At 38.7% G+C, this 72,089-nt stretch overlaps 1 long non-coding RNA gene across 5 annotated transcripts; it reads right to left on the reverse strand.

Moving 5' to 3' along the window:
• Positions 1–6,414: 6,414 nt before the first annotated feature.
• Positions 6,415–35,145, reverse strand: LOC309622109. Of its 5 annotated transcripts, none has more exons than XR_014240514.1 (4): positions 28,072–30,307; positions 15,540–15,631; positions 13,543–14,056; positions 6,415–7,273 (listed from the first exon to the last, which is right to left on the reverse strand). It is a non-coding gene; the product is annotated as an uncharacterized lncRNA (long non-coding RNA). The 5 variants fall into 5 exon arrangements; XR_014240515.1 differs by lacking the exon at positions 6,415–7,273 and adding an exon at positions 12,160–13,138; XR_014240516.1 differs by lacking the exon at positions 6,415–7,273 and adding an exon at positions 34,767–35,145 and having other exon boundaries at positions 13,494–14,056; positions 28,072–28,141.
• Between the last annotated feature and the right edge of the window lie 36,944 nt (positions 35,146–72,089).

A 72,089-nucleotide genomic window follows, 5' to 3' on the forward strand; every position in this document is an offset into this window, starting at 1 on the left:
CTGATTTTGTTTGTTTATTTGTTATTTATCTTTTATCTGCTTTTAACATCTCTTGATTCTGGTGTTCTACAGTTCCAATATAAAGTGTTGTTTTGGGTGGGAATTTATTTTCCTTTGTATCACTAGGGATTTGAGAGGTTTCCTGAATCTAAACATTGGTGACTCTCTTCAATTCTGGGCAATTCCCATAGATTATCTCTTAAGTATTTCTTTTTCCCACATGCTGTTCCTTCTAGAACTCAGATCAGATACAAAAATCAATCGCTTTACCCTGTCCCCTAACCTGGCTTTCATATTTTCCATCTCTTCATCTCTCTGTGGTGCATGCTGCTTATTTATTTCAAATGTGTCTTCTAATTTGTTGAGTCTCTCTTCACCTGTGTCTAATCTGCTGTTTCAGCATTCACTAAATTCTTTATTTCAGTGATTACATTTTTCATTTCTCAATACTACTCTTTTTCAATTCTACTTGATCATTTTGATAGTCTCTTATTCTTTCCATTCTTCTACTCTTTTATTTCTTTATACATATAAAACAAATTTTATATCCTAAATCTATTTCAATATATACATTTATTTTGGTCTAATTCTGTAGTTTATTATTTCTGATGATTCTTCCTCTTGCATTTTATGTTTTTATTTTTATTGTGAGCATATGTTTCCTGGAAATGGATCTGTAAGAGCCTAGATGACTATATTCAACAGGAAGACAAGACATGGAGAGAAAGTGCCAGAAGTAGAGGGAGGGGTAACTGAAAGTCCTGATGGAAGAATGCCAGTGTAGCTAGGTGGTGGTTGTAGTTTAGGGTCAGTTAAAGGAGGGACTAGGAACAGTAAGTGAAGGGAAGGGACCTTTCAAGGAATAAATGTGTGTGTGTGTGATGTGAGGGAAGATTCGAAAATCTTTACCCAGAAAAGCAATATCATCAGGTAAGTGGTCTTTAGAAAGATTATTCTGGCAGCAGAATAGCAAATGGATCAGAAGGAGGTGAGGTAGAGACAGGAAAATCATGAAGACAACAATAGTAAATGCCAGATTTAGAGGGTTTGAATAAGTCAGTGATGGGATGACTGAAGAAAAGGGGACATGAGAAAATTCAAGAGATGGGGCTAAACCTAACCTTTCACAAACAGTAATGCTCTCTTTCCAAGGATCCACACCAAAGTTTTCATACCCATTCTAAGTGAGATGACATTGCAAAGCATACAAAATATGTTTGACTTGGACACTAACACTCATTTCACTATCATAAATGTCAAACAACCCATATTGATGGTCAGATATTATATGTCTCAGAAGACTTCATAAAAAACAGCCAGATAACAAGCAGTATATGTTTCAGGAGCATATTGTCTTGATCTGGGGAGTCCTTTTCAGCTAATGGAAAAATATATAAAACTGAAAGAAGTCAAAGTTGCTAGTGACAATTTAATCCAAATAGCTTAATCTGAAAAGCTTTATTGCTTAGAGAGATATAATATTACAGAAAGCTGAAACATATCAATGTACTGTTAGAGTTTCTAATTCCATGACATAAACTTATTTTTAAATATTCTTCTTTTGTAATATTGTCTTAATCTTGCAGTATTAGTGATAATACTTTGAATAATGGAAATACCCAGTATAAATGCCTTTCCCTAAAATTGCTTATCTGATTATTCTACCCAAAGTCATGGACCAAAGTCACATTTCTGATTTTACACTTGAGATCAACAGGAGCAATAGTAATGGCTAAAATTCACTGAGGACTTACTATGTTCCAGGCATTATTTATATATATTAATTACTTTAATCTTCATAACAAGTCTATGAGATGGGTTATAATTATTACTTATATTTTTGGGGACAAGGAAACTGAGACACAGAAAGGATAAGCAAATTACCCAGGGTCACACAGCTGGCATTCATCAGTGGAAGCAGAAACCTAATCCAAACATTCCTTTCATAACCACTCCACTCCACTGCCTATCTGAAAGTGTGACTCATTATGTTAGTACATCTTGTTGAATTTTATAGTTTTATGCTGTTTGAAGGAGTGCTGCTGGAAGCATCTTCATTTATATACCTCCACTGGGCCCTTCTATGTAATTCTGAAAATACGAACGATCTTTGTTTGAAAATAGAGGTAGTCTTTAAGTGATAGCATGTGCATTTTGTCATGCCTTTGAGCTAGCTAGTCATAAAACTTCTCAAAGATAATAACAGGTTTTGTTGACAATAATGGCCAGCCATAAACAGACTCAGAAATGCCTCACCCTAGACCAGGGGGTCAAGTCTGCAAGCACAATGGGAGCTTCCACTTGTTGTTGCAGGTTACTGGACACAGAGTCCATGGTTCTCACTCCCAGAGGCAGCTGTGACCCAAATGAATTTAGCCTCATGGGTGTCAAGGAGACAACTGGACACCTACACTGAAGTGCAATGGCCACCTGTGCACCTGCAGGCCCTCTGCCCTGATGTGCAGTGAGCCTTTCCCACCTGGATTAGATGCTGCTTCCAGTATCAGGTAGACACTGTGAACCAGGCTTGTGGAGAATGCCAATTACACACTGCCCCCAGGCACCTCTGTTTCAGGCTCCTCCTGAATACGGAGCCTTGCTGAGATCAGACTTGATCAAGATCTCCCTAGATAACAGTCATCTTGCCTAATAATACCTGCCAGAAGGCCTCCTCTTTGCTGCTTGTTGGTCTTTGGTAGTTCCCCTGACACCTGGCCTTTTCAAGCTCTCCCTCAGGGCTTCCCAGCAACTTTTACAACAGGCACCATGCTTTTTATCAAAGCCTTGGGTCAGAAGTTATGTCAGGCATTTTCCTACTGGAAGAAAACAAAACACTCAAAATCAGCCAATGGATCTTTCCATGAACAAATCAGTTGGCTAGTAGAGAGCTCAGGGATAGTCACATAAAAATTCATTTTTATTAGGCCACCTAAAAAATGATTATAAAATACACAGGGGGATTCTGCAGATATTCTATATACTTTCAAGGTAGCATATTTAAAATATATTAATTTCTCCATTTATTTGGTACTTACTGAGTACCATCAGCAAAGCACTGCAGGAACAAAGAAGCGCGATTGTGTTTTCAGGAAGTTTAAAATCTGATTAAGGAGGGAGACATGTAACCAAGCATCTGTTCTATGAAGCCAGTAAGAGCCTGAAAGCTAGTGCTTTTCATAATAGATGTTAAACTAATTACCTAAATGGATTGTGCATTTTGCTTTCTTGTCAAAGTGATGCAGTCAAAGCACCTGGTCAAGGATCAAGTTGCAATCGCTTCCTGGCTCCACCACTGGTCATGAGGGCCAACCTTTCCTGTCACAGTAGCTGGATAAGAGCAGTCACAACACAGACAAAACAGTGGAAGTCAGATCTGGGGATCTTGCTGGATGTTTGGGGAAAGAGAATCATTCACCTTTTTACTTATCCAACAAATATGTATTGAGAACCCACTGTCTTCCAGGACCATCCTGTGCTCTGGGGATTAGGAAGTAGGAATAACAACAAAAAAGAAAGAGGAAGTCTCTGCTTTCTTGGAGCTTGAGTTGAGGGAATAAACAAATAAATACATGCTTAGTGCTTCAGGGTAATAAGGACCAAAGTCCAAATAGAGGAAAGCATTCTCTCTACCACTGTGATTAGGAAGGTCGACCTTGGACATGGAGCTACCAAGCAGATTCCTGCCTGAGCATCAAGATCACACTGGGAAGACAGAGCGGAAACATGAAGAGAGGCTGATCCTGATGGCACAGCCTCATCTGGATCTAACCTTGCCTGAAATGCAATGATGTGAACCAACAACTCCCCGTTTTGTTGAAGTCACTTGCCAATACCCCAGTCCTTCACACTCCCATTTCTTATTATTCCACATGGAATCAAACAACCATTAAGTCCTGAAAGTGTTCTTTGTGTGCAGTGTCACGTTTTCATTCTCACTGCCATCCTCCCACTTCAGTCCCTCTTACACCTGGGAAATGGAATAACAGTGGAAGACCTCAGGGGGATGGATCCCACAGGAAGTAGTGAAGGAGGAAGGACACCTCTTTGGCTGGCCAAATCCACGCAAGTCAACCCAGGAAGTCATTCGGCATCACCTCCATCTAAGAAAATGGAAGAAGATGCTCATGAAGGCTCTGGGCATGTTGATGCTGGGGGTTGGCAAGGAGGCCTTGGGAGGGTGGGTAAGCCAGTCTCATCCCTAGGGAATTGGGATGGTGATTAAGGTACAACATATGTCCTTTTCATGCTCAAATGCGCAATAGCCTGCAGGATGTATCTTCCCACTCCTGCTTCACCTTGCAGCAATATTCATGAGGAAAAGGAACTTTTCCTAGGCAAACATGCAGCCTATCTTCCAACAAATGAATCCTATCACTTAGAAGAAGAACAAGTGAAATCAGTCCATAGCGATGCAAATCTCCCAAAGATCAGGTTTTCAGGTTTCTTAAAATAGATCAGTAGTTCATCATGACAAAAGAATAGTAAATAATTATGATCCAAAATTTGTTCTTCTAAACTGGAAAATCAATATTATGTTTGTTAACCTTGTACCATAGTTCAAAATAGATCATTTGACTTACCTCTAATAGGTAATTGACTCTGAAATCTGTCAATTCTACTGTGTTCTATGCCAGAAAAAATATTTTTCAAAAATGTTCCTTGTCACTTTAAGAAAGCAAAGAATAATTTGGCATTTGCTCCCTTAAACTCTCTTATACGTACCTTAATTAAACTCTAGTCAACATATCCTCTTTCAGTCCCCCCAATTTTTTAACCCCTCGCGATGACGGCATGGTTCACACCATAGAAAAGGATGTGCTCTGAAATGTCAAGGCTCACAGGTTTTCCTATCAGAACTTCTGTGAATCGAGACTTCCCTGGTGGAGTAGTGGTTAAGAGTCCGCCTGCCAATACAGGGAACACGGGTTCGATCCCTAGTCCAGGAAGATCCCACATGCCGCGGAGCAACTAAGCCCACGCACCACAACTACTGAAGCCCTTGCGCCTAGAGCCCATGCTCCGAAACAAGAGAAGGCACCTCAATGAGAAGTCCGCGCACCACAACAAAGAGTAACCCACGCTGGTCGCAACTAGAGAAAGCCCGTAGCCTCAGTGCCGCCATGAAGACCCAACACAGCCAAAAATTAATGAATGAATGAATTAATTAATTAAAAAAAGAAAACTTCCATGAATTAACACAACGTTGCAGAGAAGCCTAAGAATCACAGACACACAGCAGCTAGCCAGCTTGATGACTTTACACAGCTATATTTTTCTTTTTATGTTGTATTATTATACTTTTAGTGTATAGCAATGTCCTTATTCTCAAGTTTCTAATCATCAAAGACACAGCAAACGTAAAGCTATATGACAAATCCTTAATTTTGATAATCTCCAAACATTTGAACAGATGTCTATAGAAACATATTATTTTTCTTACATCGGCCAAATCTGAGACATTAAAATAGTTAACAGTTCTTAAAATATTTTCTTCCATAATAGAAGTTTATATGAAAATTACTTTCTTTGACCTGAATCAAATTACTGAATTATTTTCGCATGCTAATCAGATTCCCTTTATTATATCTACCCGCCTTTAAATCAAAAGCCTACCAGCCATTCCTTAGAACTGTAGTAACAGGAACCAGGACCTGGCAAGGCCTCAGAGGCAGCTTAAGTGCTGCTGGTTCTAACGGTGGCGGCACAGCAATACCCTAGAACACAAAACCCCTCCGACACGTGAAGCCAATAGTTTCAACTGGGCTTCAACTGGGTCAGGGCAGATGGCTTTGTATTTCCTGATTGCTCACATGCTCAGAAATCCAAAGTGGAGAATATCCGTTCTGCATGGTAACAAGTAAGAAATAGCTCAATCCCACGTAACTGGATCGTCACCTAATCCAATCTGTGCCTCTCTTACAACTATTGACAGTGGTTTTTAATTCCTTCAGCAGGTCTCTCTACCCAACCAGCCTCCCTTAAGACACACAAACCTACGTACACACACATGGTTCATTCTGCCACTTCTCCCACCAATTCACCACTCCGAGGAAGAGTGTATTTAGCTAAACTTTAGCAAGCTCTTTGGCTGCCTGAGGATTTAGAAATGTTAAAATAAAAACTAATTACCACCTTGAGAACTGCAGGTGGCACCTGGTCTTATGTCTCAAGGCAGCAGGTCGCTCCTGCATCATCCAAGCAGCAATGTCACTGCTTGCTCCTAAGCTCCAGAGAAACCCTCTGTTGGGTCTCGAACACCCCAAGTAATGAGACGCTACTGAAACGAGCATGTGGGGACCCTAGGTCTACGCCACAGCGTTAAGTGGCTTCTGAGGTTATCGAAACTGCCACTGATGCCAAACAAGGTTCACCAGCCCCTTCCTCCCACAGTAGTCCAGTGAACACGGGGCATAAAAATTCCTTCTCCACAGGTGACAGCCACTAAGGCCAGAGATGGAACCACAGGTGATACAACTTAGGAACACATAAATTTAAATATCTGATACACCATTTACCATATCCCTAAAATGACTCATCCGAAAGGATCATATTTGCCAGTTTAAAAAACAAACTTTTTTCAAGTTTCTCTCCATGAGTTAGCTATAACTAGCACATCCTCCATGAGTATCTTTTCCTGATGTACTACCGAGTAAAAACTTAATAAAAGCCATAGCCTAGATAAAATATATCATTTTTTCATTTGTGATTAACAGCCTTGGAGGGAGGTTTTTTTTTTAAACTGGTCCATTAAACGGGCATATATTTAAATAAAAATTATATAGTTTCTAACTTTAAACTACTCAAAATTTCAAGTACTTTATGTTTCAATTCTATTTCAAATCAGTACACTGAAAATACCCATTACCTGGAAACTAAGGAGAATATTTTTATTTTTTATGGCGAGCCAGACTCCCTATATTATTATTGAAAAGTAAAGTTTCTAATGAACCAGAAAGGAAATTTATTGTAAAGCAACACTCAAACTAAGCACATGTATTATCACACAAGGTTATGTGTACACCTACCAGACATGTGCAATCTCTATGTCAAAGCATTATTTTCAAAAAGTTAAAAACACAACACGTACAAATATAGAACAAATGCATGCCAAAGAATCATAAACTCATTAATGACTAATCCAGTAAAAGAGCATTTTGAGAAACTAGGAATTTACGGGCATTTATAGAAGAACATTAGAATGAGATTGCTAGGTTACAAAAAAACTGATCAATGTCCTACAGGGCAATAAAACCTTTGTAGTTACCATATGTACCTGAAAAAAAAAAAAAAAAGAAATCATCAATTTCAGCGCCTAAACTCCAATCAAATGGTAAATGACCAAGTCAGACATGGGTGCATTCTTCTAGGTAATTAAACAATCATGTGGGCCTATTAAACAATGTTCCTGCATAATGTCAAAAGGTCACTCTATCATACCCTCTCTTTTTTTAACTTTTTATTTTACATTGGAGTCTAGTTGATTTACAATGTTGTGTTAGTTTTTACAGTATTTACAAGTTGTGTATAACTTTAATTAGCACACAGATTTTAACCTTGTGCCATAGAACTCAAACTGGAAAAAACAAGTATGATATTTTGAAGGAACGTATTACGTATGGTTTCCTGCCTCTCAGAAATAGGTAGACATAAATAATTCAGTTTTTAAAAGTTATTCAGTATGATGCAACAGAGCCTATAGCAATCAGCACCGCAACGGGCCCCAGGTAGGCAGATTGAGTGGGGACACTTTGGAAGTTACTCTGAAGAACTTTGTATGTTGAAGCCAAGCCTTTAAAGGCTCTGAAAAGTTAAGTGGGGAGAAGATCCAGAGGTTAATTTCATATTTGTTTTTCAGGATTAGAATTAGAATTGCAGGTAAACCCTGGATCTATTCATTCCAAATTGTTTGAACTCTTTTATACTTTTATAAGTATACTTTTATATTCAAATTCTGATTTTGATTTAAAGGGAAAAATTCAAATTCAAATTTGCTCAGTTAATTGAGATTTTTGTCAGTGAATATGTCCTTTATTTAGTACTCTTGAATGATTTGGGGTTTATTTTCCAAATCAACTCAAAGGAGCAGACATTCTTGAGCTCCAGTCTTCTCCCCAGAACAGGCTTTCAGGCGTGGGAGGGTCACTGATAATGTGGCTTTAGGGTCATTTTGTTTGTTTGTTTGCTTAAAGAGTCTCCCCCAGTTGCATAAGCTTCAGGACCCTCACAGCTCTAGCCTTGCCTGTCACTTGTGTGTGTGATAGTCACATGGACTTTGTAAGTTTTTTTGGAGAAAAAAATGTTGTTGTTTTCCCGAAGTTTTCAAAAATATTCTGACCTCAGTATTTCTGGGAAGTTTATTCAAATATGATTTTTTAAAAAAAACTGTCCGTTTACCAGTTTGTTGAAGACTCTTTCCAACAAGTCCAAGCTCCAGTGCTTACTAAATACCTCTCTCCATATTCTATGCTCATTTTCCCCAACAGGTTTCACTGAATCACGAATGGATTCCCCATTCACCTGCTCCAGGGGCACATCTTCTGATAGGCTCCCTCCCTAAACCAAGGAACCTATTACATATGGTCTAATGCCTTTCAGAAATAGGTAGACATAAGTAATTCAATCTAAATATCAACCAAAATACTGACATTTTCTTATTCAGATTATATCTCTTCTTCCTCCCCAAAGATCTGAAAATTCGTAAAGAAACAGTAGATTCACAAGGATAATCCTGATTAACTTGGAGGATTCGACTCACTCTAGAAAACCACTAAGCACACTATTGAGACAAAAAGAAGCCTGCACCAATTAAAACAGTAGCAGGATTTTAGTCCATATTACCCAAGGTGAAAACTTCTTTATGGACTGTATTGTCTTAGCACACATGGCATTACTTGAGATTGACTGTGCTCACATAGCAATAGAATATGTTGATGACACTTAGCAAATAATTACAAAGAATCTGTGCCCATTGAAATGACAGGAGTTCTGACAAACAATACCCTTGAGAAGAGACATTGGATAAACACACTATTAGACATTCACTTAAATCAATTCTCACGATTTTATACTTCTTAGCAGTTGTAGCATTATGTTCAGTTCCTCCATTCTGCAATTCATGTATTTTTATACCAAATTCTTAAGGTTAATCATGTTATTGGGTTAGGATAATTTATACAACAAGTGTCTCACTATTATACTGTGTATGTTATTTTTCTTTTCAAAGAATAATATTGTGTGATAATATCTATTAGAGGATCATATTAATAAACTTTCATTAAAGATGATACAGTAACACTTTAGCACATAAGGAGCCACTGCTCCAGTGAAGAAAGGATTCAAATCTGATACAAATCTTCAAATTGAGGTGCTAATATATTTGCCTAGATCAAGCACTAGGTATTACATGAACAGCACATGTTTGTCTCCCATGCTGGCCAACAAAATGGGCTTGATCTGCTCCCCCAACCAAGGGCAGAGACCTCTCATACATATGCAGGACGTAACAGGGAGGAGACATTGTTGGATAAAAACAAATCCTGATTACCACTCCTAGAACAGTGATTCAAGTTGTGTGCCCCACCTGGAGTGGGCCAGAAATACATCTTTTATTCTCACAACAAGAAGGGCACTTTTGACAGGGGAAGGAAACAAAAGAAGACTTCTAGAGAAAATTACAAGTACTGAGATTTAACAAGGTGCGGATGAGTGTGTAACACTCACTAAATTGAACCCCTGGGTCTACAAATATCATCATTTACGTCAAATAATCACCATCAACAGCGGCTGAAATGTCTAACACTGGCTTCAGTCCTTTTCAGAGACTTCAGTCCTTTTTCTTTTCACTGGGGAGTAGAGTTAGGGAGGACAGCAGCTACTAGCTATAGCTGGCACTTTACTTATATGGGGGAAATAATTCAGCTGTAAATTAACTTCCAATTGTGTTGTTCCTTAATCGGGAAAGAGTGAACATTACTCCTCAAAGTGACATGCGATCCAGGAGACAGATTTACAATACTAAATATGCAATCAAAATACTGACATTTTCTTATTCAGATTATATCTCTTCTTCCTCCCCCCCCCCCCAAAAAGATCTGAAAGTTCATAAACAAATAGTAGATTCACAGGGATAATCCTAAAACAGAGAGCTACTGCCCTCTTCCACTTGTGGCTCATGGTAGGAAGTGAGCAAACCAACCACTGGCTGCACAACAACTTCTGGAAAACAGGGCTCTAACTTGGAATCTATATTCTAACTTTCCTCTTGCATTCCATTTAAGAGGATAACTCCATTAGAATAACACTTTCATCTTGACTAAATACCAAGAGTTCTAGAAGGCAGACCAAGTAGAGATGCACAATTTTTAAATATCAGGTCCTAGAGGATGCTGTCCATTCAACTTGTTTTATCTTCAAAAAGACAGAGAATAAGAGAGAAAAAAAAAAAAGCCCATGTTTTTGGCTATTTAGAAACATTACTCTCGCCCTGTGTAGACTCCTCTGGACTTAAAATTTCCCATTAATTATAAAGATTCATGTCAAAACATGGATAATTTCTGAGATGTCAAATGTTTCAACCAAGTCCTGTATGAGAGTATGTCTTATGCCAGAACCTCACCCAGGTTGACATCCCCCCCCCCCCACCCCGCGTCTGTCTGACTAATTTACTACTGAGAACCAGTTGTAAATAGAGGAAAAATGTCACTGTATCCTTTTGGGGAGAAGATCTTTACCTTTTTAAAAATTTACATACAGTTCTCATTATTTTATCAGGGCTTAAGAATATTTCATTTTTGTTAGTTTTAAAGTCTTGTCTGAAAAGATTACTTGAGTTCTTAAAACACTTCTTAGGAATAAAAGGTTAGCGATCAAAAGACTTGAGAAAATGCTCGTGTTCGTGATTTCTTGTTGATAACCTAAATCCCATCCTGCTGGCAAACTCCTCTTTAGAATTTCTCAAATGATGGGACAGGACTAAAAGAACCCTCTACCTTGATTTATGTAGTAACAAATTTCAAATATGGGTTTGAAATACCTTGCTTGTATATACATCTACACATACAAACACCTCCCAAATATTTGAGAGTTAAGGAAAAATCCAATTGGTCAAATTAGCTAATCTAGACTATAATATGATAGTATTATATGTAATATTATAATAATAATAATATATGTAATATATATAATATATGTATTATATATATAATAGTAATTATATATGTAATCTAGACTATCTAGACTATCATCTAGACTACTATATATATGTAATATATATAATATATATATTATATATAATAGTAATTATATATGTAATCTAGACTATATAGACTATCTAGACTATTACATATTACTATAATATGTAATCTAGACTATAATATGATAGTAATATATGTAATATTATACTATAATATAGATTATTATAATATAATAATCTATATTATAATACTATAATATATAGAATATAATAGTCTATAATCTAGACTATAATTACCTCTACTGCCACAAAGGATACTGTCAAATGAGATCAGCAAGCAATTATCAAACACAGTTTGTGTACCCTCTATGAATCTTTAAGTCTGCAAAGACATTTAAATATATACTTGACACTTGAACAACTATAGTAGCCATCTTTGCGGTGATCAAGGACTCTATAGTATCTAAAATGTTCTTAGCCATGCAAATTTACATAGGTACTTTTAACTTACTGAACTTTTCATCAGAGTACTAAACACATCTAAATAAAACAGAGGCTGAAAAGTGAAAACTAGCATTGACATTTGAAGAGTCAGCCAGAGACCCAGACGAACTGAGCTTAGAGATATATTCAATTCAGAAAAGGATATCTGCCTGGAGATTCAGACATGGAGCACCTCAGAGCATGTGACTCTTAAAAAAGATGCTCAGTATGAAGAACATGATACCTCTGTGGATTTCAGGGAATAAAATACAAACAGAAAATAAAGAAATATCAAAATAACTGATCTTGCAATATCCTATAATCACAACTAAGGAGACAAGAAAGGCAGCACAGCACTCTGCTTCTCTTATAAGGGAAGGATTTTTGAAGCCATGTTTCCTTTAAGTAAGAGTGACCTCTGGTGACTTTTTAATTGCACCTCAGTGTACTCTGTTAAGTTATTCTACAATTCTTTTATACTAGCAAATCATTTAGTACTACATTTTTAGTTTCTTAGCAAAGTGATAAATGCTTTACTGCAGGACCTAAGGCTTTCATGTAAATGCCTCCATTTTAATTAATTCATGGAAATTGTGCCCAAAGCTAAATTAAAATTCTGTCTGAAACACGGGGCAGTATTTTCTTAAAGGAGACTAAGGCTCATTTTCAGGAGTGACTCATATAATATGGCATTAAATGAGCTGATACTAAATGATGACAACACAAACTTATCACAGCCTCGGGGCATATATGGATGAATGCTGGAAGGGTAACTATTTGTATAATATGCTTTTCACTTTAGCACAAACTTCCTGGTAAGGGCAGAGTTCCCCAGCCCACCCCACCCCCAGCAGCAAGGTCGGTTTCTAACATGCCTACTAGCACTTTCTTGAAATGCATAATAGCTTGCCTTACTCCCTACAACCTGATTTAAAAAAAATTCTTGAGGGGGATGGGGTGTGGATGTAGGACTAAGGGGGCTTTCTTCCAATCCCTCAAGGAAAGAAAAGCCCTATGATGGAGATTTCAATCTGAATAACACTTCGAAAACTTTTTCCGATTTCCAGATTAAAATGCCTTGAGGTCGGCTGAATCAATTTGGCTAGCATCTTTAGATCAGACTCACATTGCCAGTCCAGAACTGAGAGGTTAATACATCTTCACTGAACCAACAAAATGAGAAACACAGCACATCACGATATACAAGCACGTGCACTTGCAAATGAACCTGAATGGCAGGGTATGTTTTTCCTGTAAGCAAAAGCCTTCTAATTCTGAGGGGTCGATCCTTCTCGTAATTCTGCGGACTCACCAGGTTTGCCGCCTGGGCTCTGCTGCGGAGCCTGCCCGCCGCTGCAGCGCCCGACTTCTTGGTACCCGATTCCGCAGGGCGCCGACTGCAAACATCTACGCTAATGCAGGACCCGGCCAGGTCGGCCAACGATTTCCTTTCTGACATAAATCCTCCAAAATGTATTCATAGTAAAAAGAAATAAATGACATATTGGCATGCTCTTCTCTCCTCATCTCCTGCTATTCTCTCTCTGGTCTCTCTCCGCCTCAATATTCTCATGCTAATTTTAGGTTTTACTAGAACTTGAGCTTTCTCAATGAATCTTCAAAACAACAGCACACAGACAAAATTCAGCTCACAGACAAGTCAAAACAGGCTTTGTGTATTACAGACTTGACAAGTGGAAAAACCATTGTAAACCATCCTATCCAAGCGTTGGGACTTTGCGATGTTTTTTAAATGCCTCATTTTCAGAAGCAGACCCGTGATTCCATTTGTAAAATTCAATTATTTTTTTAAAAAAACACGAATTCTCAGTTGACAGTATAAGTTTTAAAAGATTTGCTGTACTCACAAGTATTCCCTGCTGCTAATGTACTCCAGGGCTGGGCAGACAAAAGAAAGAGCATCCTGAGACAGGCTCCCGCGGCGGAGTCCATGTTCACAGTCGCCGGGGCTCCCCACCCCAAAACCCAAGGTGTCCAGACAGCTGCTCTGAGCCGGAGTCTGCAAGCTCCCTCCCGCTCGGGGTAGCTAGCGCTCCCTCCTCCGGGCTCGGCGAACCCGCGCAGCCGGCGGGGCGGGAGACCCAGCCTGCAGCCACACCCCCACCCCCACCCCCACCCCCACCCGCTCCCGCCGCGCTGCGAGCTCCACGCGTCCCGGGCGCTCCTGGCGGTGGCGGGAGGAAGTGCGAGTCAAGTCGGTGAAGGTCTTCAACCTGCGCTCGCTCCGAATCCGAATCCGAATCCGCGGTCCTAGCTCCTTCACGGGCAGGTTTCCCACTCTGAACAGCTGTGCAGTTCAATGGACTTCAGTCTGAGACCGAGCTTCACCACGCTGATGATGCTTGAGCATTAACACCGATGCTAGGAAAAATGTGAGTTTCTTTTTTTTTTGGTTGAAAAGAAGTTAGGACAAGTAACTAATCCGGTTTGAAGAAAATATTTACATGTACTGAGAACTGTTGTAAAAAAGACTGCTTTTGTTTTCTCAACTCATTTAATGATTCATATTTAAAAATAAAAACCTAAAGAACCTTATTATGGTAATCATTTCGAAATATATACGGTTATATATACAGTGTTATGTGTCAAAATACATCTCAATAAAGCTGGAAAAAATTAAAAAATAATTAATTAAAACACCGACCCGACTTCTACTATAATGTCAGCATTTTATTATGTATATTCCTACTTGGAGATTTGAGAATTGTGGTCAGCAGATATATAAAACTAAAAACTGGCATCCTGGGAGAAGGAATCTTACTCCAAATATCATCACGGAAGTGACGTTATGTTAAGTGGGTAAACTGAATACACTTAATTGAAGAATGAAGAGTTTTGAATCAACTTCTATATACTGTATGTGTATTCCTTTCCATTCAAATTCTTTAATACAACTACCCAAAAGTTCATATTGAAAAATGATGGAATCTAAAAGGCATCTTAAATAAATAAATAAATGGATAGATAAATAAATGGATAGACAGATAGGCAGATAAATAGATAAATTGTTTCAGAGTATACAGATAGAGGCCTCATGGCCCATGAAGGAAGAAGGATTTCAAGATCCATGACCTTGAGGTAAGTCACATGGCCTCCTCTACTTCCTAAAGAGGCTGCCAGCAGATGTAAATGAAGGAGGTATGAGCATGGCATCACTAGGATCAATACTCTCCTAACACTGTGACCAGACTCATGACAAATGTGCTGAGACTTAGGAACAGTGTCCAGGCATTCTTGCACCATCCAAAGTGATCAGAATATGAAAGTAACTTTAACCTTGAGTAGGGCATTATATGCCTGAGAACAAAGCAGAAAAGCTGTTTTTATTATTTCTATTCTGCAACCTGGGTAAAAAACAAAAACAGGAATAGAAAACGTAAATAGCTTGGCAAGGCCACAGAATTTACAAGTAGAATTTGACCCAAATATGTAGATCCTGATCCCAACTTTCCAGCTTTCTCCACTCCTACTCAGGGCCCCTGGGAATCAGGAACTCTTCCCACCCACCCCATCAATCAGCAGTCCCGGGAAACACTGAGCAAAGCTTGCTCGGAGGGTGCATTTAGAACCTTGAAAAAAGCCACAAGCGGTAGAGTGACCTTCATTTATTAGTCAGACATTTTCCTAGTGCCTAATACATGTCCCAGAACCTGAATATGGTATTTCTAATTTTTAAAGCAAATATAAATTAATGATTTACATTAAGTGTCTAATATTTTTTAAAGCCTATACAATAGACAGTCTGTGTGTGTGTGTGTGTGTGTGTGTGTAATCTAAATAAATGGGCACAGCATTCCTTTGAAGTAAATGTTACTCTGCCCATTTAATGGATAGACAGACTAACCTCAGAGAGTTTAATGGATGTGTCACAAAGCAAGCCAGACTTGGACCAGGTCAGCTGAGCTCTGAAACCCCTTCTCACTGGCCCTCAGGTCTCTGAAACAGAAAAGTTGTCACCTGGGAAAACTCTATTCAGTTGTTCATGGGAAATCCATTTAAAATGGGTTAGAAGGCGCCTCAATAATTGATGTCAATTAAAACCAAAAAGGACAATGCTGGTAAATTACTTGAGCAGACATTCAGGATGGATTTTCACAAGTCAGAGATGAAACAGCCCACGAGGGATTGAGATTTGCAGGCAGATGTCCTTGTGCAGTGCACAGCATTGACCACTGGACAGCACTGGGGCTATTACATGATCTTCCAAGACAAGGGCAGCCCCAGGTGAGGAGGCTTGAAGAGACCAGGCAAAGCAGGGCCCAAAGCAGGGACTTGCTAGCAGACAGCTGATGCGACTCCTGGTTTTACCCCTTTCCAGCTGCCTTCTTTCGCTGGAGACTTCGTGGCTTTGTGCTTCACTTTTCTTGTTTGTAGAATGGTGATGATAGCCAGTCATAGAGCCATTATGAAATTATAGGCCTGAAACCCCCACAAAGGGATGGAAACTGCTGAGCATTCCACGTACCAGCCCCAGAGCTGCCCTGGGAGTTGGTACCCACCCGTGAGACCCCCGGCAGCTGCTCAGCATCTGTGATCCTCAGCTTCGTTGTCTGTTTCATAAGATAATAGAAGTCTGACCAGCAGAGAACTGATCCAAGGGTTACAGGAGAAAATGAATGTCAAGTACTTAACACCATGCTCATCCACAGGGCGCTGGATCAGGTAGGCTGATGCTAGAGCTCCAGGCTCAGAGGAGAAAGGATGCCTAACGGGACCGCCAAGGCCTCCAAGCTAAATCCCTGCAGGTCAGGGGCAGTCCGCTGCATTCTGTGACCTGTTTCCACAGCCCTTTGCTCTTTTATGTAAGAAAGATGACAGATAATCAACAAGGACCTACTGTATAGCACAGGGAACTCTACTCAACATTCTGTCATAATCTATATGGGAAAAGAATCTGTAAAAGAATGGATACATGTATATGTATAACTGAATCACTTTGCTGTACAACTGAAACTAACACAATATTGTAAATCAGCTATACTCCAATATAAAATTAAATTAAATTTTAAAAAATCAAAACAAAGGAAAGGTGAAGAAAATGTGTAGATCTAATCTTGCACATTTCTATAAGTGATGATTCAAACCCCACAAATCACGCACGCGCTTATATGTATGTGTCTGCAGAGTTCACACCAAACACAAAAGAGAACTTGAAATCAGCACACGTCACAAGTAAAAGACAAGAAATCAACTTCCGATGTTCAGAAGTGTGTGGACCCTCATATGTGTAAGTGCAGACAGGCTGCCTAGGAAAGTATATTCTAAGTGAAACTACACCCTTGGCATTTCCTGACCAAAGTCTTCTGTTTTCCTGCTCACCTGGGAGCAGTCTGTGCACTCAGGGTTCCCTCCCGAGAAGAGGAAGGATCAACTCACCCCACCCGAATGAAATCCTTTCTCAATGCTCTCCATAGATCAAAACATGACTCCATTCATTTTTCTTCTTTATTCAGCAGTTTTCTCCCTGTAAGTTATTTCTGCGTGTTTTATCTAAATCTGGGGATACATTTAACTTTACTCTTGTAATGGGAACAGATTTATCATTAAATCCTCTGAAAGAATACTGTGAATAAAATATAATAGTATTTCTATTAGGAGTCATGTTTCCCATAAGCCCCCAGGCAACAAATCCTGAAGAACAATTATGGAGAGACAGACTGCAGGGAGAAGGATTGTCACATGTGTGATAAAAAACACACTGCACGGTGTCTTTGCAGGTTATCTCTGATGAGCTATGTTCGCTATAACTAGCCCTTGGAAGCCCCGGTTTTAACAACCAAAGGATTATGCATCTAATTACATAAATCTCAGCTAGAGAATAGTCAGCCTCATATTGTTACCCGAAAAACTAGGTTCGCCTCTTGGTGGGTGTCGAGCCAAAAGACACAACCAAGACAAAGAGTGAGAGAAGGAAGGATTTGTTACTTGCAGCAAGTAAGTAGAGCACCAGGGATCTTTCCCAAAGCAGTGTCTCCCCAAACAGCAAAACTGGGGAAGTTTTAAGCTAAGGGTACATGTATATTCATGAAAGGGCTTGGGAGGTAGGCAGAGCCCAGGCTTTAGTTGATTGAAATCCGGAGGATCAGAAAAGGTCAACGCCATCATCCCTTAGGTTCCCTCTGACCTGGTGGTTGAGTGCTTCAGGCTAATCTTTACCATGGAAACAGAACTGGAAGTCTTTACAACTGATACATTATTACTAGTGCTACTTCTCTTGCCTGATAACAGTCAGCATTCTTGTTTTCCCTTAAGATCCTTAATTACTGAGACCTGTTCAAGGGCAAGCACTCTGGCCAGGCTTAGATCACAAAATGGCTTGTACTAAATGAATAGGTGTTCTCTAATGTCCAGAAAGCCATGCCTGGTTTTCTTTCTCCATAGACCCCCCCTACCTTATCTGCTTATAATATTTCTTTCCAATTCAGCCCACTTCAACCCAGGAGGACTTTTGGGGACTAACAAACACTGGTATCTAAGATAGAACAAACCACAACTAAGAACTTGAAGTATAAAAGCAATACTGCATGGTATTTCCAAAAGTGCTTAATAAACATTTCACAGGATTGCGCATAAACAACACACTTTTCCTGACATTCTGGCACAAGTAGAATCAGAGAGGCTTAACGTTAAAATGAAGTGCAGAGTCAGCTGTCCAGCATTCTACCCAATTCAAGCACCACAGTCTCCAATATCATCTTGCACACATGTCCACTGATGGCAGCAGCTGAGGTGCATACATATAGAGAAAAGGGAGATTCTAGAACTTCCTTCTATCATATCACAAAGAAGGATAAATTCACAGAATCAACTACATGAGTGTCCAGGAAAAAAAATTCTTTTTTTTTTTTTAAACTTTTTAAATTGAGATATATTATACCCTTTAAACAAAATTTCTAATTTTATGAAAGGCATAAAAGGTCACAATTTTTCTTTACTTCTTTGGGGTAGGAAAAGGGAGGCAGAGTTGAGTGTATCCTTAAAAGTCCTTTTCTAATTTAAAATTAAAATCAACATCTGATCTTGACCTAAGAATTTTTCTATTGAGGTATAATTGACATAGAACACTATATTAGTTTCAGGTGTACAATTCAATGATTTGACATTTGTGTGTATTGCAAAATGAACATCACAGTAAGTCTGGTTACCATCAATCACCATACACAGTCACAGATTTTTTTCTTTCTTCTTGTGATGAGAACTTTTAAGATTTACTTGCAGCAACTTGTAAATATGCAATACAGTATTAATAACTATATTCACCATGCTATACATTACATCCCTGTGGCTTATTTATTTTATAACTGGAAATTTGTACCTTTTGAACCCCCTTCACTCATGTCACCTACTTCCCACCCCCATCCCCACCCCCCCAGTCTGGCAACCAACTATCTCTTCTCTGTATTTATGAGCTCCTTTTTTTTCTTTTTAAGATTACTCATATAAGTGAGACCATAGGTTATCTTTCTCTAACTTATTTCACTTAGCATAATGCTCTCGAAGTCCCTCCATGTTGTCACAAATGGCAAAATTTCCTTTTTCTTAATGGCTCAATAGTATTCCAGTGTGTGTATCACATTTTTTTAGCCATTCACCCATCAATGAACACTGAAGTTGTTCCCATGTCTCAACTATTGTAAATAATTCTGTAATAAACATGGGTGTGCATATATCTTTTGGAGTTAGTGTTCTCATTTTCTTTGTACAAATACACAGAAGTGAAATTGCTGGATCATATGGTAGTCCCAGTTTTGATCTTTTGAGGAAACTCCATGCTATTTTCCATACTGTCTGTACCAATTTACATTCCCACCAAGAGTGCACAAGTGTCTCCTTCTCTCCACATCCTTGCCAACACTTGTTATTTCTTATCTTTTGATGATAATCATACAAACAGGTGTGAAGTGCTATCTCATTGTGGTTTCGATTTGCATTTCCCTGATGATTAGTGACGTTGAGCATCTTTTCCTATACCTGTTGGTCAACTGTATGTGTTCTTTGGAAAAATGTCTATTCAGATCCTTTGCCCATTTTTAATTAGATTGTTTGTTTGTTTGCTATTGAGTTATGCGAGATCTTTATATATATTAGATATTAGCCCATTATCAGATACATGATTTGCAAATATTTCTCCCATTCAATTGGTTGCCTTTTCGTTTTGTTGATGGTTTCCTTTACTGTACAAAAGCTTTTTAGTTTGATGTAGTCTCACTTGTTTATTTTTACTTTTATTGCCTTTGCTTTTGGTGTCATATCCAAAAAATCATGGCCATGACCAATGTCCAGGAGCTTACCGTATATGTTTTCTTCTAGGAGTTTTATGATTTCAGGTCTTAAATTCAAGTCTTTATTCCATTTTGAGTTAATTTTTGTATGGTGTAAGGTAGTAGTCTAGTTTTATTCTTTTGCATGTGGCTGTCCAGTTTTGCCAACACCATTTGTTGAACAGACTGTCCTTTCCCCATTGTATATTCTTGGCTCCTTTGTGATAAATTAAGTGACCATATATGTGTGCGTTTATTTCTGAGCTCTCTATTCTGCTCCATTCATCCATGTGCCTGTTTTTATACCAATACCATACCATAGTTTTGTAATATAACTTAAAATCAGGAAGCATGATGCTTCCAGCTTTGTTCTCTCTTAAGATTGCTTTGGTTATTCAGGGTGTTTTGTGGTTCCTTACACATTTTAGGATTTTTTTGCTCTGTTTCTGTGTAAAATGCCATTGGAATTTTGATAGGGATTGAATTGAATCTGTAGATTGCTTCTGGTAGTATGGACAGTTTAACAATATTAATTCTTCTAATCTTTGAGCCACAGAATATCTTTCCATTTATTTGTGTCTTCTTCAGTTACTTTCATCAGTGTCTTATAGTTTTCAATGTACAGGTCTTTCACCTCCATGGTTAAATTTATTCATAGGTATTTTATTCTTTTGATGCAATTGTAAGTGGTATTGTTTTATTACTAGCATATAGAAATGCAACCAATTTTTGTATATTGATTTTGTATTCTGCAACATTACTAAAGTTGTTTCTTAGTTCTAACAGTGTTTTTTTTGGTGGAGTCTTTAGGGTTTTCTATATATAATATCATGTCATCTGCAAATATTGACAATTTTACTTCTTCCTTTCCAGCTGGGTGCTGCTGATTTCCTTTTTTTTTTTTGCCTAATTACTCTGACTAGGACTTCTAATACTATGTTGAATAAAAGTGGCGAGAGTGGGCATCTTTCTCTTATTCTTGATCTTAGAGGAAAAGCACAGAGTATGACATCAGCTATGGGCTTCTCATATACGGCCTTTATTGTGTTATAACCAATTTGAGTTTATTGCACAGAATTGAATCTAAATTCAACCATAAGCATTTTAATGATTATCATTAAAAGTCTTTTTAAATTGAAAACAAGACTGAGAAATCGTAATAGTGCTGGTTAATTAAAAAAATACACCCTTAAGGATTAAGTTTATTCCATAATTCCAGTGATATTTTTTTAGGCTGAAGTACTGATGAATGAAGTACTCCAATGTAGAGGAATCTTGAAAATACTCTGAGTGAAATTAGTTAGTCATAAGGAACCATATATTATATGAGCCCATTGATATGAAATGTCAAAAAGGACAAACCTATAGAGACAGAAAGTAGATGAGTGTTTGCTTGGGGCTATGGGACATGGGACACTTGTAGGCTAGAAAGAGAAAGATTTCTTTTTTTGGAAATTGATAAAATTTCCAAAATTTTTTTTATCAATAAAATTGATAAAATAGATTGTGGAGATGAATGCACAACTCTGTGAATATACAAAAAAACAATTGAATTGGACACTTTAAGTAGGTGAATTGTACAGTAGGTGAATTATATCTCAAAGCTGTTTTTAAAAAAGAATACAGAAACTCTAGAAAAACACTGAATCCATTGACATCTACTTTACCACACTATTCCAAATAGAAATGTAACTGAAAAATGGGAGTTAAAAAACATAAGCAGCAATATCCGTTATTTACTGCCATAATCATGCTGTGAATCAACCAGAAACCTCAGTGGCAGACACCACTTTACTGAGCTCAGGGGTCTCAAGACCACACTCTTGGCTCAGCAGGTGTTCTGGTCTCCTGTGCACCTGCCTTGGGGAGGCTGTTGTCCGCTGGGAGAATGGCCCCATCTGAGATGACTGGACTTGTGTATCATTGCGCAGCAAACAAACCCAGGCACCTCTCACTGCGGTGGCACAGAACTAAGAGAAGAAGCAGAAAAATACAAGTCTGTTCTGATCTTCGTGTGTCACATCAGCTGGCATTCCATTGACCGAAGTAAATCTCATAACCTAACTCGGGATCAAGGGGTCGGGAGAACAGATTCTGCCTCTTCAGTAAAAGGAGCTGAAAAGCCATGTGGCAAAGAGGGTGAATCCAGGAGCGTGAAGAATGAGGACCATTTAGACCTCAGTCTCTGCCCAGCACAGGGTATTCGTGATGGAAGAAAACTGAGCAGAAATTAAATATTTGCCATCTGGCAGCTTCACTTTCTCGCCATTTTCACTTAAAATTGTATCAGAGGGCTTCCCTGGTGGCGCAGTGGTTGAGAATCTGCCTGCTAATGCAGGGGACACGGGTTCGAGCCCTGGTCTGGGAGGATCCCACATGCCGCGGAGCAACTAGGCCCGTGAGCCACAACTACTGAGCCTGCGCATCTGGAGCCTGTGCTCCGCAACGAGAGAGGCCACGATAGTGAGAGGCCTGCGCACCGCGATGAAGAGTGGCCCCCGCTTGCTGCAACTAGAGAAAGCCCGTGCACAGAAACGAAGACCCAACATAGCAATCAATCAATCAATCAATTAAAAAAAAAAAGACTCATTTCCTCCTCTTCCCCTTTAAAAAAGAAAAAAAATTGTATCAGAAACTTTGAAATATCTTTCTGTTTCATCTTGATTTAGATAATAGAAACATTTAACATTTTTGTAATTTAGCTCAAATAATGGCTGCATAATTCAAGTAGATTCAAAAGCAAATACAATCTAACTTATAATAGCAAGTTTTGATATAAATGCCACTGGATGATACTGTGATTATGTGACATGAGCTGGCTGACTTGCTTTTTAATTATAGGAACTTTTAGCTTTTGCAAAGATAACTACTTTTTAAAATGCTTTTCTAGATGTTCTTATCACAGAAATACATTCTTATATGTACATGTATAATTCGCATAGAGAAGTGTTAATAACAACTCCCTACACACACACACACACACACACACACACACATTTCCATTGCTCTATTGTTATGTCATTGACATAACTGATGAAAACTAGTTTCCTTCATGTCCATACACACGTTTATAGGATTACGTTCATTTTCCTTGTATTGTAATTACAATATGATGTTATTTCTCAGCTTGAACTAGATTAAAATTTTGCATTTGTATTTTTCATTTCCATGTGGAAAATGAAATCTTATTTTTGCCTGTCAGTCTAAAACCACTTTGAATCGTAAATTGGTCTCCTATGGTAAACCTTTAAGACCTCTTTTTTTTGTTGCTGTAACCTTTTCTACATGGTGGACTTTATTAGTTACATTAATTAAATAACAAATGCCCACCTTATTGAGCTGGGTATGCTTTAATCCACAGGCACAAATCAAAAGAAAGAAATGATTATAACATTAGAGTTAAAAAACAAAAAGCTTTGGTTGATTTTTTTGTAAAGAATGGTTGAAAAGGAACCTAAAGTCGTTCCTTTATTTGAAGGCTTAAGTAATTGTACCTGCCAGGTCATAGACGAGAGGGATGCCTCTCACTTACCACCCCCTTTTGTGTGTTTCAATTACTGGGAAGGTTAATGGTGCTGAACAGCTGAGGTATGAAGGCACCTTTCATTATCTTCCCCATCAGAAGTCCCCAGAGCCCGTTCACCTTCCCTCGTGTTTATGGGAAAAGACACAGTGTTCTCTCACAGCCCACAGTACATGAGAACCAAGTTCTCACAGCCTGGCAGATCTTTGCCAACATTTTCTGGAAAATAATTCTGCCCCTTTCAGAGCCAGCGTGCAATGTAACTTGAACTCAAATACCAACATCATTTAGAATGACTGAAATAATACCTTGATCTTGTGACTTGTATAGTCTCATTCTTCTAAATTTTAACTTTAATGATGCTTATTTATTAAGCAAGTACAGAGTATATGGGCAGAATTTTTCTTTGAATATTTTATATTGAATGAATTGAAATAATTGGGATGTTAAAGGACTAGGGAATGATAATGAACATGTATGCACTGAAGCATTTGCTCTGTACTAGGTAGGTTCTCTTCTGTATCATATCATAATGCCACCAAACATTAAAATTTAAAACAATTTATAGGTGTCCCTTTAAGACCCCTCTTCTCTGAATATCGTCCTCCATGTTGACTCCATCAGGATTCACTTACCTAGAAACAATAGGTAACCTGTGACCAGGGCAGATGTTCAGGGAATGGAAAGGAAATTACGGCTCCACCAAACCTCTCTTGCACAAGTACAGATGTGTTTGTATTTAGCCTGAGACAAAAACTTTGTTCCTTTTCCTTCATTATTGTTCCTAACATGCAACAAAGGCAATTGTAGGAAAGGCAGTGTGGCCCTAAATTCCCCCTCAGCTGATCTTTAAGAACTTCAGACATTTTCCAAAGAAGATTTTGATCTAGGGAAGGACATCAAGCTCCAAATTAAGGTGGAATATGTGGGAAAAGGGTCACTGGGATAGGGTTGCCAGGTAAAATACACCATGCCCAGATAAATTTGAATTTCATATAAATATATAGTTTGGGAGACATACTTACAATCAACAAACATAAATCTGGCAACTTAACATTGCACTGCACCATACAGATGGCAGATGATTTTAGAAAGGAGGGTCATGGGGATATAAAAAAAGAATGTGAAACTCAGAGTTTTTTCTAGGGTAAGGGTCAACAAACTGGCATGAGGTCCAAATCTGCTTTGTTCCTGTCTAAACAATGTTTCATTGAAACACTGCCACACCCATTCATTAAGTACAGTCCAAGGCTGCTTTCACTCTGCAGTGGCAGCGTTCAGTAGTTGCAGGCCCACAGAGCCTAAATATTTACTATCTGGCCCTTTAACCAAATAATAAAAAATAAAAAATCCCAGTTAAACTGCTAAAATTACAATTGTCATTCTAAATACTCACTATTTCCCCTCTCTGATGAAAGGCTTCTTTCCATAGGCATGCCTGATATGATAAAGCTGAAAATATGTAGGCTTTTAAATAAATAATATTATTCTACTCAATGGATTTAAACATAAGGCAATATTGTCACTTCAAGAAAAATAAAAAGAGCTTTGAGAATTTTTTCCATATGTCCACATTTGTGTTTCACAACTCCAGACCACCTAATGCAAACTTTCATTTCTCAGCAAAATGAAGCAGAGAATATTACAAAAGACTCAGCGATGTCAAATCCAGCCACCAGTTAGATCTTCCAATTTTCAGTACAACATTTCCTGCCAGATGTGGCTCAATGTGGCTTAAAGAAGCAATTGTTTAATTCTCATGTGGAGAACTATTGTTCTGGAAGAATGAGGGCATTATAGGATTAATCTCCAAGTAGTAAGAAGAAAAGCTAGGTTTACAAACTCTGTATGACTCTGTATGTGCCAGTGAGTAGCTGGAAGTAAGCGTTCTATTGGAAGATAGGATTTTGTTCCTCAGGAAACCAGCACACTCCTGGGACCCTGGGTTGAAGTCATTTGATGGGTGGATAGCATGAGAAAGGTCTGGCAACCAAAGTCACCCCATGCTGCTGATGCAGACAGCTGGCAGAGACAAGATAAAGTTCACACAGTCACTTGAGGCTTTAAAACCTAGTCTGCAAACGAAAAGTAGAGAAGAAAATTCTATTTCTAATCTACCAGTGAAAGATGTGCATTTCATTTTCAGATTATGAAAGTATCGAAGGAGAAAGGCTGTGCTGTCATGAGTGACGGTGCCTCGGCCGCCAGGACTCCAATCAGAGGCTCAGTGATAAGCGAGAGTGAGCCCAGACTACTGCCAACGCCATGGCCAGAGACCGAAGAACACACGGGGAGGGGTTTCCTAATTGTGGATGGTAAATAACCCTGCATACAAATCCTCCAAGCCACGATCTGGGTAGTGTATTAGAGCAAAGAAGCAACAAAGAAAACAGGCAGGTTGACATTGAGCAGAGAGGACCAAATCAGTTTCAATAGACTTGAGGCTCTGTGGACCTAGGGAAGGAGAGGGTACAGAGCCCAACAGGATAGGAGACAAGGAAGGCGTTGGAGCTCTGCTCCTCACCAGAGCTCTCTAAATCTCAGTATCCACATTTTTAAAAAAATTTATTTATGTTTATTTATTTTATTTTTGGTTGCCTTGGGCTCGTGGGCTTTCTCTAGCTGCGGCAAGCGGGAGCTACTCTTTCTTGCGGTGCGCAGGCTTCTCATTGCGGTGGCTTCTCTTGTTGCAGAGCACGGGATCTAGGCGCGGGCTTCAGTAGTTGTAGCTTGCAGGCTTAGCTGCTCCGCAGCATGTGAGATCTTCCCAGACCAGGGCTCGAACCCGTGTCCCCTGCATTGGCAAGCGGATTCTTAACCACTGCGCCACCAGGGAAGCCCTCAGTATCCACAGTTTTAATATGAGAATAAAATCACGTGTATTTTATAAAAACACTTCCTGGAAAATGGTCACGGCTAGAAATATCATGAGACTTCAATAAATGGCTTATATTTATAATTACTAACAGAAATAAATACAAGAATCTAATAAGAATATGTTTTATAACCTAATGCATTTTGGATCACTCATTTCTATCCCAAAGATTTAATCTGTACCATCGTGGTCTCTAAGCCGTAGTTTATATTATGTTTGCCACGAGTTGCTGTGACCAAATGTTACTGTTTTTAGTCCTATAGTTCCTGTAGTTTCTTGTTGCAGTGTTACAAACTAATGTTTCCCAAAAGTAATTTTTGTATGAATAAACAAATAAAAGTGAGAAGCACTCCTATGAAGTCCTTATTAAATATTAAAGGATAAACAGTTCTAATTTAAAAATAAAAGAATTATAATTTTAAGTGCAAATTTGACTAATTGTGCTTTTCAAAAGCTACTGTCAAATAGTTTTCACAACAGTAAGTCTTAAGTTATGATAAAAAAATTCCTTGTGAAATCACACCTGACAAAATGAACCCTAATTAGGTATAATATCTCCTATCTAAACACATTCTTAAATAATTATTTCAATTTAAAATAAAGAAATTATCAGATTGGGTCGGAATTTGTTAGTTGGTTATCTCTCCATGAAGCACCGCTAAGTTTTTTAAACCTCCATCAGCGAGTGAGAACACCACCTTGGCAGAATCTTAGCAGTTATCAGAAGCAGGAGTTGTGGGAACATATTTACAAGATTAGGGGTCTGAACTCCAATGGTTTAAGGTGGATTTTCAAGATGGGAATCTGACTGGGTTTCGGCAAAACTCATGACATAATAGTTTTGATTTTGTGCTACAAAGGCAACTCAGTAGAGAAAAGATCGTCTGTTCAACAAATAGTCCTGGAGCAATTTGATCCTTGTGTAAACAAAAAATAAATTTTCATTCATATCTCACACTTTATACCAAAGTTAGCTCAAAATGGATTGTAGACCTAATTGTAAAACCTAAAATTATACAACTTTTACAAGAAAACATAGGAGAAAATCTTTGTGACCTTGGGTTAGGCAAATATTTCTTTGATATGACACTAAAATCACAATACATAAAAGAAAAAATCAATCAACTGGACTTCATCATGATAAAAATGTCTGCTCTTTGAAAAAAGCATTCACAGTGAAGAAAATCGAAATAGGAGCCATGGACTGGAGAAAATACTTGTAAGTAACATACTTGATAAAGAACTGGTATCTATAAAGAACATATAAAGAACTCTTAAAACCCAATAATAAGATTTGAACAAACCAAGAAGAGATTGAATTAGTGATCAAAAATATCCCAACAAAAAAGTCCAGAACCAGATGACTTCACTGGTAAATTCTACCAAACATTCAAAGAAGAATTAATACCAATCCTTTTCAAAATTTTCCAAAAAATGAAATGGAAACACTTTGAAACTCAGTTTAGGAGGCCAGCATTACCCTGATACCAAAACCAGAAAAGGATGCCAAAAAAATAAAATCAATAAATGGCTCATATAATTACTAATAAAAATAAATACAAGAATCTAATAAGAACATGTTTTATAACCTAATCATTTTGGATCACCTATTTCTTTCCCAAAGATTTAATCCCTGATGAACAGTAAACATAGATGCAAAAATCCTCAACAAGACATTAGCAAACAAGATTCTACAGTAATGAATAGAATCACATACCTGAGCAACTGGGATTTATTCTAGGGATGCAAGGATTGTTCAATATCCACAAATCAATCAATGTGACACACTGCATTAACAAATTGAAGGATAAAAATCATATGACCATCTCAATAGACGCAGAAAAAAAGCACTTGACACAATTCAACATTCATTTAAGAAAAACTCTCAACAAAAGGGGCATAGAGGGACCATACCTCAACATAATAAAGGGCTTATATAACAAGTCCACAGCTAACATCATACACCATGGTGGAAAGCTGAAAGATTTTCCTTTGAGATCAGGATCAAGACAAGGATGCCCACACTTTTATTAACCAAGGAGGTGAAAGACCTGTACACTGAAAACTATGACATTAATGAAAGAAGTTGAAGAGGAAACAAAGAAAAAGATATTTTGTGCTCATGGGTTGGGAAAATTAATATTGTTAAAATGTCCATACTACTCAAAGCAATCTACAGGTTCAGTGCAATCCTCATCAAAATTTCAATGGTATTTTTCACATACATAGAACAAAAAATTCTAAAATTTGTATGGAATCACAAAAGACCCCAGATAGCCAAACCAGTCTTGAGATAGAAGAACAAAGCTGGAGGCATCATGCTCCCTGATTTCAAATTATATTACAAAGCTATAGTAATCAAAACTATGATATACATTGGTATAAAAAAAAGATACATTGATTAATGGAACAAAATAGAGAGACCAGGAATAAACTCACATGTATATGGTAAATTAATTTGTAACAAAGGAGCCAAGAATATACAATGGGGAAAGGACAGTCTTTTTAAGAAATGGTGCTGGGGAAACTGGACAACCACACGGAAAAGAATAAAACAAGACCAGTGTCTTCCGCCATACACAGAAATTAACACAAAATAGATTAAAGACTTGAATGTAAGCCCTGAAACCAGGCTTACATAAAACTCCCAGATGAAAACATAAAAAAAATCCTTCTTCACAAGGATCTTGGCAATGATTTTTTTGGATATGACACCTAAAGCACAAGCAACAAAATAAAAAACAAACAAGTGAGTCTATATCAAATTAAAAAGCTTCTGAGCACCAAAGGAAATAATAAACAAAATGAAAAGGCAACCTATGGAATGGGAAAAAATATTTGCGAACCACACATTTGATTAGGAGTTAATATCCAAAATATGTAAGGAACTCATGCAACTGAATAGCAGAAAAGTCAAATAATCCAATTACAAAATGAACAAAGAATCTGAAAAGACATTTTTCCAAAGAAGGTATTCAAATGGCCAACAGGTAGCACATAAAAGATGCTCAATATCACTAATTACTGGGAAATGGGAATCAAAACCACAAGGAGATATCACTTTACACCTGTTAGTATGGCTATCACCAAAAACATAAGAGATAAGCATTGGCAAGAAAGTGGAATAAAGGGAACCCCTCTGCACTCTTGGTGGGAAAGTAAATTGGTATAGCCATTGTGAAAAGCAGTATGAGGTTACTCAAAAAATTAAAACTGGAACTCCCATGGGATCCAGCAATTCCACTTCTGGGTTTTTAGACAAAGAAAATAAAAACAATAACTCGAAAAGATATATGCACCCCCATGTTCATTGCAGTATTATTTACTATAGCCAAGATATGGAAACAAAGTGTCCACTGATGAATGAATGTATAAAAAAAAAGTATATACACACAATGAAATATTATTCAGTCATAAAAAAAGAAAGAAATCTTGACATTTGAGATAACATGGATGGACCTTGAGGGCATTATGTTAAGAAAAATATGTCAGATAGAGAAAGACAAATACCATATGATCTTACCTATATGTGGAATCTAAGGAAAACAGAAACAAACAAATAAACAAAACAAGGTTATAGATTTAGAGAACAAATTAGTGGTTGCCAGAGGTGGGGGATGGTGATATGAATGAAATAGGTAAAGGGGATCAAAAGGTACAAACTTGCAGTTATAAAATAAATAAGTCATTAGAATGTCAACTACAGCACTGAGACTATAGTTAATAATACTGTATAGCATATTTGAAAGTTGCTAAGAGTGTAAATCTTAAAAGTTGTCAATACAAGAAAAAACAATTTTGTAACTATGTATGGTGACGGATGTTAACTAGAATTATTGCAATGATCATTTTGCAATATATACAAATTTTGAATCATTATGTGTACACCTGAGACTAATATAATGTTGTGTGTCATTATACTTTAATTTTTTAAAATAATAATACAAATTAAAAAACCCCACCTTTTGAAAAAGTGCCCAAAAATTTTGAATAGACACTTTACCAAAGATATATGTAACACAATTTAGCACATAAAAAGCTATTCTATATGATAGTCATTAGGGAAATGCAAACAAAAGTCACAATGGTATTCTTCTACACACCTGTTAGATGGCTAAAATTAAAAAGATTAATGACAGCAAATGTTTTATTTATAATGCCTAACCTGGAAACAACACAAATATTTATCAGTAAGGGAAAGGATAAACAAATTGTGGTAAATCCATATAGTAGAATAGTCGATAATAAAAATAAATACATTATAGATAAGTGCAAGAATGTGGATTAATTACATGATAATTATGCGGTGGAAGAAACCAGGCAAAAAACAATATATACTGTACCACTCTATTTATATAAAATTCTCTATGCAAATTAACCTGATGTCTAATGGCATCATGTCTAATGGTCAGTTGATGGGAAGAGCAAAGAGGGGTGGGAGGGCAAGTTTATAAAGGAACAATAAAAATCTTTGGGGAGGGCTTCTCTGGTGGTGCAGTGGTTGAGAATCTGCCTGCCAATGCAGGGAACATGGGTTCGAGCCCTGGTCTGGGAAGAGCCCACATGCCGTGGAGCAACTGGGCCCGTGAGCCACAATTACTGAGCCTGAGCATCTGGAGCCTGTGCTCCGCAACAAGAGAGGCCACGATAATAAGAGGCCCGCGCACCGCGATGAAGAGTGGCCCCCACTTGCCGCAACTGGAGAAAGCCCTCGCACAGAAACGAAGACCCAACACAGCCACAAATAAATAAATTTAAAAAAAAAATGCCACCTCAAAATATGCCACTTTGGCATAAATATGGTTTTGAGCTGAAAGCAACTGAAAATCAGCAGATGCAGGAAGAAATCTTCCCTCCCCTTTTCTCCCTAAAAGCAGGGCATGAATTTTCCCTGAGACCGGGGCCCCCTCTCACGAACCAGGAAGAAGAGAGTGACTCTTGTCCCCAAAGGTGGAGAATGGGCACTGAGGTGAGTCTACAGAAACAAACCTTATGAAAATAGCGCTTATCTCCCATCAGGTTCCCCATATATTTCCTACTCACTTTCCTCCAAACCCCCTTTCCTTTCTTAAAAATGGAATATAAGCCCCCAAGTCTAACTACTTCTTTGAGTTTCACTTCCTTCCTGTTGGACTCTTTCACACAGAAAATATTAATTAAAGTAATTTATGTTTTTTCTTCCATTATTCTGTCGTTTGTCAGTTTACTTTGCAGGCCCCTACGAATAAACCTAAGAGGGTAGAGGAAAGAAATTTCCTCTCAGACATCAGCAATGAAGGGGAAAAAATGTTTTCGTGGTGACATGGGAATGAACTCTGGAGTTGGTCAGATCATCACAATGGTCACATCAGTCATCTATGCTGAGCAACCCTCCCTTGGTATTCTTGTCCTGCCTCTATTTCTCATGGTATCTGGTAGCACTGCAGTGCCCAGGAATGTCATGAGCTCTCTCCAAGGTGAGGCCTATATGCAGATATTATTTTATAAACTATTTCCAGAATCTTGTTCAAGGTAAAACCACACAATTCATGTTCTAAGTTCGAAGGCAGCTCAGCTCACAGAGAAGACCTTTGAGAAAGCACAACATGCTTACGGGTCTCTGGCATGGTATCAATGTCAGCCTCTAGACTGTGTCAAAAGCAATTCTGCACTCCCTCGTATGGACCAAACATGGGTAAAATACCTCTTCTGGCGCTTCCTTCTCTCTGATGATGTAGCTACCTGGGAGCCTGTAAGAACTCACTAATACTATGCTTTCTAAGAGCAGTTTCTGCTCTCGCTCAAAACCGTATAGTTTTTCTTTAATCATGTGGATAGCTTCAAGATTCGTTTTTTGGTTTTTGGTATTTTTTACAATGGGATAACTTGATACTATATCTGAGAATACCCTTCCCAGTAATTCTAGTCTCCTTGACATCAGTAAGATACGGAAGAGAAAAACCTTTGTAAAATGGTGTTAAGGAAAATTATCCAAAAGCCTGAAAAAAACTAAAGGGACTTTTGCCTGTTCTTTCTTAGTTATGCTAGGGTTGGATTATCAGGCCTGCCTGCGGATTATCTGAATCTCTAGGCATGTACCTTTGCATCTTTGTGTAACTTGTTATTTACTATTGATAAAGGTATGCTGTAATTCTGAAGGGGTTGATGTTAATTTGTACCTTGATTTCTGTCAGATAGCAATACAAATAATGTCTGTTCAGTAGGGATGCAAATGATTCCTTTCTGATGGAAAATACAATTTCCAAATTTCAGAATGTTAGCTGATTTTCCCTACAGAACATTAGCTATTTTTTCTCTAAAATCAGTAATCCTATTTAAGAATTCTTCCAGCTACTCGAAAAGCTTCTACCCCATTTAGTTCTTTTGAATCAGCACTACCATCATGCCAGTTCTCTTATTAATGGGTTCATTAAATCTGTGCCATATACTGATTTTACATTTGCATGAGAGTCATGAGTTTAATTTATGAAAATGATACTTTGACAAGGAGCAACTGTGAGTAGCACAATGTGCACCAGTCAACAAACCATGGGCACACAAAGTAAGAAGGGCTACCTGCATGGACATACACACCAAAAAACCGGTCACTTTCAAACAGTATCTCTGCTGTCTTTTCCCTGCTCTTATTTGGGTTCATAAGAGCTCAGATTTCCCAATATCTAGTAGATATGTTAAGTTTCTCTGTTAAAAATATATAGGCTTATATTTGGTTTAAGCTCATATATTATTTTTAATCAAAATTTTGGACTCTGCCCTTTTCCATAGGATAGTTAGTGCCTAGTGATTTGAGGGTGGGTCTGATAACAGGCTCCTATCCAAAGCTGAGATTTATTCTGGAAAGTTTAAGCCTGCAGCTCCATACTGTAGGTGTCCTTACACCTACAACACTGAGGTGTCCTTACTCACCACCACCTCCCTGCCCTGCTTGTTCCCGCTGTCTGCCTGGAGAGAACCCTGGGGAGAACCTCCACCACTGCCCCACTCTTCCTTCTTTTTGGTCTTCCCCCTTACTTGGGGAGATTGCTTGTACACTTCTGCTTTTCCTTCTCCCTTCCCTTTGCCCCTCTTTTACCAAGTCTAATCATACTCCTTTGATGGGACTATTTCCCTTGCAATCAACTTCATTGCAATTGTTTTGATTAGTGGTTATTGGCACCATGCCCCTATCAAAAAGAACTAATCAAACACCTGACCTGGTGGGTGGGGATCAATTCCACTACGATGAGCAAAGGAGAGCTGAGAGGACACTGATTTCATAAATGGACTCGTGAATGTTTTAGTTATAAAGAGTTTTGTGTCCCTATACCATTTAGTAATTGTAGGCCTGTGAAACTGAATTTTCAATTAACAAAAACTCTGCATTGTTCAATTCAAAGGATATGTTCTACTTACTATTTTGTACCAGGACAAATGTTGAACTGGCACCAAAGATGAATGACACATCCTACCAGCCCTCAAGGAGGTCACAGTCCAATGGAGTTGATAGGCATGTACATATAACATGCAAGATTTCTTTTATAAATATTGCAGAGGTATAAACCAGGTGAAATTAAGGCATAATTAGGGAGAAACACATGATTTAAGAATCTCAAAAGGCTTACCGGGGGCATTACATTTTACTTTATTATTATTTTATTTTAATGAAGTCCTGTTGCATTTTATATTGAGTTCTATGATCCATTTAATGTATATGAAAAGTCTAAGGTCTTTGTCTAGATTCATTTTTTTTTTTTTTTGCATGTAGCTGTCCAGTTGTTCCAGCACCAAAATTACACACGGAGAAACAGACAATCTCAATAGGCCTGTATCTATTAAAGGATTTGAAACTATAATTAATAACCTGCCAAAAAGAAAGCACTAGGGCCAGATTGGTTCACTGGTGAATTTTAACAAATATTTTAGGGAAAATGTATGCTTATTCTCTAAAAATAGAACTAGAATGAATACTTTCTAACTCATTCTATGAAACCAGCATTATCCTAACACCAAAAGCATACAAAGCATTACCAAAAAAAGGAAAAAGTCAGACAAATGAATATAGTTGCAAAAATCCTGAACAAAATATTAGTCAATCAAATCCAACTATGTATGAACAGAATTATACACCATGGGCAAGTGGGATTTATTCCAGGTACACAAGGCTGGTTCAACATAAGAAAACCAACTAGTGTAATTCATCATATAAACAGGTTAAAGAAGAAAAACTATATGGTCCTATTAATAGATACAGAAAAAGCATTTGACAAATCCAGCATTCATTCATGACAAAAACGTTCAGTAAACTAGAAATAGAAGGGAACTATTGCAACTTAATAATGAGAATTTACAAAACACCTACAGCTAATATAATATTTATTAGTGAGAAACTAGATGCTTTCTCAGTAAGATTAAGAACAAGGCAAGGGGGCTTACCTGGTGGCGCAGTGGTTGAGAATCTGCCTGCTAATGCAGGGGATACGGGTTCGAGCCCTGGTCTGGGAGGATCCCGCGTGCCGCGGAGCGGCTGGGCCCGTGAGCCACAATTGCTGGGCCTGCGCGTCTGGAGCCTGTGCTCCGCGGCGGGAGAGGCCGCGGTGGTGGGAGGCCCGCGCGCCGCGATGAAGGGTGGCCCCCGCTTGCCGCGGCTGGGGGGGGCCCTCGCACAGAAGCGAGGACCCAGCACAGCCATACATAAATAAATAAATAAATAAATAAAACTAAAAAAAAAAAAACAAAAAACAAAACAAGGCAAGGGGGCTTCCCTGGTGGCGCAGTGGTTGAGAATCTGCCTGCCGATGCAGGGGACACGGGCTCGAGCCCTGGTCTGGGAAGATCCCACATGCCGCGGAGCAGCCAGGCCCGTGAGCCACAACTACTGAGCCTGCGCACCTGGAGCCTGTGCTCCGCAACAACAGAGGCAACGATAGCGAGGGGCCCACGCACCGCGATGAAGAGTGGCCCCCACTGGCCGCAACTGGAGAAAGCCCTCGCACAGAAACGAAGACCCAACACAGCCAAAAATAAATAAATAAATAAATAAATAAATAAATAAATAAATAAATAAAAAAGAACCAGGCAAGGATATCGCCTCTTAACACATTTTTTCAACATTGTCCTAGAATTCACAGCGAATATAATTAGACAAAAAAAGGAAATTAAAAGTATATAAATTGGAAAGGAAGAAATAAAACTGTTTTTGTAGATGACATGATCATCTATGTAGGAAATCTCACAGAATCAACAAAAAACTTTGAGAACTAATAAGCAATTATAGCAAGGTTGCAGGATACATTTTTCACATATACAAATTAATTGCTTCCCTGTACACCAGCAATGTACAACTGGGTTTTGAAATTAAAAACACAATATCATTTACATTAACACCCAAAAATGAAATACTTAGGTATAAGTCGAAGAAAATATGTGTAATATCTATATGAGGAAAAACTACAAACCTGTGAGGAAAGAAATCAAATAATTTAAATAAATGGAGAGATACTACATGGTCATGTATAGGATGATCAAAATTGTTAAGATGTCAGTTCTTCCCAACTTGATCTACAGATTTAATTAATCCCAATCAAAATCCCAAGTGATCTTGTGGATATTGACAAACGGATTCTAAAGTTTGTCAAAACCCAGAATGGCTGACACAGTATTGAAGGGAGAGAACAAAGTTGGAGGATTAACATTACCCAAAATCAAGACTTACTATAAAGTTAACAGTAATCAAGACAGTGTGGTATGGGCAAAAGAACAGACAAATAGATCAATGGAACTGAATAGAAAGCCCAGAAACAGACCAAGACAAATACAGTCAACTGATTTTGACAAAGGAACAGAGGCAATATGATGAACAAAGATAGTCTTTTCAACAAACAATGTTGGAATAACTAGACATCCACATGCAAAAAAAAAAAAAAAAAGTGAATTTAGAAACAAACCTTACACCTTTCACGAACATTAAGTGAAAATAGAGCACAGACCTAAATATAAAACACAAAGCTATAAAACTTCAGGAAGATAACACGGAAGAAGATCTTCCAACTCTACAACACTCTGGAAAAGGCAAAACTATGGAGACACTAAAAAGATTAGGGGTTGCCAGGAATTAGGGACAAGAGAGGAATGATGAACAGGTAGATTACAAGAATTTTTAGGGCAGAGAAACTATTATGTATGAGATTGTAATGGTCAATACATGTCATTATACATTTATCCAAACCTATAGAACGTACAACACAAATAGTGAACTCTAATGTAAAACTTAATTAACAACAATATATCAGTATGGGTTCATCAATTGTAAAAATGTACCACTAATGCAAGATGTTAATAATTGGGGAAAAGGGAATGGGGCGTTGGCAGGAGAAGAGAATAAATGGAATCTCTATATCTGCTTAATATTTCTGTAAACCTAACACTGCTCCAAAAAAAGTTTCTAATTAAAGAAACAGTGGCAGAGAGAGTTGTAGATTTGTAGCAAAGTGCTGATTCATGAAGGCTTTAGAGATTTAAGAAAAATGCAGTAAGTGATTGCTTAGGGCTAGGAGGCTTGTGGGGATAGTAGGGTGATAGGTATGGGATTTCTTCTTGAGGTGACAAAAATGTTTTAAAATTAACCGTCGTGATCATTGCACATATCTGTGAATATACTAAAAACGACTGAATTTTACACTCTAAATGGATGAGTTATAATCATATGTGAATTATATCTTAATAAGTCTGGCTAAAAAATTCAATGGCCTAGATCTGTGTTATTAAATTAAATAAACAGCACTTAATAGTTTTTCTATAGCTGAAGTGTATGCTGTAAGGTTCTAACATATGACTTCTTCCCAGGAAGTCAATAATGTTTAAAAGTATAAAATTTCAGAGTTAATATCAATTTTTTTACAGAATTCAATGACAAGAGAATCACAGATGCAAGGGCCAAGAGCCATTAAAAGAGTTTCCTTCCAGATCACGGACTAATGAATAAGATTTCCAAATGTCAATATTGATGACATGGAAAAGTATACACTATTCATTTGGAGTGAAGCTGTCAGCATTTCTTTTTGAATGAAAACGATGACCAAACCCTCTTCCCCAAACGCACACGTACAAATGCCGAAGAGTGCATCCTCCTTCGTGAAGCTACCAACTCAGCAGCCTTCAATGAAGGGCATACAAAAGATGGAGCGCACTACAAATATCCATTGTTGCCACCACCTCAGTAACACAGGAGTGGCTTTATCATCGGAAGTAATCGAAAGAAAGAAAGAACAGATGGACGTCTGGTTTATGGGGACTCACACAGTAAGCGTCACCCGAGGTGGAGGGCTTGCCACGGATAGAAATTAGGTGTTAGAAAGAGGGAACATGAGAGCAACAGAGAGGAAGACGGTTTGGAGACGGGATGCTCAATTCTTTTATTCGGTTGTTTTATTTTGTGATATATGTCTGACAAACCGATTGCATAGAATTGCATTCTCTTACTGAGTGAAACTAATGAGTGTAATTATTTTAAATTGAGGCTATCTTATAAAAAAGCTGAAGAACTCGGGGGCTTCCCTGGTGGCACAGTGGTTGACACTCTGCCTGCTAATGCAGGGGACACGGGTTCGAGCCCTGGTCTGGGAAGATCCCACGTGCCGCGGAGCAACTAGGCCCGTGAGCCACAATTACTGAGCCTGCGCGTCTGGAGCCTGTGCTCCGCGACAAGAGAGGCCACGATAATAAGAGGCCCGCGCACGGCGACGAAGAGGGGCCCCCGCTCACCGCAGCTAGAGAAAGCCCTCGCACAGAAACGAAGACCCAACACAGCCACAAATAAATAAATTTAAAAAAAAAATGCCACCTCAAAATATGCCACTTTGGCATAAATATGGTTTTGAGCTGAAAGCAACTGAAAATCAGCAGATGCAGGAAGAAATCTTCCCTCCCCTTTTCTCCCTAAAAGCAGGGCATGAATTTTCCCTGAGACCGGGGCCCCCTCTCACGAACCAGGAAGAAGAGAGTGACTCTTGTCCCCAAAGGTGGAGAATGGGCACTGAGGTGAGTCTACAGAAACAAACCTTATGAAAATAGCGCTTATCTCCCATCAGGTTCCCCATATATTTCCTACTCACTTTCCTCCAAACCCCCTTTCCTTTCTTAAAAATGGAATATAAGCCCCCAAGTCTAACTACTTCTTTGAGTTTCACTTCCTTCCTGTTGGACTCTTTCACACAGAAAATATTAATTAAAGTAATTTATGTTTTTTCTTCCATTATTCTGTCGTTTGTCAGTTTACTTTGCAGGCCCCTACGAATAAACCTAAGAGGGTAGAGGAAAGAAATTTCCTCTCAGACATCAGCAATGAAGGGGAAAAAATGTTTTCGTGGTGACATGGGAATGAACTTTGGAGTTGGTCAGATCATCACAATGGTCACATCAGTCATCTATGCTGAGCAACCCTCCCTTGGTATTCTTGTCCTGCCTCTATTTCTCATGGTATCTGGTAGCACTGCAGTGCCCAGGAATGTCATGAGCTCTCTCCAAGGTGAGGCCTATATGCAGATATTATTTTATAAACTATTTCCAGAATCTTGTTCAAGGTAAAACCACACAATTCATGTTCTAAGTTCGAAGGCAGCTCAGCTCACAGAGAAGACCTTTGAGAAAGCACAACATGCTTACGGGTCTCTGGCATGGTTATCAATGTCAGCCTCTAGACTGTGTCAAAAGCAATTCTGCACTCCCTCGTATGGACCAAACATGGGTAAAATACCTCTTCTGGCGCTTCCTTCTCTCTGATGATGTAGCTACCTGGGAGCCTGTAAGAACTCACTAATACTATGCTTTCTAAGAGCAGTTTCTGCTCTCGCTCAAAATCGTATAGTTTTTCTTTAATCATGTGGATAGCTTCAAGATTAGTTTTTTGGTTTTTGGTATTTTTTACAATGGGATAACTTGATACTATATCTGAGAATACCCTTCCCAGTAATTCTAGTCTCCTTGACATCAGTAAGATACGGAAGAGAAAAACCTTTGTAAAATGGTGTTAAGGAAAATTATCCAAAAGCCTGAAAAAAACTAAAGGGACTTTTGCCTGTTCTTTCTTAGTTATGCTAGGGTTGGATTATCAGGCCTGCCTGCGGATTATCTGAATCTCTAGGCATGGACCTTTGCATCTTTGTGTAACTTGTTATTTACTATTGATAAAGGTATGCTGTAATTCTGAAGGGGTTGATGTTAATTTGTACCTTGATTTCTGTCAGATAGCAATACAAATAATGTCTGTTCAGTAGGGATGCAAATGATTCCTTTCTGATGGAAAATACAATTTCCAAATTTCAGAATGTTAGCTGATTTTCCCTACAGAACATTAGCTATTTTTTCTCTAAAATCAGTAATCCTATTTAAGAATTCTTCCAGCTACTCGAAAAGCTTCTACCCCATTTAGTTCTTTTGAATCAGCACTACCATCATGCCAGTTCTCTTATTAATGGGTTCATTAAATCTGTGCCATATACTGATTTTACATTTGCATGAGAGTCATGAGTTTAATTTATGAAAATGATACTTTGACAAGGAGCAACTGTGAGTAGCACAATGTGCACCAGTCAACAAACCATGGGCACACAAAGTAAGGGCTACCTGCATGGACATACACACCAAAAAACCGGTCACTTTCAAACAGTATCTCTGCTATCTTTTCCCTGCTTTTATTTGGGTTCATAAGAGCTCAGATTTCCCAATATCTAGTAGATATGTTAAGTTTCTCTGTTAAAAATATATAGGCTTATATTTGGTTTAAGCTCATATATTATTTTTAATCAAAATTTTGGACTCTGCCCTTTTCCACAGGATAGTTAGTGCCTAGTGATTTGAGGGTGGGTCTGATAACAGGCTCCTATCCAAAGCTGAGATTTATTCTGGAAAGTTTAAGCCTGCAGCTCCATACTGTAGGTGTCCTTACACCTACAACACTGAGGTGTCCTTACTCACCACCACCTCCCTGCCCTGCTTGTTCCCGCTGTCTGCCTGCAGAGAACCCTGGGGAGAACCTCCACCACTGCCCCGCTCTTCCTTCTTTTTGGTCTTCCCCCTTACTTGGGGAGATTGCTTGTACACTTCTGCTTTTCCTTCTCCCTTCCCTTTGCCCCTCTTTTACCAAGTCTAATCATACTCCTTCGATGGGACTATTTCCCTTGCAATCAACTTCATTGCAATTGTTTTGATTAGTGGTTATTGGCACCATGCCCCTATCAAAAAGAACTAATCAAACACCTGACCTGGTGGGTGGGGATCAATTCCACTACGATGAGCAAAGGAGAGCTGAGAGGACACTGATTTCATAAATGGACTCGTGAATGTTTTAGTTATAAAGAGTTTTGTGTCCCTATACCATTTAGTAATTGTAGGCCTGTGAAACTGAATTTTCAATTAACAAAAACTCTGCATTGTTCAATTCAAAGGATATGTTCTACTTACTATTTTGTACCAGAACAAATGTTGAACTGGCACCAAACATGAATGACACATCCTACCAGCCCTCAACGAGGTCACAGTCCAATGGAGTTGATAGGCATGTACATATAACATGCAAGATTTCTTTTATAAATATTGCAGAGGTATAAACCAGGTGAAATTAAGGCATAATTAGGGAGAAACACATGATTTAAGAATCTCAAAAGGCTTACCGGGGGCATTACATTTTACTTTATTATTATTTTATTTTAATGAAGTCCTGTTGCATTTTATATTGAGTTCTATGATCCATTTAATGTATATGAAAAGTCTAAGGTCTTTGTCTAGATTCATTTTTTTTTTTTTTTTTGCATGTAGCTGTCCAGTTGTTCCAGCACCAAAATTACACACGGAGAAACAGACAATCTCAATAGGCCTGTATCTATTAAAGGATTTGAAACTATAATTAATAACCTGCCAAAAAGAAAGCACTAGGGCCAGATTGGTTCACTGGTGAATTTTAACCAATATTTTAGGGAAAATGTATGCTTATTCTCTAAAAATAGAACTAGAATGAATACTTTCTAACTCATTCTATGAAACCAGCATTATCCTAACACCAAAAGCATACAAAGCATTACCAAAAAAAGGAAAAATTCAGACAAATGAATATAGTTGCAAAAATCCTGAACAAAATATTAGTCAATCAAATCCAACTATGTATGAACAGAATTATACACCATGGGCAAGTGGGATTTATTCCAGGTACACAAGGCTGGTTCAACATAAGAAAACCAACTAGTGTAATTCATCATATAAACAGGTTAAAGAAGAAAAACTATATGGTCCTATTAATAGATACAGAAAAAGCATTTGACAAATCCAGCATTCATTCATGACAAAAACGTTCAGTAAACTAGAAATAGAAGGGAACTATTGCAACTTAATAATGAGAATTTACAAAACACCTACAGCTAATATAATATTTATTAGTGAGAAACTAGATGCTTTCTCAGTAAGATTAAGAACAAGGCAAGGGGGCTTACCTGGTGGCGCAGTGGTTGAGAATCTGCCTGCTAATGCAGGGGATACGGGTTCGAGCCCTGGTCTGGGAGGATCCCGCGTGCCGCGGAGCGGCTGGGCCCGTGAGCCACAATTGCTGGGCCTGCGCGTCTGGAGCCTGTGCTCCGCGGCGGGAGAGGCCGCGGTGGTGGGAGGCCCGCGCGCCGCGATGAAGGGTGGCCCCCGCTTGCCGCGGCTGGGGGGGGCCCTCGCACAGAAGCGAGGACCCAGCACAGCCATACATAAATAAATAAATAAATAAATAAAACTAAAAAAAAAAAAACAAAAAACAAAACAAGGCAAGGGGGCTTCCCTGGTGGCGCAGTGGTTGAGAATCTGCCTGCCGATGCAGGGGACACGGGCTCGAGCCCTGGTCTGGGAAGATCCCACATGCCGCGGAGCAGCCAGGCCCGTGAGCCACAACTACTGAGCCTGCGCACCTGGAGCCTGTGCTCCGCAACAACAGAGGCAACGATAGCGAGGGGCCCACGCACCGCGATGAAGAGTGGCCCCCACTGGCCGCAACTGGAGAAAGCCCTCGCACAGAAACGAAGACCCAACACAGCCAAAAATAAATAAATAAATAAATAAATAAATAAATAAATAAATAAAAAAGAACCAGGCAAGGATATCGCCTCTTAACACATTTTTTCAACATTGTCCTAGAATTCACAGCGAATCTAATTAGACAAAAAAAGGAAATTAAAAGTATATAAATTGGAAAGGAAGAAATAAAACTGTTTTTGTAGATGACATGATCATCTATGTAGGAAATCTCACAGAATCAACAAAAAACTTTGAGAACTAATAAGCAATTATAGCAAGGTTGCAGGATACATTTTTCACATATACAAATTAATTGCTTCCCTGTACACCAGCAATGTACAACTGGGTTTTGAAATTAAAAACACAATATCATTTACATTAACACCCAAAAATGAAATACTTAGGTATAAGTCGAAGAAAATATGTGTAATATCTATATGAGGAAAAACTACAAACCTGTGAGGAAAGAAATCAAATAATTTAAATAAATGGAGAGATACTACATGGTCATGTATAGGATGATCAAAATTGTTAAGATGTCAGTTCTTCCCAACTTGATCTACAGATTTAATTAATCCCAATCAAAATCCCAAGTGATCTTGTGGATATTGACAAACGGATTCTAAAGTTTGTCAAAACCCAGAATGGCTGACACAGTATTGAAGGGAGAGAACAAAGTTGGAGGATTAACATTACCCAAAATCAAGACTTACTATAAAGTTAACAGTAATCAAGACAGTGTGGTATGGGCAAAAGAATAGACAAATAGATCAATGGAACTGAATAGAAAGCCCAGAAACAGACCAAGACAAATACAGTCAACTGATTTTGGCAAAGGAACAGAGGCAATATGATGAACAAAGATAGTCTTTTCAACAATGTTGGAATAACTAGACATCCACATGCAAAAAAAAAAAAGTGAATTTAGAAACAAACCTTACACCTTTCACGAACATTAAGTGAAAATAGAGCACAGACCTAAATATAAAACACAAAGCTATAAAACTTCTGGAAGATAACACGGAAGAAGATCTTCCAACTCTACAACACTCTGGAAAAGGCAAAACTATGGAGACACTAAAAAGATTAGGGGTTGCCAGGAATTAGGGACAAGAGAGGAATGATGAACAGGTAGATTACAAGAATTTTTAGGGCAGAGAAACTATTATGTATGAGATTGTAATGGTCAATACATGTCATTATACATTTATCCAAACCTATAGAACGTACAACACAAATAGTGAACTCTAATGTAAAACTTAATTAACAACAATATATCAGTATTGGTTCATCAATTGTAAAAATGTACCACTAATGCAAGATGTTAATAATTGGGGAAAAGGGAATGGGGCGTTGGCAGGAGAAGAGAATAAATGGAATCTCTATATCTGCTTAATATTTCTGTAAACCTAACACTGCTCCAAAAAAAGTTTCTAATTAAAGAAACAGTGGCAGAGAGAGTTGTAGATTTGTAGCAAAGTGCTGATTCATGAAGGCTTTAGAGATTTAAGAAAAATGCAGTAAGTGATTGCTTAGGGCTAGGAGGCTTGTGGGGATAGTAGGGTGATAGGTATGGGATTTCTTCTTGAGGTGACAAAAATGTTTTAAAATTAACCGTCGTGATCATTGCACATATCTGTGAATATACTAAAAACGACTGAATTTTACACTCTAAATGGATGAGTTATAATCATATGTGAATTATATCTTAATAAGTCTGGCTAAAAAATTCAATGGCCTAGATCTGTGTTATTAAATTAAATAAACAGCACTTAATAGTTTTTCTATAGCTGAAGTGTATGCTGTAAGGTTCTAACATATGACTTCTTCCCAGGAAGTCAATAATGTTTAAAAGTATAAAATTTCAGAGTTAATATCAATTTTTTTACAGAATTCAATGACAAGAGAATCACAGATGCAAGGGCCAAGAGCCATTAAAAGAGTTTCCTTCCAGATCACGGACTAATGAATAAGATTTCCAAATGTCAATATTGATGACATGGAAAAGTATACACTATTCATTTGGAGTGAAGCTGTCAGCATTTCTTTTTGAATGAAAACGATGACCAAACCCTCTTCCCCAAACACACACGTACAAATGCCGAAGAGTGCATCCTCCTTCGTGAAGCTACCAACTCAGCAGCCTTCAATGAAGGGCATACAAAAGATGGAGCGCACTACAAATATCCATTGTTGCCACCACCTCAGTAACACAGGAGTGGCTTTATCATCGGAAGTAATCGAAAGAAAGAAAGAACAGATGGACGTCTGGTTTATGGGGACTCACACAGTAAGCGTCACCCGAGGTGGAGGGCTTGCCACGGATAGAAATTAGGTGTTAGAAAGAGGGAACATGAGAGCAACAGAGAGGAAGACGGTTTGGAGACGGGATGCTCAATTCTTTTATTCGGTTGTTTTATTTTGTGATATATGTCTGACAAACCGATTGCATAGAATTGCATTCTCTTACTGAGTGAAACTAATGAGTGTAATTATTTTAAATTGAGGCTATCTTATAAAAAAGCTGAAGAACTCGGGGGCTTCCCTGGTGGCACAGTGGTTGACACTCTGCCTGCTAATGCAGGGGACACGGGTTCGAGCCCTGGTCTGGGAAGATCCCACGTGCCGCGGAGCAACTAGGCCCGTGAGCCACAATTACTGAGCCTGCGCGTCTGGAGCCTGTGCTCCGCGACAAGAGAGGCCACGATAATAAGAGGCCCGCGCACGGCGACGAAGAGGGGCCCCCGCTCACCGCAGCTAGAGAAAGCCCTCGCACAGAAACGAAGACCCAACACAGCCACAAATAAATAAATTTAAAAAAAAAATGCCACCTCAAAATATGCCACTTTGGCATAAATATGGTTTTGAGCTGAAAGCAACTGAAAATCAGCAGATGCAGGAAGAAATCTTCCCTCCCCTTTTCTCCCTAAAAGCAGGGCATGAATTTTCCCTGAGACCGGGGCCCCCTCTCACGAACCAGGAAGAAGAGAGTGACTCTTGTCCCCAAAGGTGGAGAATGGGCACTGAGGTGAGTCTACAGAAACAAACCTTATGAAAATAGCGCTTATCTCCCATCAGGTTCCCCATATATTTCCTACTCACTTTCCTCCAAACCCCCTTTCCTTTCTTAAATATGGAATATAAGCCCCCAAGTCTAACTACTTCTTTGAGTTTCACTTCCTTCCTGTTGGACTCTTTCACACAGAAAATATTAATTAAAGTAATTTATGTTTTTTCTTCCATTATTCTGTCGTTTGTCAGTTTACTTTGCAGGCCCCTACGAATAAACCTAAGAGGGTAGAGGAAAGAAATTTCCTCTCAGACATCAGCAATGAAGGGGAAAAAATGTTTTCGTGGTGACATGGGAATGAACTTTGGAGTTGGTCAGATCATCACAATGGTCACATCAGTCATCTATGCTGAGCAACCCTCCCTTGGTATTCTTGTCCTGCCTCTATTTCTCATGGTATCTGGTAGCACTGCAGTGCCCAGGAATGTCATGAGCTCTCTCCAAGGTGAGGCCTATATGCAGATATTATTTTATAAACTATTTCCAGAATCTTGTTCAAGGTAAAACCACACAATTCATGTTCTAAGTTCGAAGGCAGCTCAGCTCACAGAGAAGACCTTTGAGAAAGCACAACATGCTTACGGGTCTCTGGCATGGTTATCAATGTCAGCCTCTAGACTGTGTCAAAAGCAATTCTGCACTCCCTCGTATGGACCAAACATGGGTAAAATACCTCTTCTGGCGCTTCCTTCTCTCTGATGATGTAGCTACCTGGGAGCCTGTAAGAACTCACTAATACTATGCTTTCTAAGAGCAGTTTCTGCTCTCGCTCAAAATCGTATAGTTTTTCTTTAATCATGTGGATAGCTTCAAGATTAGTTTTTTGGTTTTTGGTATTTTTTACAATGGGATAACTTGATACTATATCTGAGAATACCCTTCCCAGTAATTCTAGTCTCCTTGACATCAGTAAGATACGGAAGAGAAAAACCTTTGTAAAATGGTGTTAAGGAAAATTATCCAAAAGCCTGAAAAAAACTAAAGGGACTTTTGCCTGTTCTTTCTTAGTTATGCTAGGGTTGGATTATCAGGCCTGCCTGCGGATTATCTGAATCTCTAGGCATGGACCTTTGCATCTTTGTGTAACTTGTTATTTACTATTGATAAAGGTATGCTGTAATTCTGAAGGGGTTGATGTTAATTTGTACCTTGATTTCTGTCAGATAGCAATACAAATAATGTCTGTTCAGTAGGGATGCAAATGATTCCTTTCTGATGGAAAATACAATTTCCAAATTTCAGAATGTTAGCTGATTTTCCCTACAGAACATTAGCTATTTTTTCTCTAAAATCAGTAATCCTATTTAAGAATTCTTCCAGCTACTCGAAAAGCTTCTACCCCATTTAGTTCTTTTGAATCAGCACTACCATCATGCCAGTTCTCTTATTAATGGGTTCATTAAATCTGTGCCATATACTGATTTTACATTTGCATGAGAGTCATGAGTTTAATTTATGAAAATGATACTTTGACAAGGAGCAACTGTGAGTAGCACAATGTGCACCAGTCAACAAACCATGGGCACACAAAGTAAGGGCTACCTGCATGGACATACACACCAAAAAACCGGTCACTTTCAAACAGTATCTCTGCTATCTTTTCCCTGCTTTTATTTGGGTTCATAAGAGCTCAGATTTCCCAATATCTAGTAGATATGTTAAGTTTCTCTGTTAAAAATATATAGGCTTATATTTGGTTTAAGCTCATATATTATTTTTAATCAAAATTTTGGACTCTGCCCTTTTCCACAGGATAGTTAGTGCCTAGTGATTTGAGGGTGGGTCTGATAACAGGCTCCTATCCAAAGCTGAGATTTATTCTGGAAAGTTTAAGCCTGCAGCTCCATACTGTAGGTGTCCTTACACCTACAACACTGAGGTGTCCTTACTCACCACCACCTCCCTGCCCTGCTTGTTCCCGCTGTCTGCCTGCAGAGAACCCTGGGGAGAACCTCCACCACTGCCCCGCTCTTCCTTCTTTTTGGTCTTCCCCCTTACTTGGGGAGATTGCTTGTACACTTCTGCTTTTCCTTCTCCCTTCCCTTTGCCCCTCTTTTACCAAGTCTAATCATACTCCTTCGATGGGACTATTTCCCTTGCAATCAACTTCATTGCAATTGTTTTGATTAGTGGTTATTGGCACCATGCCCCTATCAAAAAGAACTAATCAAACACCTGACCTGGTGGGTGGGGATCAATTCCACTACGATGAGCAAAGGAGAGCTGAGAGGACACTGATTTCATAAATGGACTCGTGAATGTTTTAGTTATAAAGAGTTTTGTGTCCCTATACCATTTAGTAATTGTAGGCCTGTGAAACTGAATTTTCAATTAACAAAAACTCTGCATTGTTCAATTCAAAGGATATGTTCTACTTACTATTTTGTACCAGAACAAATGTTGAACTGGCACCAAACATGAATGACACATCCTACCAGCCCTCAACGAGGTCACAGTCCAATGGAGTTGATAGGCATGTACATATAACATGCAAGATTTCTTTTATAAATATTGCAGAGGTATAAACCAGGTGAAATTAAGGCATAATTAGGGAGAAACACATGATTTAAGAATCTCAAAAGGCTTACCGGGGGCATTACATTTTACTTTATTATTATTTTATTTTAATGAAGTCCTGTTGCATTTTATATTGAGTTCTATGATCCATTTAATGTATATGAAAAGTCTAAGGTCTTTGTCTAGATTCATTTTTTTTTTTTTTTTTGCATGTAGCTGTCCAGTTGTTCCAGCACCAAAATTACACACGGAGAAACAGACAATCTCAATAGGCCTGTATCTATTAAAGGATTTGAAACTATAATTAATAACCTGCCAAAAAGAAAGCACTAGGGCCAGATTGGTTCACTGGTGAATTTTAACCAATATTTTAGGGAAAATGTATGCTTATTCTCTAAAAATAGAACTAGAATGAATACTTTCTAACTCATTCTGTGAAACCAGCATTATCGTAACACCAAAAGCATACAAAGCATTACCAAAAAAAGGAAAAATTCAGACAAATGAATATAGTTGCAAAAATCCTGAACAAAATATTAGTCAATCAAATCCAACTATGTATGAACAGAATTATACACCATGGGCAAGTGGGATTTATTCCAGGTACACAAGGCTGGTTCAACATAAGAAAACCAACTAGTGTAATTCATCATATAAACAGGTTAAAGAAGAAAAACTATATGGTCCTATTAATAGATACAGAAAAAGCATTTGACAAATCCAGCATTCATTCATGACAAAAACGTTCAGTAAACTAGAAATAGAAGGGAACTATTGCAACTTAATAATGAGAATTTACAAAACACCTACAGCTAATATAATATTTATTAGTGAGAAACTAGATGCTTTCTCAGTAAGATTAAGAACAAGGCAAGGGGGCTTACCTGGTGGCGCAGTGGTTGAGAATCTGCCTGCTAATGCAGGGGATACGGGTTCGAGCCCTGGTCTGGGAGGATCCCGCGTGCCGCGGAGCGGCTGGGCCCGTGAGCCACAATTGCTGGGCCTGCGCGTCTGGAGCCTGTGCTCCGCGGCGGGAGAGGCCGCGGTGGTGGGAGGCCCGCGCGCCGCGATGAAGGGTGGCCCCCGCTTGCCGCGGCTGGGGGGGGCCCTCGCACAGAAGCGAGGACCCAGCACAGCCATACATAAATAAATAAATAAATAAATAAAACTAAAAAAAAACAAACAAAAAACAAAACAAGGCAAGGGGGCTTCCCTGGTGGCGCAGTGGTTGAGAATCTGCCTGCCGATGCAGGGGACACGGGCTCGAGCCCTGGTCTGGGAAGATCCCACATGCCGCGGAGCAGCCAGGCCCGTGAGCCACAACTACTGAGCCTGCGCACCTGGAGCCTGTGCTCCGCAACAACAGAGGCAACGATAGCGAGGGGCCCACGCACCGCGATGAAGAGTGGCCCCCACTGGCCGCAACTGGAGAAAGCCCTCGCACAGAAACGAAGACCCAACACAGCCAAAAATAAATAAATAAATAAATAAATAAATAAATAAATAAATAAAAAAGAACCAGGCAAGGATATCGCCTCTTAACACATTTTTTCAACATTGTCCTAGAATTCACAGCGAATCTAATTAGACAAAAAAAGGAAATTAAAAGTATATAAATTGGAAAGGAAGAAATAAAACTGTTTTTGTAGATGACATGATCATCTATGTAGGAAATCTCACAGAATCAACAAAAAACTTTGAGAACTAATAAGCAATTATAGCAAGGTTGCAGGATACATTTTTCACATATACAAATTAATTGCTTCCCTGTACACCAGCAATGTACAACTGGGTTTTGAAATTAAAAACACAATATCATTTACATTAACACCCAAAAATGAAATACTTAGGTATAAGTCGAAGAAAATATGTGTAATATCTATATGAGGAAAAACTACAAACCTGTGAGGAAAGAAATCAAATAATTTAAATAAATGGAGAGATACTACATGGTCATGTATAGGATGATCAAAATTGTTAAGATGTCAGTTCTTCCCAACTTGATCTACAGATTTAATTAATCCCAATCAAAATCCCAAGTGATCTTGTGGATATTGACAAACGGATTCTAAAGTTTGTCAAAACCCAGAATGGCTGACACAGTATTGAAGGGAGAGAACAAAGTTGGAGGATTAACATTACCCAAAATCAAGACTTACTATAAAGTTAACAGTAATCAAGACAGTGTGGTATGGGCAAAAGAATAGACAAATAGATCAATGGAACTGAATAGAAAGCCCAGAAACAGACCAAGACAAATACAGTCAACTGATTTTGGCAAAGGAACAGAGGCAATATGATGAACAAAGATAGTCTTTTCAACAAACAATGTTGGAATAACTAGACATCCACATGCAAAAAAAAAAAAGTGAATTTAGAAACAAACCTTACACCTTTCACGAACATTAAGTGAAAATAGAGCACAGACCTAAATATAAAACACAAAGCTATAAAACTTCTGGAAGATAACACGGAAGAAGATCTTCCAACTCTACAACACTCTGGAAAAGGCAAAACTATGGAGACACTAAAAAGATTAGGGGTTGCCAGGAATTAGGGACAAGAGAGGAATGATGAACAGGTAGATTACAAGAATTTTTAGGGCAGAGAAACTATTATGTATGAGATTGTAATGGTCAATACATGTCATTATACATTTATCCAAACCTATAGAACGTACAACACAAATAGTGAACTCTAATGTAAAACTTAATTAACAACAATATATCAGTATTGGTTCATCAATTGTAAAAATGTACCACTAATGCAAGATGTTAATAATTGGGGAAAAGGGAATGGGGCGTTGGCAGGAGAAGAGAATAAATGGAATCTCTATATCTGCTTAATATTTCTGTAAACCTAACACTGCTCCAAAAAAAGTTTCTAATTAAAGAAACAGTGGCAGAGAGAGTTGTAGATTTGTAGCAAAGTGCTGATTCATGAAGGCTTTAGAGATTTAAGAAAAATGCAGTAAGTGATTGCTTAGGGCTAGGAGGCTTGTGGGGATAGTAGGGTGATAGGTATGGGATTTCTTCTTGAGGTGACAAAAATGTTTTAAAATTAACCGTCGTGATCATTGCACATATCTGTGAATATACTAAAAACGACTGAATTTTACACTCTAAATGGATGAGTTATAATCATATGTGAATTATATCTTAATAAGTCTGGCTAAAAAATTCAATGGCCTAGATCTGTGTTATTAAATTAAATAAACAGCACTTAATAGTTTTTCTATAGCTGAAGTGTATGCTGTAAGGTTCTAACATATGACTTCTTCCCAGGAAGTCAATAATGTTTAAAAGTATAAAATTTCAGAGTTAATATCAATTTTTTTACAGAATTCAATGACAAGAGAATCACAGATGCAAGGGCCAAGAGCCATTAAAAGAGTTTCCTTCCAGATCACGGACTAATGAATAAGATTTCCAAATGTCAATATTGATGACATGGAAAAGTATACACTATTCATTTGGAGTGAAGCTGTCAGCATTTCTTTTTGAATGAAAACGATGACCAAACCCTCTTCCCCAAACACACACGTACAAATGCCGAAGAGTGCATCCTCCTTCGTGAAGCTACCAACTCAGCAGCCTTCAATGAAGGGCATACAAAAGATGGAGCGCACTACAAATATCCATTGTTGCCACCACCTCAGTAACACAGGAGTGGCTTTATCATCGGAAGTAATCGAAAGAAAGAAAGAACAGATGGACGTCTGGTTTATGGGGACTCACACAGTAAGCGTCACCCGAGGTGGAGGGCTTGCCACGGATAGAAATTAGGTGTTAGAAAGAGGGAACATGAGAGCAACAGAGAGGAAGACGGTTTGGAGACGGGATGCTCAATTCTTTTATTCGGTTGTTTTATTTTGTGATATATGTCTGACAAACCGATTGCATAGAATTGCATTCTCTTACTGAGTGAAACTAATGAGTGTAATTATTTTAAATTGAGGCTATCTTATAAAAAAGCTGAAGAACTCGGGGGCTTCCCTGGTGGCACAGTGGTTGACACTCTGCCTGCTAATGCAGGGGACACGGGTTCGAGCCCTGGTCTGGGAAGATCCCACGTGCCGCGGAGCAACTAGGCCCGTGAGCCACAATTACTGAGCCTGCGCGTCTGGAGCCTGTGCTCCGCGACAAGAGAGGCCACGATAATAAGAGGCCCGCGCACGGCGACGAAGAGGGGCCCCCGCTCACCGCAGCTAGAGAAAGCCCTCGCACAGAAACGAAGACCCAACACAGCCACAAATAAATAAATTTAAAAAAAAAATGCCACCTCAAAATATGCCACTTTGGCATAAATATGGTTTTGAGCTGAAAGCAACTGAAAATCAGCAGATGCAGGAAGAAATCTTCCCTCCCCTTTTCTCCCTAAAAGCAGGGCATGAATTTTCCCTGAGACCGGGGCCCCCTCTCACGAACCAGGAAGAAGAGAGTGACTCTTGTCCCCAAAGGTGGAGAATGGGCACTGAGGTGAGTCTACAGAAACAAACCTTATGAAAATAGCGCTTATCTCCCATCAGGTTCCCCATATATTTCCTACTCACTTTCCTCCAAACCCCCTTTCCTTTCTTAAAAATGGAATATAAGCCCCCAAGTCTAACTACTTCTTTGAGTTTCACTTCCTTCCTGTTGGACTCTTTCACACAGAAAATATTAATTAAAGTAATTTATGTTTTTTCTTCCATTATTCTGTCGTTTGTCAGTTTACTTTGCAGGCCCCTACGAATAAACCTAAGAGGGTAGAGGAAAGAAATTTCCTCTCAGACATCAGCAATGAAGGGGAAAAAATGTTTTCGTGGTGACATGGGAATGAACTTTGGAGTTGGTCAGATCATCACAATGGTCACATCAGTCATCTATGCTGAGCAACCCTCCCTTGGTATTCTTGTCCTGCCTCTATTTCTCATGGTATCTGGTAGCACTGCAGTGCCCAGGAATGTCATGAGCTCTCTCCAAGGTGAGGCCTATATGCAGATATTATTTTATAAACTATTTCCAGAATCTTGTTCAAGGTAAAACCACACAATTCATGTTCTAAGTTCGAAGGCAGCTCAGCTCACAGAGAAGACCTTTGAGAAAGCACAACATGCTTACGGGTCTCTGGCATGGTTATCAATGTCAGCCTCTAGACTGTGTCAAAAGCAATTCTGCACTCCCTCGTATGGACCAAACATGGGTAAAATACCTCTTCTGGCGCTTCCTTCTCTCTGATGATGTAGCTACCTGGGAGCCTGTAAGAACTCACTAATACTATGCTTTCTAAGAGCAGTTTCTGCTCTCGCTCAAAATCGTATAGTTTTTCTTTAATCATGTGGATAGCTTCAAGATTAGTTTTTTGGTTTTTGGTATTTTTTACAATGGGATAACTTGATACTATATCTGAGAATACCCTTCCCAGTAATTCTAGTCTCCTTGACATCAGTAAGATACGGAAGAGAAAAACCTTTGTAAAATGGTGTTAAGGAAAATTATCCAAAAGCCTGAAAAAAACTAAAGGGACTTTTGCCTGTTCTTTCTTAGTTATGCTAGGGTTGGATTATCAGGCCTGCCTGCGGATTATCTGAATCTCTAGGCATGGACCTTTGCATCTTTGTGTAACTTGTTATTTACTATTGATAAAGGTATGCTGTAATTCTGAAGGGGTTGATGTTAATTTGTACCTTGATTTCTGTCAGATAGCAATACAAATAATGTCTGTTCAGTAGGGATGCAAATGATTCCTTTCTGATGGAAAATACAATTTCCAAATTTCAGAATGTTAGCTGATTTTCCCTACAGAACATTAGCTATTTTTTCTCTAAAATCAGTAATCCTATTTAAGAATTCTTCCAGCTACTCGAAAAGCTTCTACCCCATTTAGTTCTTTTGAATCAGCACTACCATCATGCCAGTTCTCTTATTAATGGGTTCATTAAATCTGTGCCATATACTGATTTTACATTTGCATGAGAGTCATGAGTTTAATTTATGAAAATGATACTTTGACAAGGAGCAACTGTGAGTAGCACAATGTGCACCAGTCAACAAACCATGGGCACACAAAGTAAGGGCTACCTGCATGGACATACACACCAAAAATCCGGTCACTTTCAAACAGTATCTCTGCTATCTTTTCCCTGCTTTTATTTGGGTTCATAAGAGCTCAGATTTCCCAATATCTAGTAGATATGTTAAGTTTCTCTGTTAAAAATATATAGGCTTATATTTGGTTTAAGCTCATATATTATTTTTAATCAAAATTTTGGACTCTGCCCTTTTCCACAGGATAGTTAGTGCCTAGTGATTTGAGGGTGGGTCTGATAACAGGCTCCTATCCAAAGCTGAGATTTATTCTGGAAAGTTTAAGCCTGCAGCTCCATACTGTAGGTGTCCTTACACCTACAACACTGAGGTGTCCTTACTCACCACCACCTCCCTGCCCTGCTTGTTCCCGCTGTCTGCCTGCAGAGAACCCTGGGGAGAACCTCCACCACTGCCCCGCTCTTCCTTCTTTTTGGTCTTCCCCCTTACTTGGGGAGATTGCTTGTACACTTCTGCTTTTCCTTCTCCCTTCCCTTTGCCCCTCTTTTACCAAGTCTAATCATACTCCTTCGATGGGACTATTTCCCTTGCAATCAACTTCATTGCAATTGTTTTGATTAGTGGTTATTGGCACCATGCCCCTATCAAAAAGAACTAATCAAACACCTGACCTGGTGGGTGGGGATCAATTCCACTACGATGAGCAAAGGAGAGCTGAGAGGACACTGATTTCATAAATGGACTCGTGAATGTTTTAGTTATAAAGAGTTTTGTGTCCCTATACCATTTAGTAATTGTAGGCCTGTGAAACTGAATTTTCAATTAACAAAAACTCTGCATTGTTCAATTCAAAGGATATGTTCTACTTACTATTTTGTACCAGAACAAATGTTGAACTGGCACCAAACATGAATGACACATCCTACCAGCCCTCAACGAGGTCACAGTCCAATGGAGTTGATAGGCATGTACATATAACATGCAAGATTTCTTTTATAAATATTGCAGAGGTATAAACCAGGTGAAATTAAGGCATAATTAGGGAGAAACACATGATTTAAGAATCTCAAAAGGCTTACCGGGGGCATTACATTTTACTTTATTATTATTTTATTTTAATGAAGTCCTGTTGCATTTTATATTGAGTTCTATGATCCATTTAATGTATATGAAAAGTCTAAGGTCTTTGTCTAGATTCATTTTTTTTTTTTTTTTTGCATGTAGCTGTCCAGTTGTTCCAGCACCAAAATTACACACGGAGAAACAGACAATCTCAATAGGCCTGTATCTATTAAAGGATTTGAAACTATAATTAATAACCTGCCAAAAAGAAAGCACTAGGGCCAGATTGGTTCACTGGTGAATTTTAACCAATATTTTAGGGAAAATGTATGCTTATTCTCTAAAAATAGAACTAGAATGAATACTTTCTAACTCATTCTATGAAACCAGCATTATCCTAACACCAAAAGCATACAAAGCATTACCAAAAAAAGGAAAAAGTCAGACAAATGAATATAGTTGCAAAAATCCTGAACAAAATATTAGTCAATCAAATCCAACTATGTATGAACAGAATTATACACCATGGGCAAGTGGGATTTATTCCAGGTACACAAGGCTGGTTCAACATAAGAAAACCAACTAGTGTAATTCATCATATAAACAGGTTAAAGAAGAAAAACTATATGGTCCTATTAATAGATACAGAAAAAGCATTTGACAAATCCAGCATTCATTCATGACAAAAACGTTCAGTAAACTAGAAATAGAAGGGAACTATTGCAACTTAATAATGAGAATTTACAAAACACCTACAGCTAATATAATATTTATTAGTGAGAAACTAGATGCTTTCTCAGTAAGATTAAGAACAAGGCAAGGGGGCTTACCTGGTGGCGCAGTGGTTGAGAATCTGCCTGCTAATGCAGGGGATACGGGTTCGAGCCCTGGTCTGGGAGGATCCCGCGTGCCGCGGAGCGGCTGGGCCCGTGAGCCACAATTGCTGGGCCTGCGCGTCTGGAGCCTGTGCTCCGCGGCGGGAGAGGCCGCGGTGGTGGGAGGCCCGCGCGCCGCGATGAAGGGTGGCCCCCGCTTGCCGCGGCTGGGGGGGGCCCTCGCACAGAAGCGAGGACCCAGCACAGCCATACATAAATAAATAAATAAATAAATAAAACTAAAAAAAAAAAAACAAAAAACAAAACAAGGCAAGGGGGCTTCCCTGGTGGCGCAGTGGTTGAGAATCTGCCTGCCGATGCAGGGGACACGGGCTCGAGCCCTGGTCTGGGAAGATCCCACATGCCGCGGAGCAGCCAGGCCCGTGAGCCACAACTACTGAGCCTGCGCACCTGGAGCCTGTGCTCCGCAACAACAGAGGCAACGATAGCGAGGGGCCCACGCACCGCGATGAAGAGTGGCCCCCACTGGCCGCAACTGGAGAAAGCCCTCGCACAGAAACGAAGACCCAACACAGCCAAAAATAAATAAATAAATAAATAAATAAATAAATAAAAAAATAAAAAAGAACCAGGCAAGGATATCGCCTCTTAACACATTTTTTCAACATTGTCCTAGAATTCACAGCGAATATAATTAGACAAAAAAAGGAAATTAAAAGTATATAAATTGGAAAGGAAGAAATAAAACTGTTTTTGTAGATGACATGATCATCTATGTAGGAAATCTCACAGAATCAACAAAAAACTTTGAGAACTAATAAGCAATTATAGCAAGGTTGCAGGATACATTTTTCACATATACAAATTAATTGCTTCCCTGTACACCAGCAATGTACAACTGGGTTTTGAAATTAAAAACACAATATCATTTACATTAACACCCAAAAATGAAATACTTAGGTATAAGTCGAAGAAAATATGTGTAATATCTATATGAGGAAAAACTACAAACCTGTGAGGAAAGAAATCAAATAATTTAAATAAATGGAGAGATACTACATGGTCATGTATAGGATGATCAAAATTGTTAAGATGTCAGTTCTTCCCAACTTGATCTACAGATTTAATTAATCCCAATCAAAATCCCAAGTGATCTTGTGGATATTGACAAACGGATTCTAAAGTTTGTCAAAACCCAGAATGGCTGACACAGTATTGAAGGGAGAGAACAAAGTTGGAGGATTAACATTACCCAAAATCAAGACTTACTATAAAGTTAACAGTAATCAAGACAGTGTGGTATGGGCAAAAGAATAGACAAATAGATCAATGGAACTGAATAGAAAGCCCAGAAACAGACCAAGACAAATACAGTCAACTGATTTTGGCAAAGGAACAGAGGCAATATGATGAACAAAGATAGTCTTTTCAACAAACAATGTTGGAATAACTAGACATCCACATGCAAAAAAAAAAAAAAAAAAGTGAATTTAGAAACAAACCTTACACCTTTCACGAACATTAAGTGAAAATAGAGCACAGACCTAAATATAAAACACAAAGCTATAAAACTTCTGGAAGATAACACGGAAGAAGATCTTCCAACTCTACAACACTCTGGAAAAGGCAAAACTATGGAGACACTAAAAAGATTAGGGGTTGCCAGGAATTAGGGACAAGAGAGGAATGATGAACAGGTAGATTACAAGAATTTTTAGGGCAGAGAAACTATTATGTATGAGATTGTAATGGTCAATACATGTCATTATACATTTATCCAAACCTATAGAACGTACAACACAAATAGTGAACTCTAATGTAAAACTTAATTAACAACAATATATCAGTATGGGTTCATCAATTGTAAAAATGTACCACTAATGCAAGATGTTAATAATTGGGGAAAAGGGAATGGGGCGTTGGCAGGAGAAGAGAATAAATGGAATCTCTATATCTGCTTAATATTTCTGTAAACCTAACACTGCTCCAAAAAAAGTTTCTAATTAAAGAAACAGTGGCAGAGAGAGTTGTAGATTTGTAGCAAAGTGCTGATTCATGAAGGCTTTAGAGAGTTAACAAAAATGCAGTAAGTGATTGCTTAGGGCTAGGAGGCTTGTGGGGATAGTAGGGTGATAGGTATGGGATTTCTTCTTGAGGTGACAAAAATGTTTTAAAATTAACCGTCGTGATCATTGCACATATCTGTGAATATACTAAAAACGACTGAATTTTACACTCTAAATGGATGAGTTATAATCATATGTGAATTATATCTTAATAAGTCTGGCTAAAAAATTCAATGGCCTAGATCTGTGTTATTAAATTAAATAAACAGCACTTAATAGTTTTTCTATAGCTGAAGTGTATGCTGTAAGGTTCTAACATATGACTTCTTCCCAGGAAGTCAATAATGTTTAAAAGTATAAAATTTCAGAGTTAATATCAATTTTTTTACAGAATTCAATGACAAGAGAATCACAGATGCAAGGGCCAAGAGCCATTAAAAGAGTTTCCTTCCAGATCACGGACTAATGAATAAGATTTCCAAATGTCAATATTGATGACATGGAAAAGTATACACTATTCATTTGGAGTGAAGCTGTCAGCATTTCTTTTTGAATGAAAACGATGACCAAACCCTCTTCCCCAAACGCACACGTACAAATGCCGAAGAGTGCATCCTCCTTCGTGAAGCTACCAACTCAGCAGCCTTCAATGAAGGGCATACAAAAGATGGAGCGCACTACAAATATCCATTGTTGCCACCACCTCAGTAACACAGGAGTGGCTTTATCATCGGAAGTAATCGAAAGAAAGAAAGAACAGATGGACGTCTGGTTTATGGGGACTCACACAGTAAGCGTCACCCGAGGTGGAGGGCTTGCCACGGATAGAAATTAGGTGTTAGAAAGAGGGAACATGAGAGCAACAGAGAGGAAGACGGTTTGGAGAAGGGATGCTCAATTCTTTTATTCGGTTGTTTTATTTTGTGATATATGTCTGACAAACCGATTGCATAGAATTGCATTCTCTTACTGAGTGAAACTAATGAGTGTAATTATTTTAAATTGAGGCTATCTTATAAAAAAGCTGAAGAACTCGGGGGCTTCCCTGGTGGCACAGTGGTTGACACTCTGCCTGCTAATGCAGGGGACACGGGTTCGAGCCCTGGTCTGGGAAGATCCCACGTGCCGCGGAGCAACTAGGCCCGTGAGCCACAATTACTGAGCCTGCGCGTCTGGAGCCTGTGCTCCGCGACAAGAGAGGCCACGATAATAAGAGGCCCGCGCACGGCGACGAAGAGGGGCCCCCGCTCACCGCAGCTAGAGAAAGCCCTCGCACAGAAACGAAGACCCAACACAGCCACAAATAAATAAATTTAAAAAAAAAATGCCACCTCAAAATATGCCACTTTGGCATAAATATGGTTTTGAGCTGAAAGCAACTGAAAATCAGCAGATGCAGGAAGAAATCTTCCCTCCCCTTTTCTCCCTAAAAGCAGGGCATGAATTTTCCCTGAGACCGGGGCCCCCTCTCACGAACCAGGAAGAAGAGAGTGACTCTTGTCCCCAAAGGTGGAGAATGGGCACTGAGGTGAGTCTACAGAAACAAACCTTATGAAAATAGCGCTTATCTCCCATCAGGTTCCCCATATATTTCCTACTCACTTTCCTCCAAACCCCCTTTCCTTTCTTAAATATGGAATATAAGCCCCCAAGTCTAACTACTTCTTTGAGTTTCACTTCCTTCCTGTTGGACTCTTTCACACAGAAAATATTAATTAAAGTAATTTATGTTTTTTCTTCCATTATTCTGTCGTTTGTCAGTTTACTTTGCAGGCCCCTACGAATAAACCTAAGAGGGTAGAGGAAAGAAATTTCCTCTCAGACATCAGCAATGAAGGGGAAAAAATGTTTTCGTGGTGACATGGGAATGAACTTTGGAGTTGGTCAGATCATCACAATGGTCACATCAGTCATCTATGCTGAGCAACCCTCCCTTGGTATTCTTGTCCTGCCTCTATTTCTCATGGTATCTGGTAGCACTGCAGTGCCCAGGAATGTCATGAGCTCTCTCCAAGGTGAGGCCTATATGCAGATATTATTTTATAAACTATTTCCAGAATCTTGTTCAAGGTAAAACCACACAATTCATGTTCTAAGTTCGAAGGCAGCTCAGCTCACAGAGAAGACCTTTGAGAAAGCACAACATGCTTACGGGTCTCTGGCATGGTATCAATGTCAGCCTCTAGACTGTGTCAAAAGCAATTCTGCACTCCCTCGTATGGACCAAACATGGGTAAAATACCTCTTCTGGCGCTTCCTTCTCTCTGATGATGTAGCTACCTGGGAGCCTGTAAGAACTCACTAATACTATGCTTTCTAAGAGCAGTTTCTGCTCTCGCTCAAAATCGTATAGTTTTTCTTTAATCATGTGGATAGCTTCAAGATTAGTTTTTTGGTTTTTGGTATTTTTTACAATGGGATAACTTGATACTATATCTGAGAATACCCTTCCCAGTAATTCTAGTCTCCTTGACATCAGTAAGATACGGAAGAGAAAAACCTTTGTAAAATGGTGTTAAGGAAAATTATCCAAAAGCCTGAAAAAAACTAAAGGGACTTTTGCCTGTTCTTTCTTAGTTATGCTAGGGTTGGATTATCAGGCCTGCCTGCGGATTATCTGAATCTCTAGGCATGGACCTTTGCATCTTTGTGTAACTTGTTATTTACTATTGATAAAGGTATGCTGTAATTCTGAAGGGGTTGATGTTAATTTGTACCTTGATTTCTGTCAGATAGCAATACAAATAATGTCTGTTCAGTAGGGATGCAAATGATTCCTTTCTGATGGAAAATACAATTTCCAAATTTCAGAATGTTAGCTGATTTTCCCTACAGAACATTAGCTATTTTTTCTCTAAAATCAGTAATCCTATTTAAGAATTCTTCCAGCTACTCGAAAAGCTTCTACCCCATTTAGTTCTTTTGAATCAGCACTACCATCATGCCAGTTCTCTTATTAATGGGTTCATTAAATCTGTGCCATATACTGATTTTACATTTGCATGAGAGTCATGAGTTTAATTTATGAAAATGATACTTTGACAAGGAGCAACTGTGAGTAGCACAATGTGCACCAGTCAACAAACCATGGGCACACAAAGTAAGGGCTACCTGCATGGACATACACACCAAAAAACCGGTCACTTTCAAACAGTATCTCTGCTATCTTTTCCCTGCTTTTATTTGGGTTCATAAGAGCTCAGATTTCCCAATATCTAGTAGATATGTTAAGTTTCTCTGTTAAAAATATATAGGCTTATATTTGGTTTAAGCTCATATATTATTTTTAATCAAAATTTTGGACTCTGCCCTTTTCCACAGGATAGTTAGTGCCTAGTGATTTGAGGGTGGGTCTGATAACAGGCTCCTATCCAAAGCTGAGATTTATTCTGGAAAGTTTAAGCCTGCAGCTCCATACTGTAGGTGTCCTTACACCTACAACACTGAGGTGTCCTTACTCACCACCACCTCCCTGCCCTGCTTGTTCCCGCTGTCTGCCTGCAGAGAACCCTGGGGAGAACCTCCACCACTGCCCCGCTCTTCCTTCTTTTTGGTCTTCCCCCTTACTTGGGGAGATTGCTTGTACACTTCTGCTTTTCCTTCTCCCTTCCCTTTGCCCCTCTTTTACCAAGTCTAATCATACTCCTTCGATGGGACTATTTCCCTTGCAATCAACTTCATTGCAATTGTTTTGATTAGTGGTTATTGGCACCATGCCCCTATCAAAAAGAACTAATCAAACACCTGACCTGGTGGGTGGGGATCAATTCCACTACGATGAGCAAAGGAGAGCTGAGAGGACACTGATTTCATAAATGGACTCGTGAATGTTTTAGTTATAAAGAGTTTTGTGTCCCTATACCATTTAGTAATTGTAGGCCTGTGAAACTGAATTTTCAATTAACAAAAACTCTGCATTGTTCAATTCAAAGGATATGTTCTACTTACTATTTTGTACCAGAACAAATGTTGAACTGGCACCAAACATGAATGACACATCCTACCAGCCCTCAACGAGGTCACAGTCCAATGGAGTTGATAGGCATGTACATATAACATGCAAGATTTCTTTTATAAATATTGCAGAGGTATAAACCAGGTGAAATTAAGGCATAATTAGGGAGAAACACATGATTTAAGAATCTCAAAAGGCTTACCGGGGGCATTACACTTTACTTTATTATTATTTTATTTTAATGAAGTCCTGTTGCATTTTATATTGAGTTCTATGATCCATTTAATGTATATGAAAAGTCTAAGGTCTTTGTCTAGATTCATTTTTTTTTTTTTTTTTGCATGTAGCTGTCCAGTTGTTCCAGCACCAAAATTACACACGGAGAAACAGACAATCTCAATAGGCCTGTATCTATTAAAGGATTTGAAACTATAATTAATAACCTGCCAAAAAGAAAGCACTAGGGCCAGATTGGTTCACTGGTGAATTTTAACCAATATTTTAGGGAAAATGTATGCTTATTCTCTAAAAATAGAACTAGAATGAATACTTTCTAACTCATTCTATGAAACCAGCATTATCCTAACACCAAAAGCATACAAAGCATTACCAAAAAAAGGAAAAATTCAGACAAATGAATATAGTTGCAAAAATCCTGAACAAAATATTAGTCAATCAAATCCAACTATGTATGAACAGAATTATACACCATGGGCAAGTGGGATTTATTCCAGGTACACAAGGCTGGTTCAACATAAGAAAACCAACTAGTGTAATTCATCATATAAACAGGTTAAAGAAGAAAAACTATATGGTCCTATTAATAGATACAGAAAAAGCATTTGACAAATCCAGCATTCATTCATGACAAAAACGTTCAGTAAACTAGAAATAGAAGGGAACTATTGCAACTTAATAATGAGAATTTACAAAACACCTACAGCTAATATAATATTTATTAGTGAGAAACTAGATGCTTTCTCAGTAAGATTAAGAACAAGGCAAGGGGGCTTACCTGGTGGCGCAGTGGTTGAGAATCTGCCTGCTAATGCAGGGGATACGGGTTCGAGCCCTGGTCTGGGAGGATCCCGCGTGCCGCGGAGCGGCTGGGCCCGTGAGCCACAATTGCTGGGCCTGCGCGTCTGGAGCCTGTGCTCCGCGGCGGGAGAGGCCGCGGTGGTGGGAGGCCCGCGCGCCGCGATGAAGGGTGGCCCCCGCTTGCCGCGGCTGGGGGGGGCCCTCGCACAGAAGCGAGGACCCAGCACAGCCATACATAAATAAATAAATAAATAAATAAAACTAAAAAAAAAAAAACAAAAAACAAAACAAGGCAAGGGGGCTTCCCTGGTGGCGCAGTGGTTGAGAATCTGCCTGCCGATGCAGGGGACACGGGCTCGAGCCCTGGTCTGGGAAGATCCCACATGCCGCGGAGCAGCCAGGCCCGTGAGCCACAACTACTGAGCCTGCGCACCTGGAGCCTGTGCTCCGCAACAACAGAGGCAACGATAGCGAGGGGCCCACGCACCGCGATGAAGAGTGGCCCCCACTGGCCGCAACTGGAGAAAGCCCTCGCACAGAAACGAAGACCCAACACAGCCAAAAATAAATAAATAAATAAATAAATAAATAAATAAAAAAATAAAAAAGAACCAGGCAAGGATATCGCCTCTTAACACATTTTTTCAACATTGTCCTAGAATTCACAGCGAATATAATTAGACAAAAAAAGGAAATTAAAAGTATATAAATTGGAAAGGAAGAAATAAAACTGTTTTTGTAGATGACATGATCATCTATGTAGGAAATCTCACAGAATCAACAAAAAACTTTGAGAACTAATAAGCAATTATAGCAAGGTTGCAGGATACATTTTTCACATATACAAATTAATTGCTTCCCTGTACACCAGCAATGTACAACTGGGTTTTGAAATTAAAAACACAATATCATTTACATTAACACCCAAAAATGAAATACTTAGGTATAAGTCGAAGAAAATATGTGTAATATCTATATGAGGAAAAACTACAAACCTGTGAGGAAAGAAATCAAATAATTTAAATAAATGGAGAGATACTACATGGTCATGTATAGGATGATCAAAATTGTTAAGATGTCAGTTCTTCCCAACTTGATCTACAGATTTAATTAATCCCAATCAAAATCCCAAGTGATCTTGTGGATATTGACAAACGGATTCTAAAGTTTGTCAAAACCCAGAATGGCTGACACAGTATTGAAGGGAGAGAACAAAGTTGGAGGATTAACATTACCCAAAATCAAGACTTACTATAAAGTTAACAGTAATCAAGACAGTGTGGTATGGGCAAAAGAATAGACAAATAGATCAATGGAACTGAATAGAAAGCCCAGAAACAGACCAAGACAAATACAGTCAACTGATTTTGGCAAAGGAACAGAGGCAATATGATGAACAAAGATAGTCTTTTCAACAAACAATGTTGGAATAACTAGACATCCACATGCAAAAAAAAAAAAAAAAAAGTGAATTTAGAAACAAACCTTACACCTTTCACGAACATTAAGTGAAAATAGAGCACAGACCTAAATATAAAACACAAAGCTATAAAACTTCTGGAAGATAACACGGAAGAAGATCTTCCAACTCTACAACACTCTGGAAAAGGCAAAACTATGGAGACACTAAAAAGATTAGGGGTTGCCAGGAATTAGGGACAAGAGAGGAATGATGAACAGGTAGATTACAAGAATTTTTAGGGCAGAGAAACTATTATGTATGAGATTGTAATGGTCAATACATGTCATTATACATTTATCCAAACCTATAGAACGTACAACACAAATAGTGAACTCTAATGTAAAACTTAATTAACAACAATATATCAGTATGGGTTCATCAATTGTAAAAATGTACCACTAATGCAAGATGTTAATAATTGGGGAAAAGGGAATGGGGCGTTGGCAGGAGAAGAGAATAAATGGAATCTCTATATCTGCTTAATATTTCTGTAAACCTAACACTGCTCCAAAAAAAGTTTCTAATTAAAGAAACAGTGGCAGAGAGAGTTGTAGATTTGTAGCAAAGTGCTGATTCATGAAGGCTTTAGAGAGTTAACAAAAATGCAGTAAGTGATTGCTTAGGGCTAGGAGGCTTGTGGGGATAGTAGGGTGATAGGTATGGGATTTCTTCTTGAGGTGACAAAAATGTTTTAAAATTAACCGTCGTGATCATTGCACATATCTGTGAATATACTAAAAACGACTGAATTTTACACTCTAAATGGATGAGTTATAATCATATGTGAATTATATCTTAATAAGTCTGGCTAAAAAATTCAGTGGCCTAGATCTGTGTTATTAAATTAAATAAACAGCACTTAATAGTTTTTCTATAGCTGAAGTGTATGCTGTAAGGTTCTAACATATGACTTCTTCCCAGGAAGTCAATAATGTTTAAAAGTATAAAATTTCAGAGTTAATATCAATTTTTTTACAGAATTCAATGACAAGAGAATCACAGATGCAAGGGCCAAGAGCCATTAAAAGAGTTTCCTTCCAGATCACGGACTAATGAATAAGATTTCCAAATGTCAATATTGATGACATGGAAAAGTATACACTATTCATTTGGAGTGAAGCTGTCAGCATTTCTTTTTGAATGAAAACGATGACCAAACCCTCTTCCCCAAACACACACGTACAAATGCCGAAGAGTGCATCCTCCTTCGTGAAGCTACCAACTCAGCAGCCTTCAATGAAGGGCATACAAAAGATGGAGCGCACTACAAATATCCATTGTTGCCACCACCTCAGTAACACAGGAGTGGCTTTATCATCGGAAGTAATCGAAAGAAAGAAAGAACAGATGGACGTCTGGTTTATGGGGACTCACACAGTAAGCGTCACCCGAGGTGGAGGGCTTGCCACGGATAGAAATTAGGTGTTAGAAAGAGGGAACATGAGAGCAACAGAGAGGAAGACGGTTTGGAGAAGGGATGCTCAATTCTTTTATTCGGTTGTTTTATTTTGTGATATATGTCTGACAAACCGATTGCATAGAATTGCATTCTCTTACTGAGTGAAACTAATGAGTGTAATTATTTTAAATTGAGGCTATCTTATAAAAAAGCTGAAGAACTCGGGGGCTTCCCTGGTGGCACAGTGGTTGACACTCTGCCTGCTAATGCAGGGGACACGGGTTCGAGCCCTGGTCTGGGAAGATCCCACGTGCCGCGGAGCAACTAGGCCCGTGAGCCACAATTACTGAGCCTGCGCGTCTGGAGCCTGTGCTCCGCGACAAGAGAGGCCACGATAATAAGAGGCCCGCGCACGGCGACGAAGAGGGGCCCCCGCTCACCGCAGCTAGAGAAAGCCCTCGCACAGAAACGAAGACCCAACACAGCCACAAATAAATAAATTTAAAAAAAAAATGCCACCTCAAAATATGCCACTTTGGCATAAATATGGTTTTGAGCTGAAAGCAACTGAAAATCAGCAGATGCAGGAAGAAATCTTCCCTCCCCTTTTCTCCCTAAAAGCAGGGCATGAATTTTCCCTGAGACCGGGGCCCCCTCTCACGAACCAGGAAGAAGAGAGTGACTCTTGTCCCCAAAGGTGGAGAATGGGCACTGAGGTGAGTCTACAGAAACAAACCTTATGAAAATAGCGCTTATCTCCCATCAGGTTCCCCATATATTTCCTACTCACTTTCCTCCAAACCCCCTTTCCTTTCTTAAAAATGGAATATAAGCCCCCAAGTCTAACTACTTCTTTGAGTTTCACTTCCTTCCTGTTGGACTCTTTCACACAGAAAATATTAATTAAAGTAATTTATGTTTTTTCTTCCATTATTCTGTCGTTTGTCAGTTTACTTTGCAGGCCCCTACGAATAAACCTAAGAGGGTAGAGGAAAGAAATTTCCTCTCAGACATCAGCAATGAAGGGGAAAAAATGTTTTCGTGGTGACATGGGAATGAACTTTGGAGTTGGTCAGATCATCACAATGGTCACATCAGTCATCTATGCTGAGCAACCCTCCCTTGGTATTCTTGTCCTGCCTCTATTTCTCATGGTATCTGGTAGCACTGCAGTGCCCAGGAATGTCATGAGCTCTCTCCAAGGTGAGGCCTATATGCAGATATTATTTTATAAACTATTTCCAGAATCTTGTTCAAGGTAAAACCACACAATTCATGTTCTAAGTTCGAAGGCAGCTCAGCTCACAGAGAAGACCTTTGAGAAAGCACAACATGCTTACGGGTCTCTGGCATGGTATCAATGTCAGCCTCTAGACTGTGTCAAAAGCAATTCTGCACTCCCTCGTATGGACCAAACATGGGTAAAATACCTCTTCTGGCGCTTCCTTCTCTCTGATGATGTAGCTACCTGGGAGCCTGTAAGAACTCACTAATACTATGCTTTCTAAGAGCAGTTTCTGCTCTCGCTCAAAATCGTATAGTTTTTCTTTAATCATGTGGATAGCTTCAAGATTAGTTTTTTGGTTTTTGGTATTTTTTACAATGGGATAACTTGATACTATATCTGAGAATACCCTTCCCAGTAATTCTAGTCTCCTTGACATCAGTAAGATACGGAAGAGAAAAACCTTTGTAAAATGGTGTTAAGGAAAATTATCCAAAAGCCTGAAAAAAACTAAAGGGACTTTTGCCTGTTCTTTCTTAGTTATGCTAGGGTTGGATTATCAGGCCTGCCTGCGGATTATCTGAATCTCTAGGCATGGACCTTTGCATCTTTGTGTAACTTGTTATTTACTATTGATAAAGGTATGCTGTAATTCTGAAGGGGTTGATGTTAATTTGTACCTTGATTTCTGTCAGATAGCAATACAAATAATGTCTGTTCAGTAGGGATGCAAATGATTCCTTTCTGATGGAAAATACAATTTCCAAATTTCAGAATGTTAGCTGATTTTCCCTACAGAACATTAGCTATTTTTTCTCTAAAATCAGTAATCCTATTTAAGAATTCTTCCAGCTACTCGAAAAGCTTCTACCCCATTTAGTTCTTTTGAATCAGCACTACCATCATGCCAGTTCTCTTATTAATGGGTTCATTAAATCTGTGCCATATACTGATTTTACATTTGCATGAGAGTCATGAGTTTAATTTATGAAAATGATACTTTGACAAGGAGCAACTGTGAGTAGCACAATGTGCACCAGTCAACAAACCATGGGCACACAAAGTAAGGGCTACCTGCATGGACATACACACCAAAAAACCGGTCACTTTCAAACAGTATCTCTGCTATCTTTTCCCTGCTTTTATTTGGGTTCATAAGAGCTCAGATTTCCCAATATCTAGTAGATATGTTAAGTTTCTCTGTTAAAAATATATAGGCTTATATTTGGTTTAAGCTCATATATTATTTTTAATCAAAATTTTGGACTCTGCCCTTTTCCACAGGATAGTTAGTGCCTAGTGATTTGAGGGTGGGTCTGATAACAGGCTCCTATCCAAAGCTGAGATTTATTCTGGAAAGTTTAAGCCTGCAGCTCCATACTGTAGGTGTCCTTACACCTACAACACTGAGGTGTCCTTACTCACCACCACCTCCCTGCCCTGCTTGTTCCCGCTGTCTGCCTGCAGAGAACCCTGGGGAGAACCTCCACCACTGCCCCGCTCTTCCTTCTTTTTGGTCTTCCCCCTTACTTGGGGAGATTGCTTGTACACTTCTGCTTTTCCTTCTCCCTTCCCTTTGCCCCTCTTTTACCAAGTCTAATCATACTCCTTCGATGGGACTATTTCCCTTGCAATCAACTTCATTGCAATTGTTTTGATTAGTGGTTATTGGCACCATGCCCCTATCAAAAAGAACTAATCAAACACCTGACCTGGTGGGTGGGGATCAATTCCACTACGATGAGCAAAGGAGAGCTGAGAGGACACTGATTTCATAAATGGACTCGTGAATGTTTTAGTTATAAAGAGTTTTGTGTCCCTATACCATTTAGTAATTGTAGGCCTGTGAAACTGAATTTTCAATTAACAAAAACTCTGCATTGTTCAATTCAAAGGATATGTTCTACTTACTATTTTGTACCAGAACAAATGTTGAACTGGCACCAAACATGAATGACACATCCTACCAGCCCTCAACGAGGTCACAGTCCAATGGAGTTGATAGGCATGTACATATAACATGCAAGATTTCTTTTATAAATATTGCAGAGGTATAAACCAGGTGAAATTAAGGCATAATTAGGGAGAAACACATGATTTAAGAATCTCAAAAGGCTTACCGGGGGCATTACATTTTACTTTATTATTATTTTATTTTAATGAAGTCCTGTTGCATTTTATATTGAGTTCTATGATCCATTTAATGTATATGAAAAGTCTAAGGTCTTTGTCTAGATTCATTTTTTTTTTTTTTTTTGCATGTAGCTGTCCAGTTGTTCCAGCACCAAAATTACACACGGAGAAACAGACAATCTCAATAGGCCTGTATCTATTAAAGGATTTGAAACTATAATTAATAACCTGCCAAAAAGAAAGCACTAGGGCCAGATTGGTTCACTGGTGAATTTTAACCAATATTTTAGGGAAAATGTATGCTTATTCTCTAAAAATAGAACTAGAATGAATACTTTCTAACTCATTCTGTGAAACCAGCATTATCGTAACACCAAAAGCATACAAAGCATTACCAAAAAAAGGAAAAATTCAGACAAATGAATATAGTTGCAAAAATCCTGAACAAAATATTAGTCAATCAAATCCAACTATGTATGAACAGAATTATACACCATGGGCAAGTGGGATTTATTCCAGGTACACAAGGCTGGTTCAACATAAGAAAACCAACTAGTGTAATTCATCATATAAACAGGTTAAAGAAGAAAAACTATATGGTCCTATTAATAGATACAGAAAAAGCATTTGACAAATCCAGCATTCATTCATGACAAAAACGTTCAGTAAACTAGAAATAGAAGGGAACTATTGCAACTTAATAATGAGAATTTACAAAACACCTACAGCTAATATAATATTTATTAGTGAGAAACTAGATGCTTTCTCAGTAAGATTAAGAACAAGGCAAGGGGGCTTACCTGGTGGCGCAGTGGTTGAGAATCTGCCTGCTAATGCAGGGGATACGGGTTCGAGCCCTGGTCTGGGAGGATCCCGCGTGCCGCGGAGCGGCTGGGCCCGTGAGCCACAATTGCTGGGCCTGCGCGTCTGGAGCCTGTGCTCCGCGGCGGGAGAGGCCGCGGTGGTGGGAGGCCCGCGCGCCGCGATGAAGGGTGGCCCCCGCTTGCCGCGGCTGGGGGGGGCCCTCGCACAGAAGCGAGGACCCAGCACAGCCATACATAAATAAATAAATAAATAAATAAAACTAAAAAAAAAAAACAAAAAACAAAACAAGGCAAGGGGGCTTCCCTGGTGGCGCAGTGGTTGAGAATCTGCCTGCCGATGCAGGGGACACGGGCTCGAGCCCTGGTCTGGGAAGATCCCACATGCCGCGGAGCAGCCAGGCCCGTGAGCCACAACTACTGAGCCTGCGCACCTGGAGCCTGTGCTCCGCAACAACAGAGGCAACGATAGCGAGGGGCCCACGCACCGCGATGAAGAGTGGCCCCCACTGGCCGCAACTGGAGAAAGCCCTCGCACAGAAACGAAGACCCAACACAGCCAAAAATAAATAAATAAATAAATAAATAAATAAATAAAAAAATAAAAAAGAACCAGGCAAGGATATCGCCTCTTAACACATTTTTTCAACATTGTCCTAGAATTCACAGCGAATATAATTAGACAAAAAAAGGAAATTAAAAGTATATAAATTGGAAAGGAAGAAATAAAACTGTTTTTGTAGATGACATGATCATCTATGTAGGAAATCTCACAGAATCAACAAAAAACTTTGAGAACTAATAAGCAATTATAGCAAGGTTGCAGGATACATTTTTCACATATACAAATTAATTGCTTCCCTGTACACCAGCAATGTACAACTGGGTTTTGAAATTAAAAACACAATATCATTTACATTAACACCCAAAAATGAAATACTTAGGTATAAGTCGAAGAAAATATGTGTAATATCTATATGAGGAAAAACTACAAACCTGTGAGGAAAGAAATCAAATAATTTAAATAAATGGAGAGATACTACATGGTCATGTATAGGATGATCAAAATTGTTAAGATGTCAGTTCTTCCCAACTTGATCTACAGATTTAATTAATCCCAATCAAAATCCCAAGTGATCTTGTGGATATTGACAAACGGATTCTAAAGTTTGTCAAAACCCAGAATGGCTGACACAGTATTGAAGGGAGAGAACAAAGTTGGAGGATTAACATTACCCAAAATCAAGACTTACTATAAAGTTAACAGTAATCAAGACAGTGTGGTATGGGCAAAAGAATAGACAAATAGATCAATGGAACTGAATAGAAAGCCCAGAAACAGACCAAGACAAATACAGTCAACTGATTTTGGCAAAGGAACAGAGGCAATATGATGAACAAAGATAGTCTTTTCAACAAACAATGTTGGAATAACTAGACATCCACATGCAAAAAAAAAAAAAAAAAAGTGAATTTAGAAACAAACCTTACACCTTTCACGAACATTAAGTGAAAATAGAGCACAGACCTAAATATAAAACACAAAGCTATAAAACTTCTGGAAGATAACACGGAAGAAGATCTTCCAACTCTACAACACTCTGGAAAAGGCAAAACTATGGAGACACTAAAAAGATTAGGGGTTGCCAGGAATTAGGGACAAGAGAGGAATGATGAACAGGTAGATTACAAGAATTTTTAGGGCAGAGAAACTATTATGTATGAGATTGTAATGGTCAATACATGTCATTATACATTTATCCAAACCTATAGAACGTACAACACAAATAGTGAACTCTAATGTAAAACTTAATTAACAACAATATATCAGTATTGGTTCATCAATTGTAAAAATGTACCACTAATGCAAGATGTTAATAATTGGGGAAAAGGGAATGGGGCGTTGGCAGGAGAAGAGAATAAATGGAATCTCTATATCTGCTTAATATTTCTGTAAACCTAACACTGCTCCAAAAAAAGTTTCTAATTAAAGAAACAGTGGCAGAGAGAGTTGTAGATTTGTAGCAAAGTGCTGATTCATGAAGGCTTTAGAGATTTAAGAAAAATGCAGTAAGTGATTGCTTAGGGCTAGGAGGCTTGTG

Source organism: Balaenoptera borealis (assembly GCF_965194805.1).
Source record: "Balaenoptera borealis genome assembly, contig: HAP1_SCAFFOLD_1579, whole genome shotgun sequence".
Classification (NCBI taxonomy): Eukaryota; Metazoa; Chordata; class Mammalia; order Artiodactyla; family Balaenopteridae; genus Balaenoptera; species Balaenoptera borealis.